General features: G+C 47.0%; 4 protein-coding genes and 1 pseudogene across 7 annotated transcripts in view; 3 read left to right on the top strand and 2 right to left on the bottom strand.

Moving 5' to 3' along the window:
- LOC116596489 (beta-defensin 119) overlaps nt 1-9,575 on the bottom strand; it is a 13,023-nt gene extending 3,448 nt beyond the window's left edge. The window contains exon 1 of the mRNA XM_032353750.1: nt 9,372-9,575. Coding sequence (XP_032209641.1) covers nt 9,372-9,429 — 58 coding nt within the window. The 5' untranslated portion in view covers nt 9,430-9,575. The remainder of the gene's footprint in view (nt 1-9,371) is intronic.
- Nucleotides 9,576-34,656: 25,081 nt separating this feature from the next.
- Nucleotides 34,657-34,934, top strand: LOC116595107 (annotated as a pseudogene).
- A 3,108-nt stretch (nt 34,935-38,042) lies between these two features.
- On the top strand, nt 38,043-45,429 carry DEFB123 (defensin beta 123). Its single transcript, XM_032351090.1, has 2 exons — nt 38,043-38,307; nt 45,166-45,429. Exons 1-2 carry the CDS (start codon nt 38,250-38,252, stop codon nt 45,309-45,311), a joined length of 204 nt encoding a protein of 67 aa, XP_032206981.1. The 5' UTR covers nt 38,043-38,249; the 3' UTR covers nt 45,312-45,429.
- Nucleotides 45,430-53,952: 8,523 nt separating this feature from the next.
- On the bottom strand, nt 53,953-59,034 carry DEFB124 (defensin beta 124). Its single transcript, XM_032351091.1, has 2 exons — nt 58,275-59,034; nt 53,953-54,294 (listed from the first exon to the last, which is right to left on the bottom strand). Exons 1-2 carry the CDS (start codon nt 58,330-58,332, stop codon nt 54,149-54,151), a joined length of 204 nt encoding a protein of 67 aa, XP_032206982.1. The 5' UTR covers nt 58,333-59,034; the 3' UTR covers nt 53,953-54,148.
- Nucleotides 59,035-59,753: 719 nt separating this feature from the next.
- REM1 (RRAD and GEM like GTPase 1) lies at nt 59,754-68,719 on the top strand. Of its 4 annotated transcripts, none has more exons than XM_032351088.1 (6): nt 59,754-59,872; nt 60,415-60,550; nt 60,925-61,303; nt 62,398-62,480; nt 66,637-66,838; nt 68,080-68,719. In XM_032351088.1, the coding sequence occupies exons 3-6, from the start codon at nt 60,964-60,966 to the stop codon at nt 68,316-68,318; spliced, it is 864 nt and encodes a 287-aa protein (XP_032206979.1). In that variant the 5' UTR covers nt 59,754-59,872; nt 60,415-60,550; nt 60,925-60,963; the 3' UTR covers nt 68,319-68,719. The 4 variants fall into 4 exon arrangements, with proteins under 4 accessions (XP_032206979.1, XP_032206978.1, XP_032206976.1 ...); XM_032351087.1 differs by having other exon boundaries at nt 59,755-59,872; nt 60,415-60,546; nt 68,118-68,719; XM_032351085.1 differs by having other exon boundaries at nt 59,755-59,872; nt 68,118-68,719.
- Nucleotides 68,720-70,249: the final 1,530 nt, after the last annotated feature.

Genomic DNA, 70,249 nt, shown 5'->3' with positions numbered 1-70,249 from the left:
CTTATTGAATCTTACAATCTATAAACATGGTATGTCTCTTCATTTATTTAAATTTTTTTATTTCTTTTATCAACATTCTGTAGTTCTCAACATACAATTGCTACCTATGTTTCATTAGATATATACCTAAGCATTTTATATTTTTTGGAGTGATTGTGAATGGTACTGTATTTTTAATTTCAACATTCACATGTTCAGTGATCGCATTTAGAAATGTAATTAATTTTTTATGTTTACTTGTATCCTTCTATGCCTTAATGAATTTAATTATTTAATTATTATTCTAGATTTTTTTTTGTAAATTCCTTGGAATTTTCTACAGAAAGCATTATGACATCTATAAATAGCCAGTTTTATTTCTCCCTTTCTAACCTGTATGTCTTAATTTCTTTCTTGCTCTAATGCATTGGCTAGAACTACTCAGATTTGAAAGGAATGATCTTTTCTGAAGATTAAAAAAAAAATTGATCCACACAACTTGGATGACTCTCAAGAGCACAGTGCTGACTAAAAAACAAAACCCAATCTGAAAAGATTATATATGATTCCATTTATACAACACTTTCAAAATGATAGAAATTAGAGAGATAAGAAACAGATCAGTGGTTGCCAAAGGGTCAGGATAGCAGCAGAGGGTGGAGGCAGGAAGAGAGTGTGTGCGGCTGAGACTCTCCTGCTGTACAGAAAAGGGGACACCTGGGGGGCTCAGCTGGTTATCCAGGTAGCTCTTGGTTTCAGCCCACATCATGATCTCATGGGTTGTGGGATCGAGCCCCGCACTGGGCTCCATGCTCAGCAGGGTGAGCGGTAGCTGCTTGAAGATTCTCTCCCTCTGCCCCTTGCCACACTGGCTCTCACTAATTCTCTGAAAGAAAGAAATAAATCTTAAAAAAAAAAAAAAAGGAGTAACAGAGGGAAGGTCTTCAGATTGAAAGACCAGCTCTGTAACTTGATCACAGTGGTGGTGACATGACTCCACACTTATGATAAAATGTCATAGAAGTATACAAACCCATTGCAGCAATTTCCGTTTCCTGTTTTGTGTATGGTACTATTAATTCTGTAGAATATAATCTTTGGGGGGTAAATTACATGAAAGGTACATGGACCTTTCTCTGTACTATCTTTGCAATTTCCTATGAATAATTATTTCAAAATAAAAAGTTAAAATAAAAAAATTGATGAGGGTGTGGAGAAAAGGGAACCCTTGTGCACTGTTGGTGGGAATATAACGGGTGCAGCCCCAATGGAAAACAATATTTTCCTCAAAACACTGCAAATAGAACTATCCTATGAGCCAGCAATCCCTCTTCTGGGCATATTTCCAAAGGAAATGAACAAAGGAAATATCTCAAAAGATATCTGCAATCCCATGTCTACTGCAGCATTACTCACAACTACTCACATAAGAAAACAACAGATGAATGGCTAAAGAAGATGTGGCATAAATATATAATGGAATATTACTCAGCCATGAGAAGGAAGGAAATTCTGCCATTTGCAGCAACATGGATGGAACTTGAGGGCATTATGTTAAGTGAAATAAGCCAGACAGAGACAAATACTGCATGGTATCACTCATTTATGTAATCTAAAAAAAGAAAAAAAGGGAAAAAAAGTCTAACCCATAGAAACAGGAAGTGGAAAAATGGTTGCCGGGAAGTGAGGTGGAGAAAATAGGGAGAGGTTAGTTAAAGGGTACAAACGTTCAGTTATGAGATGAATAAGGTCTGAGAATCTAACGTATGACACGGTGAAGAGAGTTGATAACACTCTATTGTATAATTGACATTTTCTAAGCGAGTACAACTTAAATATTCTCACCAAAAAATAGATAAATTTGTGAGGTGATGGATATGAGGAATTAACTAGACAGAGGTGGGGGTGGGGGTGGATCCTTTCACAATCAAATCACCAAGATATACAATTTAAATGCCTTATATGTTTATATGTCAATTACATCTCAGTAAAGCTGAAATAAATAAATTAGAACACAAATAAAATAACCTAAAGAGCTATGCAGGGGTTAAAAGAGTAGGAAATGAAGTCAAGAAACCTCAGGTTCAAATCCCAGCTCCCGCTTTACTTGCTGAGTAACCTTTAACAAATTTCTTTACTTCCCTTTTCTACCCTTTCCTCATCTGTAGAGTGTACACTGTAATAGTCCCTAACTCTTAGAGTTGTGTTAATAACTTAATAAGTGGTGGGGTGCCTGGATGGCACAGTTGGTTAAGTGTCTAACTCTTGGTTTTGGCTTAGGTCCTGATCTCAGTGTGGCGGGATTGAGTCCCACCTCCGACTCCATGCTCACAGGGAGAGTCTGCTTGAGATTCTCCTCTCGCTCTGCCCCTCCCCGCTGCTCACTCACATGCTCTGTCCTCTCGCTCCCAGCTCAAATAAATAAATAAATATTTTTAAAATAGCATAATAGGGGCGCCTGGGTGGCTCAGTGGGTTAACATCTCTGCCTTCGGCTCAGGTCATGATCCCAGGATCCTGGCATCGAGCCCCACATCGGGCTCTCTGCTCAGCAGGGAGCCTGCTTCCACTTCTCTCTCTCTCTGCCTACTTGTGATCTCTGCCTGTCAAATAAATAATAAATAAAATCTTTTAAAAATAAATAAATAAATAATAAAAAAATAAAAATAGCATAATAGGGACGCCTGGGTGGCTCAGTGGGTTGAAGCCTCTGCCTTTGGCTCGGGTCATGGTCCTAGGGTCCTGGGATCGATCCCCGCGTTGGGCTCTCTGCTTGACAGGGAGCCTGCTTCTCTGTCTCTCTCAGCCTGCCTCTCTGCTTACTTGTGATCTCTGTCAAATAAATTAAGAAAAAAATATCTTATAAAAATAGCATAACAAATGGAAAACAAATAGGAACTGGCATATAGCACTAAATAAATGTTGTTATTATCACATAAAGATCCTTTCTGAAGGATCCATTTCTGCCTTTGCTACAACTTTGAACTATTAGTCTGGGAATAGTCCCATGAAATTAGACAGACATTAGTCCCTCAGTGGTAGCGAGAGGTGTTTTGTTTTGGTTTGGTTTGTTTTTTTGGAGGCTGTGCACACATGGAAACCAGAGACACAGTTCCTAGTCTATAGTAAACACTCAGTAAACCTTAGCCATTAATATTATTATTATTATTATTCCCTCTTGGGACTAAAATCTCTGAAACAGGAAATGATCCTTTGACTGGAAAGAAAAAGAAAAATAATGACCATCACCATTTGCAAATCACCCACTGTGAGCCATTTGGTTTATGTTAAATTGTTAAATGTTTACTATAATCTTCTGAAGTAGACATATCTATTTTTCCTTCTTGCATTATGGAACGGAGGCTCAGAGAGACAGCGTTCTGGAAAAGGCCTGGTAACTGCTAGAGGCAGAGCAAGGCCTCAGACTCCACTCACTATGGCTTCAAGCCCATAGGCTCTCTGAGGTACAGCGCTGCCTTCTTCACACGCTGAGATGGGGCTGGGAAAGGTTGGTTCCTCCCTGGATAATGACAGCTGGACCCATGGCCCTCTATTGTCTCCAACGTCAAGCCCAAACTTCTGAACCTGGCATTCATGGGCCTCTCCTTCATTCCACCAACAATTATCAACACCTAGTCTTTGTCAGGCCTTGCACTTGGTGGTAGGCACATAGGGTCCCTTGTGTCCAAATGGGCTTAATACAAAGTCTAATGTACACACACGCGTGCACACACACACACACACACACACACACACACATATCCTAAGCCCTTGCATTGAATAAAAAGGATCTACTCCATTTAAGTTTGACGGGAGAAGCTTTGCAAGAGCAAAACCACACCCTTTCTGTCACATCCCCTCAAGATAATCCTTTTCCCTCTTTAGGGAGAAGGACCTTTGTGAGATTAGCATCTGAAAGAAGGTATACAGTAGTGTAAACCAGCCTGCTTTAACCCTGACCCCTGGAGAAAGGCCATGGCACCCAAGAAAGGGCTTCAGAGTTTTTTCAGGGTCTTTACAACTCCTACCTCCTGGCCTCCCCTCAGCCCCCTGTCACTGTATGCCACCACTCACTGTATCACCCACACCTTCGTCATATCTCTTCCATGTCCCCTCAGCCAGAAATCAAAGACTGTTTACTAATCCCAGCATTGTCTCGAACCTACTTATGAATGTAGGTCATGGTTCCTCCTCAGACCTCAGTTTCCACACCTATGAAATGGGAAGACAAGAGAAAGTTGCCTAGCTCAGAAATTCTCACAGTTTGAGGGCTATTAGGAATGAAGGAAGTCTGGCAGGGGAATGGGGGCGGGAGTGGAGCTTTATCTCCCAAATGAATAATCTGAGGGAATTTTCAAAATTTCACATGCCCAAGTCCAGAGACTCAGACTCCGGGTTAAGTGCCTTCTAAAAGTTTCACATGGCTCGATGGTGAGTTCAAGCCTTTTTCTCGCCTCACCATCCTATCACTCCCCAGGGCTGTCTCCGTGTGCATGTGTTAAGCACGGAGGAGTTTCTTAATGCTGTGGACCAAGGGCCTCGTGATGAGTGAACTTGGTGAGGGTGTGATGACTGTATGGAGACATTAATGCCAGGCCCCAGTACTGGGGGACCCTTTGACTCGCCCCAGACCACCTCCCACACTATGAAATCTGTGTCTTGGGGTGCCTGGATGGCTCAGTGGGTTAAGTCTCTGCCTTTGGCTCAGGTCATGATCCCAGGGTCCTGGGATCAAGCCTGGCATCGGGCTCTCTGCTCAGCAGGGAGCCTGCTTCTTCCTCTCTCTCTGCCTGCCTCTCTGCCTACTTGTGATCTCTGTCTGTCAAATAAATAAATAAAATCCTTAAAAAAAAAAAAAAAAAGGAAATCTGTGTCTCCTGGGAGCAAACTAACCTGTGAATAAAGAGGACCAACTCGAGCAAACCTCCAGAGCTGCTCTGCATCCTTTTGGACACTGCCCACCTGAGCCCTGTATATCCGATCCCCAAGTCCTCCCATCCCTCTAGCCCAGGATCCTGGCATCACCCGGAATACAGGTGTAAATAAGGTGCTGTCTCAGCTGCCGAGCATTGCCATCCAGTATGGGGGGTGGGGGCGGTGGCGGAATTGGTGAAAAGTGAGCAGTGAATAAATAATTACCTAATATTGTAGTATGTTTCATCCTTGCTTAAGACCAACACTTTGTAAAGCCAATCAGAACTTAGTTGGAATCCCTGCTCTATCTTAAGACGTGCTCAAGGTCACGTGACCTTGGCTAATGATACCACCTGTCTAAGTCCCAGTTTCTCCATCCATAAGGTAGGGATAATCAGAGGGTTGTTGTGGGGCACCTGGGTGAAGTGTCTGCCTTTGGTTCAGGTCATGATCCCAGGGTCCTGGGATCAAGTTCCACATCGGGCTCTTTGGTCAGCAAGGAGCCTTTTTTTTTCCCTCTGCCTGCCTCTCTCTCTCTCTCTCCCTCTGGCAAATAAATAAATAAATAAATCTTTAAAACAAACAAACAAACAAACAAATAAACCAACCCAGGGGCTTGCTGTAAGAATGTGTAAGAATGGAATGACTTTAGGTCCATGAATACCGAGCACAGCACCTGACACATAAGGAGTGACAATGTGAACTATTATGATAGCTATTATAATTATTAAGGAATAATGAGACAGAGCTTATGGAAGGCTTTCCTGGCTAGGGACATCAACTGCACCTTGAGGGTGAGAAGGAGTTCATCGCAAAGATGAACCTGATGGTAGGGACGAGGTGGAGGGGATCCATGACCAAAGGCAATGTTGGAGAGGGTTGGTCCATGAGTAGCAGTTATGGGAGATGAAGCTGGGCCACCAACACCTTCAGACCCAACCCTGGGCAGGAAGGAGCAAAAGAAGCCATCTAAGCAGGAGAGTAACATGGTCAGATGAATCTCCTAGAAAGAGTCCCTCTGATAACAGACCTCAATGCAAAGAAAATCTGGAGGTAGAGAAGCCAGTGAGGAATTATTTTGGATGGTCTCACCCAGGACCTCAGGGCCCAGGTAGCTCAGAGGGGGCAGCCTAAGAGTCTCCCCAGATCGCACAGATGTTGAGAATGCAGAAAGCACAGGTGAAGCAGCCCTCTGTCTCTGAAGGGAGCTTGGAGATCGTTTTGAAACAGAGCACCATCGTAATTCCAGGTGCAACTCGACATTTGTGGGTCCTGGGCGCGAATGCATATGGAGGCTCATCTGTCTATGTCTGCATATTTAACAGTTCCGAATCAAGCTAACAAGTGGGACAACTGAAATCTATCCCACGGACCTTTGTGAAATAGCCCTTCATAATGACCTGAAAGAGCAGAGTTGGATCTATGATGCTTGGAATCTTCAGAGTTCTGAGCAGGAACAAGGCAGCGGGAGGGGAGTTGGCTCAGCCCACAGCCCAGCTCTCTTCTCCCTCATCCCCAACTCTGCTCCACACTGTGAGGACTCTCTCGTGAGACATGGACACTCCAGCCTGAACATCCAAGCTGGTCCCCTGCCCCTGAAACAGGAGTGTCCCTTGGTACTCCTCCTGCCAAAGGTGCACACATGGTGGGCCCCATCTTCTGGAGAAAGCCCAAGTGTCCCTGGAAGCAGGCAGAAGTGTTCTCTGGGCAGGAAATTCCAGGTCCCAGCTGCTCAAAGCACGGTCTTGGAACGAGACAGGGGCACTGTCTCCAAATGGATATATCCCGGGGCGCCTGGGTGGTTAAAGCCCCTGCCTTCGGCTCAGGTCATGATCCCAGGGTCCTGGGATCGAGCCCCACATCGGGCTCTCTGCTCAGCAGGGAACCTGCTTCCCCTTCTCTCTCTGCCTGTCTCTCTGCCTACTTGTAATTTCTGTCTGTCAAATAAATAAATAAAATCTTTAAAAATAAAATAAAATAAATGGATATATCCCACTTGTCCCCGTTGACTCCTGACCCCATGGCGAGGGACTTAATCAGAGGAGGCCCAGAGTAGGACCAGGATCAGAGAAAGAGGTGTCTCTCTTCCCAAAGTCTAAGAGCAACTCTAAGAGTCTAACTCCCTAACTCCCAGAGTCTAAGAGCAATCCTGAATTGAGAACAAATAATCTCATGGATCAGAGTGAACCCCTTTTATCTGTCTCTATGTCACACACCATGCTTTACAGAACACTCCTGGTATCTGACCTCTCTGTAGAGAGCACAGTTCAGGGATGAACGACTGTGTTGGATAAATGGGACCCAGAGAATAGGATTTGCGGTAACAAAGCAAGGAAGACAGCCAGGTGCTCTAGATTCCCGATCAGAATTCTCGAATATTCTCCATGGGTTAGTCTCCTCCCAGGCTAAATTCTTAGGTCAAATGAGACAGGCTTCCATGTCCCTCAGAGTCTCACACAGTTGGAAGGCACACAGCATATATTCCTTAAATGCTTGAAGAAATGAATAAGCGGGCACCTGGGTGGCTCAGTGGGTTAAGTCTGCCTTTGGCTCAGGTCATAATCCCGGGGTCCTAGGATCAAGCCCTGCATCGGGCTCTCTGCTCAGCAGGGAGCCCGCTTCCTCCTCTCTCTCTGCCTGCCTCTCTGCCTACTTGTGATCTCTGTCTGTCAAGTGAATAAATAAAATCTTTAAAAAAAAAAAAGAAAGAAATGAATGAGCAACAACAGCAACAACTACATTTATTAGGGCTCACAATGCACTAGGCGCTGCGCGCTCCATTATACCATCTCCCACTTCCCACAATCCTAAGACAGATTCTAGGGTTCCAGCCTCACAGCTGGGGAAGCTGAAGTGTGGATGGTGATAGGAGCAGAGTCTGACAGCAGTGAGTGGAGGAGCTGGGGTGACTGAATGATCGAATCCATGAAAGAAAGGAAGAACTGAAAAATGAACAAACTCATTTATAAATGGGTTAGTTCACATGCTTTATTTTTTTAGCACTGGAAACCTTCCGATCCTTGGGGCTGTGGGGTCTCCAGCATCAAAAGGCATCTCAGCCAACTTCCCTAGAAACCCAAGGATTTGGACTCTACTCGGTCCTTGTCCACCCCCAACCTTTTCACCCCCAAGATGGAGCAACTCTCCCTCCCAGCGGTTCTCCCCCTCTCTCAGTACCGGGCTGTGCCTTCAAGTCTCTTGACTTCCCCAGATACGCTCCTCAACCCACTCCGATAGCCTTTCCTGCAGCTGGTAGAGGAGGAACTATCTTCAAGACTGTAACTATCACCCCATTGCTGTGGCCAAGCCCCAGCAATGTCTCTCTGCTACCTCTTAACCCTCATCCTGCCATCCCCCCAACCCCACCCTCAATCCATTTGGAGCATCATTCCTTATGATTGATGGACACAAGAAACAGATTTGTGAGTTTTAATGGAATGTGGGAGCTAAGGAACCTGAAACAAAGCCCTTTCTATCCATGAGGTCTATTTATAGGCCCTCTACTGCCAGGTCTGGCCCTTTGTTTTATTGGTTGCGTGTGTGAGGAACGGTCCAGGGCTCCTCTCTTTCAACAGTCATTGGCTTGACTGTTAGGTAACGACTAGGGACACAGCACCGTTTACGATTTGCGCAGCGTACGACACTGTCTTCATCATTTTTGCACACCAACCGGCATTTTCCATCCATCCAACACTCCGCTGTTGGGCACAGGAACAACCATTAAGCAGATGTTAATATCCCTCCTAATCAATAGCCTGGTCCCAACCTAAGCTCACCTGGGTCCAGCCACAACTCCATCCCCAAACCTCCTTAACCATATTCACCAAATTCAAACTCAGAACCCAGTCCAGTCTTCAGTAGAACTCCCAGCCCTACCCAACTCAATGTCCCTTGAGCCTGAACTCCAAGTCAAACCTAAATTTAATCAAGTAACCAACCTCAATCCTGAGCAGCAGTCATCAGACACCCCCCCCATTCAGTACCAACTCCCAGTTTCAGCCCAAGCTCCAAGCTACCCAACCCTAGCACCATCTTCACTCAACCCCAAGTCCCATCCCCTCCCCATCCCATCCCAAGCCATCAGGGGAGCCCTACACCTTACCTCCAGCTCATCCTAATCTTCCCCCTACCATCCAACCCCAGTCTTTCTCCCCATCACAGCTCACCCTCAGGCTCTAATCTTAATGCCCTCAAGCCCCCAGCAAGTCCCCAATCTGCACCCAACCCCATCACCCCTAAATCTTCTCCCAAGATCCCACCAGAATACCATCCTGCCCTTAAGTGGCAGGTGCCCCCAAAGAGCTACCATCCCACCACCTTGGGAAAGAAGAATCAGAGAGAGATGTGGATGTGAGCTGATATGGGAAAACCTCCCAAACCCCATCAAATGAGGAGTTTTGTGCTGCCTGAAGTGGAGAGGAAAGGAAGGCAAGAGGTTCATAACCAAGATCCTAGACACTTGAGAGAGACCCAAGTTACCTGAGACCATGGGTTCCGTGGCCAGAAGGATGACAAGAAAGAGGAAAAGAAACTTCATGGCTGGCAGGTCACAGGAGAAAGAAGTGGCCGTGCTGAAAGGGATGGAAATAGAGTTCTCTGTAGCAGGGATGAGCCTTGCTTTTATTAGCAGGGCTGTGGGCAGTGAATTATAGCAAGAGAGGCTTTATAGGAGATCAGCCAGGCCAAAGGACAATGTGTAGCAGATATCCTTACCAAGTACAAGATGATAGTGTGGGAAACTGGCCAGCACCCGTACCAACAGTGACTTTCCTCCCTGCTGAGGAGATAGTTAGATTAAAGCCCATTGGCCTCTCAAGACCCATAGACGAACTCATTAATTAATACATAAATATCTATTGGGGAGCACCTGGGTGGCTCAGTTGGTTAAGCATCTGCTTTTGGCTCAGGTCTTGATCTTGGGGTCCTGGGATCCAGCCCTGTGTCCAGCCCCAAGGTCGGTGGGATTCTCTGCTCAGCCGGAAATCTGCTTCTCTCTTTCGTTAAAAAATTTAAGAAAAATATTTTTAAAATACATAAATACTTATTAAAAATACTTATTTTCAGCTTTCTAACAGACGGATATTTGGGTATATCTTTCTGAACCTTGAACTTGCCAATCTAGTTCCCAATTCAGGGCTATAGCATTTGCTATTTGTTCTTCCTGTAAAGTTCTTCCTGCAGACCTTCCAGGGCTGGCTTCTGTTCATCATTCAGTCTCATCTCAAATGTCACCTCCAGGATAGGCTTTTCCTAGTCACACCAGATAAGGGCACTTTCACCCACAGTCATTCTGGGTCATTATAACTTGATTCATGACCTGCACAGGTTTATTTGTTCTTTTCCATTTTATTTACATGGTTAATCTTTCTGCATTCCATTAGAATGTCAGAAATCTGCCCTGTAACCCCACTGCCCATAACATCATCTGGATTAGGATATTAATTCAACTGTTTCAACAGATAGTCTCCCCAAACAAGGATTCCAAAAGATACACATTGATTTCTTATAGAAAAATCCAGTCAAGCAGTTAAGGGTAGAAGCTTCCTGATTCTGCAGGAAGCAAGAATCCCCCCGGCTGGACACTCTGCCATCCTTCCCCAGGCAGCTTCATCTGATGACTCAAGTTCCTGCCCCAGCTCCTGCCAGAGAGGAGAAAGGAGGAAATGAAGTGCACACCTTTCCCTTGAAGGGACACCCCTCAGAGTCTGCACATCCCTCTTCCACTCCAGCCCAGAACTCATTCACATGACCGACTACACCTAGCTGCAGGGTAGGCTGGAAAGGTTTCCTTTATTCTGGGCAACCATGGCTAGCTCAAATTCAGGAGTAGTCTTACTAAGAAGAAGGAAAGGACAGATATTAGGGAAGAGCTAGCAACCTCTGACACCCCTAGCACACCGCAGGGACTTAATAAATACCCGTGGTCTGAATAAATAACACACACTGAGAAAGTGACCGGTGAGAAGTAATCTGATGGGGGAGTAACCCAAGTCCTCCCAGAGCGTAGAGAAAGCACACCGACTGTATCCCTTCGGTCCAGCATCTCAAGAAGCTAAATAAGGACTGGGCTTCAGGCCATACTCCAGAACCTGTGAAAGAAGAGAGAAGAGAATTCTAGAATCCTAGAAAACCAGGATTAGAGCATGGGTTTTGATTTCACACAGATTTGAATTTGAGTGTTTGTCCTGACCCCGAGCCAGGTAAATTTCCAGGTAAATTATCCTACGATAAAATACAAATCAGAACTTTTCCTGATTTAATTAAACGGGATGACTAACTTATGTAAATTGCTTAGCAAAGTACCTGACGTGGAGTAGGTGCTGAGTAATTATTCGCTATTATTATTGTTGTTTTTCATTATCATTATTATCGCCGTCCTTATATTTATCTTCTTTATTACCCTCAGAAGGGACAAGCATAAACCTCCAACTCATGTCTGACAAAACGGAGGCTTGGGCAGGTGACATGAACAGCTTCTTCCTGGATGGGGAGAAGAACGGATGGCAGAAAACCGATTTCCACAGAGGAAGGTCAGGAGAGTGGTCAGCCAACAGTTGGGGTTGTGAATGTCTGAGCCAGAAGGGGAGACCCCGGAGGAACATGAGGCAGCCATCAACATCAAGTGTGGGGGGCGGGAAGCTTCCATGCCATGCTCAGGGCTGGGGAAGCCATCCTGGGAGCCATGGGGAGTAATAGTAAGATCTTCTAGAGAGGACTGTGGGGACATGGTCAGGTTTGTTGTTTTGTTTTTGCTTTTTTTTTTTTCTTTTTAGCCTAGAAAAATCACTTTGGCTGCCCAGATGGAAGATAACTGCCAGGGCAGAAATAAGCAAGGAAAAGCTAGCAAGGAGTTTGTTTCCTCTCTGGAGAGACATCACCAGGCTGCCTTGTCGCCAGAAGAGCACAAACAGAAAGGGGGTAAAAGGGGAAAAAAATCCAACAAGCGTAGTGGAGATCCTAGGTTTTCGAGCTGGTCCAGGGCTGGGAACAGAGCAGCTTGTGTGTCCTTGAGGATGTCATTCAGCGTCTGCAGGACTCGACATGGACTCAGCACGGAGCCTGGGTTCTGAAGTTTTTGTCTCCTGCCTATAGTGCCTTGGAAAACGTTAACAACTCTGAGCCTGGTTCTTTGGCTCTACAGTGGGGGGTAATGATAGTTCTGACTTCACAGAGTTGTTAAGGACCAAATGGGCAAATCCCCAAGAAGCATTTAGTGAAGACACATGACACACCTGACTCTTCCTGAGTCAGGTAGAAGGATCTGCTTTATTATTGTAACAAACCAGAAGTTGCACCCCGGGGATTTCAGGCCCCTCCTGGTGGCAGTTCTTTGCAACATTTCATGAGCCCCTTTATGAACCCTTGTACGCAGAGATTGCCAGGAAGCTCTGGGATGATTCAGAGAAACAGCCTTGACTGAGATAAGGAGAAACAAAAAAAGATGGGTTCATTTCTGTAGCATCTCAAGTTGGGTATCTGAGTTTATACCCTTACATTGTGTTTATATGTACTTGTATGTGTGTGTAAATCCGTGCATGGCTGTGTACGCTCACATTTGTGTATTTTATGTATATTTCATGTGCCTGGGTTATTTGTGTGTATTTTGTGTATACGAGTACTACAATGTTTATGTGTAAGTTTATACTTGCTTGTCATTTGTGTGTACACATGTAGTTAGGTGGGTGTGTGTTTGTGTATTCTTGAGTACATGTGTGTGTCTGTATTTGTTCTCAGACCATCAAACGCCACGGCCTAGAGTTCTGTCCAGTTCAGCCCTTGGCCCTCCTCGAGCCCCTACGTGCTCTGACTCTGAGCATGATAGTTGCACAGTGATTTTCTGTAAGGCCAGGAGACCCAGGCCAAGGCTAAGGGCAGTGGGCAGCAGGGGACAGTGGCTGCCAATGTGGCCGGTGTGGGAGAAGCCACCGTAGGAGACCAGGAGATAGGGAAAGAGGTAGACCTTGGTCAGAGAGCCAACTGGGCCCCTGGGAACTGTGTGGTATCTCCTGGGTCCTGCCAAGACCAGAACAGAAAGTAGCTTCAGGCTGTGTAATGCCTCCCACACGGTACAGCCTGGCCTGGCCAGTTCCTTAAGACCTGCACCTCCCACCCCGTGAAATCTGCAGTTGCATTTTTTCAGCTCCTGAAAGGCTGCCCACGCCTTGTAGCCTGAATCCCAGGGTGCAGAGTGGGAGGCCAGTGCTAGTGATCTGGTTCCCAGCAGGTCCCACACAGGCCACATACTTTTACTCTATCTCAGGGGACCCTCCCTCTAACCTGTGAGGTTAATGATACGGCAAGAATGGATGGCTCAGTGGGTTAAGGGTCGGACTTCAGTTCAGGTCATGATCTTGGGGTCCTGGGATCAAGCCCCAAGTCAGGCTCCCGGCTCAGCAGGCAACTCTGCTTGTTCTTCTCCCTCTGCCCCTCCCCCTACTTGTGCTCTCTCTCAAATAAACATAAAATCTTTAAAAAATATATATGACAGGGGGGCCTGGGTGGCTCAGTGGGTTGGGCCTCTGCCTTTGGCTCAGGTCATGATCTCAGGGTCCTGGGATCAAGCCCCAAATTGGTCTCTCTGCTCAGCAGGGGGCCTGCTTCTGCCTGCCTGTGATCTCTCTCTCTCTCTCTCTGTGTCAAATAAATAAATAAAATCTTTAAAAAAAGAATACATATGACAAGAAGGTGGAAGAAATGAACACCATGAAATCACAGCCTTCTCCAGACTTCTTTGACTTGCCTGCACTCACGTCTTCTCCTCGCCTTCCTGGTGAGGAAAAGCACCCAGATGAGGGCCTTTGGCTTGAGAGAGGCGATAGGAGGCCAAGTTTTCAGGCAAGTGGGAGGAGACTATGATTGAGGGGTTGGCAGCTGGAGACACCCCCACACCAGTGTATCCCCGACTGTGGACTGTGTCCCCCTTCAAGCAGTGTGTCCAGACCCGGTGAGAGCATTGCTTCTAAAAGCCATTAACACATTAATGACCACACACCAGTCATGAAAGCGCCACGACACTCAAGCCTCCGCCAATGCTTTCTTCATTTATATGCAGTTTAAATTCTGCTCCGAGATGCCACTTAAGAAGTTGGGGAGATGCCCGATGTCAGTGACTGTGGGGGTCTCCGATCTTCCTCCTCTTGTTCCTACTAGGACCCCATGATTCCGGGAAACGAGGAGGAACCTGCTCCTTACTTCCCTGCGACGACTTTCATTTCTCTTGCTCCTCATGCGCAGGCTACCGCGGACGAATCCCACGAGCCGCTCATCAGTCGGCTCTGGGCATCGGAGAATTGCTCCTCGCCAGCCTTCCCCGCTGACCCCAGGCCCCGCCGTGGAAGCCTGTGCTGCGTGTCCGGGGACCACAGCCTCCCACCGTGGCTATCCCCGCAGTGGTGGTCTCCACGCCCGCAGTCCCATCCAAGGACTTAGCGCCTCGGGGCACTTAATCGAACAGCCCAGAAACCAAACTCCCATGTCTTCTCCCGGTTGTGTGGAGATTCAACACCTCCGAGTGCCAGGCCCCTCCTCTCCTGAACTTGAAGCTAAAATCTCCATCCCACGCCTCCTGAGACAATTCAATCTGCCTTCCTTGTGTCTGGGTCTCTCTAACAAAGAGGAGGGTCGGGGGGAAATGGAGAGTTATCTTCGGGGCAGCCTGAAACACTCTCTCTCTCTCTCTCTCTCTCACACACACACACACACACACACACACACTTTTTTTTCAGTCCCCCAGTGGCAAAGGAAGTCCCAGCTCCCCTTCCAATAACTGGGCAGGAAAAAAAAAAAAAAAAGATCTTTTCACTGTCTAGGCGGATGCCTGTTCAAGCAACCCAAGGAAAAAATTATAAGGTAACTGCTACATTAAATTCTTTTTTTTTTAACTTTTGATATCGAAATTTTATTCGTATAATAGTAGATACACATACGGTTGTGTAAGATGTGGGTATAGATAAACTCCTTTCGTAGAACGTGAACGGCCTGGTGACTCACAGACACGGACATTTCCAGTCCTATTAACAGCTGTACGCCCCTGAGAAGAGAGAAGGAGATACTCCAGCTCCCCAGGTAAACGCTGGTTTCATCCTCACACCGCTCTTATGGATTAAGAGAGATTAGCTCACCTGCTCAAGGTCACTTGGTAAGTGATGGCATGATTTTGGTCAGCGTGGCTTCACAGGTACATCTTAACCCACAAAGGAAATAATTTTTAAGGGGTGTTTCAGCCCCAGATGCCTCAGATCACCTGGGAACCACTCCAGCCTCACCACGTGAAACTCTTTGACAGTGACTCCATTTTTTTTTTCATTATAAAACGTCTTCTTTCTGATTACATCATACAAAGTAATTTTTGCCTGTCTTTAGACACAAGTGAAGCAGAGGAAAAGCTAATTCCTGAGTTGCGTTCAGCTGCATCTTGAAAAGGCAAGCGTGTAAAAAGGCAGTTTTAGAAGGAACAGAGATAACTGCTTAGAGGGGAAGGAAGGCCTGAACAGCATCAAGTAACTAGGCGGCTCGTTTCCGTTCTTTTTTTTTTTTTAACATTTAAAATTTTTATTTATTTTTTTTTTAAGATTTTATTTATTTATTTGACAGACAGAGATCACAAGTAGGCAGAGAAGCAGGCAGAGGGAGAGGAGGAAGCAGGCTCCCTGCTGAGCAGAGAGCCCGATGCGGGGCTCCATCCCAGGACCCTGGGATCATGACCTGAGCCGAAGGCAGAGGCTTTAACCCACTGAGCCACCCAGGCACCCCTTATTTATTTTTTTTAAAGATTTTATTATTTATTTATTTGACAGATGGAGATCACAAGTAGGCAGAGTATCGGGCAGAGAGAGGAGGAAGCAGGCTTCCCGCTGAGCAGAGAGCCCCATGCCGGGCTCGATCCCAGGACCCTGAGACCATGACCTGAGCAGAAGGCAGAGGCTTTAACCCACTGAGCCACCCAGGTGCCCCACACTTTTTAAATTTAATCTCAGGAAACAAACTGAGGGTTGCTGGGGTGGTGGGGGGAGGGGTGGGAGGGATGGGGTGGCTGAAGGGATGGACATTGGGGAGGGTATGTGCTATGGTGAGTGCTGTGAAGTGTGTAACACTGATGAATCACAGATCTGGACCCCCGAAACAAATAATACATTATATGTTAATAAAAAAAATAAGAAGATGTGGTATATATAAACAATGGAATATTATGCAGCCACCAAAAAAAACAACCCCAAAATCTTGCCAATTGCAATGATGTGAATAGAACTAGAGAGTGTTACGCTAAGCAAAATAAGACTGTTGGGGAAACACAATTATCATATGATCTTACTGATGCATGGAATTAAAGGAACAAAATAGAAGATCATAGGGGAAGGGAGGAAAAAATAGAACAAGATGAAGCCAGAGAGGGAAACTCTTAATCACAAGAAACAAGCTGAGGGTTGCTGGAGGGGAGGAGGGGTAGGGGACTGGGGTAACTGGGTGACAGACATTAAGGAGGGCACAGGATATAATGAGCACTGGGTATTATATAAGACTGATGAATCACAGGCCTGTACCTCTGAAACCAATAATATATCATATGTTAATTAATTGAATTTAAATTTTTTAAAATTACATTAAATTCTTAATATATCACCCTACCACATTTGTTTTAAAAATCTAAAATATGTTTGTATAGTTGACCTCATAAATATATAACAGGTTTTTTTTATTTTAAGGCAAAGCAGAGTGTCCACAAGAATTCCAGACATTCAGAGAATGATACCACCTGATTTTTATGATTTTATTTATTTGACAGAGAGAGCAAGAGAGCACAAGCAGGGGGAGCAGCAGAGGGAGAGGGAGAAGCAGGCTCCCCGCTGAGCAGGAAGCCCTATGCGGGACTCAATCCCAGGACCTTGGGATCATGACCTGAGCCAAAGGTAGACATTTAACTGACTGAGCCACCCAAGCATCCCAGCAAGAGCACCTTACAATCTGCTGGGCTATAATGGAAGCATTAACCAATGGTCATCCCAGTGCTGGATGGCGAAACCGTACCCGCCCTGCTAACAGTCTTGTCTTACAATCACAATATGAATCTCTAGTATCATTCTGTGGTTCTTGAATATCAAACACTGATCCTCTTCCAAGGTGAAGTGCTGCTTGAAGGAGAGAGTTCTCTTGTGATACCATTTCTGCTATCTATTTTAAGTCAAACATATATCTCATGAAGTCAAAATTGTTCAATTAATATTAACTGAACACTGGATTTGTGCTTGATTCTGTGTCCTGAGATACAGAAAATGAATCAGCCATGGTCTCTATCCTCATGGGGATGACAGTCTATCCTGAATACAAACACAGGCATGGTGGGTGGTGCAAAGGAGAAGTGCAGGATGGCATTGGTGAGGCCGGGACTGGGAGGAGGCTAGGGAGGTACCAGGAGGCACTCATGTGACCCCGAGGGTGAATGTCCCCTTCTATGTTGCGTCCTAGACACCTCCCCTTGCTCACCCTAATCTCCGCTCTGGCAGCCAGAAGGTCAAAGTGAAAGGGAAACGCTTCAAGTGAAGGCAAATCCTTGGGGTAAGATTCCCTGGTCGCTTGCTGCATCTTCGGACACTGAGCAGCTGAATCCCATTCCATTCTTTGGGTTTCAATGGAAAGGAGGGCTGATGTCCCACTACAGAAAACACCAAAGGCAAATATTCTTTTGCACCACTTTGAGAGTTAGTGAGCAGGCATATGACACAGGCTCAGCAGAGGACTCTGAATCTTAAAGGACTAAATTCGAACCACAGAGAAGGTGGAGACAATATATGGTGGCCAGCAGGCAGAAGCCACTGTGGGAGAAGTCCAGACAAGACTCCAGGTGTCCAGAGCCAGGACGGCAATGCTGCTGGTGGGATCCCAGTGGATCACTTCTGCTGCTCACTCTCCCTTGGTCCTTCCGATGCCAATGATCTAGACTTCCTATCAGTTCTATGAGCTACCTGGTATCTTTCCAAGAAATGCTCTTTCTGCTTAAGCTGGTCTGAACTCAAATCATTACATCCAGTGACGAATTTAAGGTGTATCATCATCAAATATGTTGAAGAATATTGCAATCCACCACACAGAACCCTTGTGAGATTTGGTGCCAGGATGTGGGACAATCTGACTGGGCGGGGAAATGAAAGACCAGCAGCAAAACGTAAAGTAGAAGGCCTGGAGCATGAGAAGGAGGAGGGAGGACGCTAAGCAGGGACTGAGCTGAGAGAACAGCCCCGAAAACAGTGAGGAATAGTAGGGCTTGTACAAGGGCATTACCAAGGAAGACTCAAGGGGCCATGATGGCGGACCTATTGCGAGAAGGGAAGAGGAGGGTGACTGAAGTCTTAACGGGAATCGAATGTGTGCTAGCCTCTGCGCTGGGCATTTCCTACCTCTTCCTTCATTTGATCTTACAACACCCCTGTGCCTCAGATGGGATGAATCCTCACCTTAGAAATGAGAAGATAAAACGGAGAAGGTTAAATGGCTTGCCTAGCGACATGCAGAAGATATGTGGTCACGGATTTGAACCCAGACCTTCTGATTCCGAATCCAGTGTTCTTCCTTTGATGTTTTCAGGAATACGTAGACCCTGAGACTGGAAGTTTCAGCAGAGGGCTCTGCTGCGGATGACGGAGGTGAGCCCTAACACTAAGACCAGTTTCAGGGCTCTCATAGGAAGGGACTGGAGAGTGAGTAGATGATGCCCAACAGAACACCCCAATTCAGAATAATCAAGTCCTTTTTGATTAGTCAGATAAGCAGCAAGGGCAGGGAATATTCGAGGCCACAACTCAAATCGTGGGGCTGGTGATGGAAAGATCCCCATTGTTTCAGTTCAGGATCAGTTCTAGAAAAGGACTAGCCCACAATTAAATATCCCGTGACCCCAACTGGGAGGAAAGGAAACATATGGAGCTGGAACCCCATGTGGCCTGACGCCAGCTCTCTGCAGGTTGAAGGAAATGATGAGACGCCATCCTGGAGTCCCTAATAGGGTAGAACCTCAGGTCTTCTCACGGGAGGGTTGCAGCCTTTTGGGTGAAGGTAGAAAAAAAGAAGCAACCTGTGTCCCAGGAGCCTAAAGCTACCACTAAAGTGTCTGGTATGATAACCACTACCCACGCGTAGCTATCGAAATGGAAGTAGAAATTAGATGTGATTAGATTCCATTCCCCAATTACCCTAGCCACATCTCTTTTCCTTTTTCTTTGTCTTTCATGTGCTCATGGAGCTTAATGCCTTGTCAGGGGAGAAGATATTAATAAAAATCATATAATATGTATTTATGGTGTGGTTTAAAAAGCAAAGTGTCTGCGTCTGTATTATTGTCCCCTGCTGACTTTATAGGTGTATACGCACCTTTAGAAAACATATAGTATGGGCTAATGTTTTGTTTTCCATGTCAGGAGATGTCTTTCTTTTTTCATCCCACAATATGTCTTACAGAGTTAGGTGGGTTCACATCATCTTTTTTGAGTGAGACATCATCGTCATTAGCACGAATACATCATTTCCCTCTGATGGACTTTTAGAATGCTTTGGGGCTTTGCTTTTGCATTGCAAACAAGGATGCAACAGGTCTCTCTGTGTCCTTACTCACTAGCCACATTTCAAATGCTTAATAGTCACACTTGGCTCGTGGTTACCATATTGGACAACACAGAGATGAGACATTCCATCCTTGCAGAGAGTTCTATTGGCAGTGCTGGTCTAGAAAATAAGAATCAAATGGATAGAATGGACATTCCTCATTTATATCATCTGGGACGAGTTGTGGGCCAACAGGCTAGGAGCGATGTGCCAAACAGATTGTTAACCACCTACGGATCCACCCCATTCTCCCCAACCTACACACACACCTTCCTCTGTTATTGATTTGTAAGTGTAATGAGGCCAAAATGCCAGGCACAAATGGTACAGCCAAGAATGATTTAATAGAAGTGTGGGCTCTCATGATGTTGGACTCAGTGTTGGGCAAGAGGGGTCAGACTACAGAGGTCACCCCAGGCTTCCAGGTGTGCTTAAGGATCAAGTTTGGACAGGTACATGCTTGTACCTGTACAACACTTAGCTTCATAATATATGGGCATAATATATGGGATACTTCGTTCTGTTCACACTTTGTTCTGCACCTTCCCAACTTACCCCAGCAATACCTGGCTGAAATTAAAAAAGAAGGAGAGGACAAAACAAAACAAAACAAAACAAAACAAATGGAGAGGGTAGGGTCAGTCTTGAAATAAAGCAGCAGGCTGGGGAAGGGGGAGGTCAAAGCCCAGCAGAGATGACAATAGTGAGAGAAATAGGACATATATATGGGGAATAAGCCCTTACAAGGCATATTCCAGATTTAGGAGAGATGATGGGCCATTATCCTTTCTTCTCCCATTTGTGCCCTGAGTCACAATTCCAAAGGCCCCCAAATATGGTGGCCTGGGACCTATGAGGCAACTTCTCCTTCCTGACCAGCTCCTTTGGGGGAAACAGGCAGTCTCCCTCTCTCCGAGTTTTCATCTCCCCCATAGTATAGTGTAACCGGGTGCCCCGTATCAGCTCCCTTTCCCCTTTGCTGTCAGTACCCTCTCTGACCATATCAATGAAATGGGACAGGAATCTGAAATATGCTCATGTGCACATATATCTGCACATCTTCTAGGGCACCTGTAAAGTTCTCAAGAATGTCATACTCCCTTCTCCACAACATCCTGGGCCATTCTGCTGGTCTTAACCAGCAAAGACAATGAGGAACAGCTGCTCTGTGGAACCTACAAGCTAAAGTAGCTCAGATAAATTGAAATTGTCTGAGAATGGAATTGGAATCCTCAATCAGAGGGACACTTGGGTGGCTCCATTGGTTAAGTGTCTGCCTTGGGCTCAGGTCGTGATCCCAGAGTCCTGGGATTGAGTTCTGCATCAGGCTCCTTGCTCAGAGGGGAGCCTGCTTCTCTCTCCCCCTGCTGCTCTCCCTGCTTGTGCTTTCCCTCTCTCTCTCTCTCTGACAAATAAATAAAATCTTTAAAAAAAGAATCCTCAATCAGAAATTTAGGAACCATTTTCATGGAGGCAACAGTAGATCAAAATTCAAATCGCTCCCAAGTGTTTTTGGAAAAGTACCCATTACTATATTCCACACCCAAATCCCTTGCACATATCCTCTGCCCCCATCATCATGTTCCACTTTTCCAGAGCAAGCCAGAGATCAGAGAGATCAAGTAATGGCGCTGGCAAGATCAGTTGGTACCAGACAACTCAAATTTTCCCTTGGCTACAGAGATCATCCAAAGCCCTCCGTGGAGCCCGCTATTCTCCTAGCCCAGGCTGCAAGAGCCCCAAGAATTCCCTGAACATGACCCTCGGGAGAGATCTTGTTTACCTTGGGCGACCCAGACCAGGAGCAGGGTAACAGTCAAAACCAGGAAAATGAGTTTCATGAACGCTGGGAGCTCAGGGGGAGATTAGCAGGCTTGGAGGCTCTTGGGCTGGCAAGACAGGCAGAGATCTCCATGCTGGGCAGTCCAGACTGGTATTTATTGCCCTCAAGGAGCATGGCGGACCCATGATCAGTGAACCAGAAAGGGAACAGTCATTTCAGATTGGACAGATGGGCAAATAGTCATCCACATTGGCAGACTGCGTCCTGAATACACCACCTTGTCTGCTCTTTCAGAGGAAGCCAGGACATTAACAAAAAGAGGACACAGCCTTGCCTCCAGGGAGGTTTATAATGCAACTGGGGAGCCAAGCAGGGGGAAAATGTTTTTACTATTATTTCATGTCTGGTAAAAGAAAAGAGAGAGAGCAATGAGACAGATAAGGAATGATACTTCTGTGCTCCTTGGGTTCCCTCCAGCAATGAGGATGCCCTATGATGTCCCATATGTTGACAGTTCGTTTAAAGGATCGTAAGGGAACGGCAGAAGCAGAGGGAAACATGTACTGGCCCCATGGCCATCACCACTGGAAACTCAGTCATCTGCCTTTGGGAGCACGATGAGCAGGAAGGCCACAGACCTTACTTTTAACAGTGTGTGTTGGAGAAGAACTGATAGCATCTTCCCAGGTGCCAAAGGAAGGGCCAATTTGCTCCCGTGGTCCAAAGACAATAAGAGATGCACAGAGCAGAGCTACGCCGGCCAGAGCAATTCCGCCGAAGTCCAGTTATCTGCTGGCATGTGAGGAATAACAAAGCCTTTCCGGGGTAAGGCCCTGAGTTTGGGAGTGGAAGGAGCTCAGATACCTAAGGCCTGGTAGATGGATCAGAGAAGAGCCAAACGCTTTTTAGCACAACAATAGAAAGATCTATCATTTCCAAATGAGCAGAAACAGGGACACGCCAACAGGGGGACTATCGCCTTCCTGCTCTGGAACAAGCAGAAACAAAAACCTTTTTGTTTAACCCTGAAACTATCCCTGCTCCCCTTCCCCCAGGGGACTTACTTAAAAACAAGTCCTGGAAACCAGCCCCAGGTAACAAAGCCCAGATATAAGGGTGGGTCAGGCCAGGTGGAGACATCCATTCAGTAGGGGGATGCATACTGTCTCCCTAGCTACCAAGGAGTATGGGCCATGCCCTTTGGGAGCCTTTTGGGTGCCAATTCTAACAAGGTGATAGGCTAGGTCAAATGTCTACTATAGGGTAAATTGTAATTCAATTGGTCACTTATATGGGACCTAACATGACTGTGGAGTTTCCTCTGTGTATTACAATCTCATTGGCCACCTGTGCGTGGCCAGGCCCAGCCACATGGCCTTTGCCCTTAAAAGCTAGTCTGTGAAACAGAGAAAGGTCGCCCTCTCTTGTAAGAGGTGTGGCCCCAAACGTTCGGTCTGATTCTTGATGCTTGGAGCGGAATAAAGCTTTGCTTGACCTTCGCTTTATATCAGTCTCGCTCCTTTAATCAGGGACCCATTATTGGGGGGCATATCAAAACCACTTATGTAACATAAAAATGCATACACTCTAAAAAGGTACATATTAAAACATGAGAGGAGTTGCCTATGCAGGACATGGCTGGGAGTTGATTGTGGGGATAAAAATCAATAAATCAGTAAAAATCAAACAAGAGAAGGGCTTTGCCTAAGACCAACAATGACAAATTTGCTGTAAATAACTCAATCATTGCAACAGAAAACTCAAAGAAAAAAGTGCTCTTTGACAAGGAGCTTTCTTCTAAGGATTACTAGTGAGGACATCAGCCCGATAGACTGGAACACATTTCCTTTCCTTCCAGAAAGGGTGGCTGAAAAGAAACCCAAGGTGCCACTTGAGTTCACAAGGCTCAGGGCAAAACCAAAGGCACAATTTCCTCCATTCTTGGGGAAGGAGACTGTTTCTAGAGTCGGGAAAGACTAGAGAGAGAGGTGAGTGACTCATGGGAGCCCCACTCCTAAAGAATCTTTAGTCCTGAAGGGACTTCCTTTGTATATCCAAAGAACACTTAAAGGCACAGAGCTTCTCCTACACTAAACCGTTTCGAGATCTCCTTCTCCTCCCATAAAGAACTTCATCATAACCCTGCGTGCTTGTTCCTGGGGATGCTGAGTAGCAGACTAGTGGCCCTAACGCAGGAATGACCTGAATCCGTTATGTGCATTATTTAACACCATCAACACTGGTTTTCAGCTGTAGAGGAGACTCGCATAAAAAGACCGCTTCCATCTACATTTTGCTTCATTGTAGTTTTGGGGGGGTTGAGGGAAAAGGAAGATGGTAGGGAAAGAGTTTGAGACTCCTGGCCCCCGTGAGGCTTGGAGATTTTCTGGCTTTCTATCGTTATGTCTATTACTTTCCAGCCCGCTGGCTCCTGGTGCTACGTGTGGTTAGGGATGGCCGTGGTCATGCTGGCACTTTTTCTTCAAGTATCTTGAAATGATGTGTGACCATCTATCACCAGGGCCAGTGTGTGGGAATTAAAAAAAAAAAAAAAATGCTTTGAAACCAAACAAGTCTGGATTTAAATTCTCACTTTACCACTTACCAGCCATGTGACTTTTTAAAAAGTTTTTATTTAAATACCGTTAGTGAACATACAGTGTAATATTAGTTTCAGATGTATAATACAGTGATTCAGCACTTCCTTACAACACCCCTCGCTCATCCTGGTGAGTGTGCTCTAACCCCCATCACCCATTTCACACCCCCCCGTCCCGCCCTGTAACCATCTGTTTGTTCTCTAGACTTAAGTCTGTTTCTCCATTTGCCTCTCTCTTTTTTTCCGCTTTGCTGCATTATTTTTTCTTAAATCCCGCATAGAAGTGAAATCATATGGTTTGTGTCTTTCTCTGACTTATTTGGTCTAGCATTACACTCCCGTTTTTTTTTTTTTAAGATTTTATTTATTTATTTGACAGAGAGAGAGAGATCACAAGTAGGCAAAGAGGGGGAAACAGGCTCCCTGCAGAGCAATATGGGGCTCGATCCCAGGATCCTGAAATCATGACCTGAGCCAAAGGCAGAGGCTTAATCCACTGAGCCACTCAGGCGCCCAGCATTACACTCTCTAGCCACATCTGCAAATGGCAAGATTTCATTCTTTAGGGCTGAGTAATATTCATATATATATATCATACATATATATATATCACATATATATGTATATATATCACTATCCACGTGACTTTGAACAAACCAGTTAATGTCTTTGAACCTCAGTTTGTCATTCCTAATACAGAGACAACGCTGCTGAGCCCAGAGGTTTGCTGTGAAGATGATTAAGGTAATATTTGTTAAGCCCTTAGAACAAAGTAGAAGAGTCTTGCACACAGAAGAGCGCTGCTGACTGGTCACTGTCAGTATCTACCAGGAATTCTCATCTGCCTTGACTTCTTGGAGCATTTGACGGTTGACCTCTTTCCTCCCTGCAGCTCTCCTGGCTCCTCCCTTGTCAACAAAGTCAGTGTTCCAGAAAGGGGGCAAAGATTGTCAGCGATCCTGAGACCTCTCTGCCCCCTGTGCTTTTTCAAATCAAGGTTGAAAATTTCAAAACTACCTAAACTAATTTCAAGTCTAAGATCCAGAGTGTTTACTCAGAATGCAGGCTCAAGGACAGATCTGTCTTCTGGGTCTGAAGCATATACAATGTATATCTTTCCTTTGGCAGGCTCCCGTGGGGGGGGGGGGGGAAAAGAGTCATCAGAGCATGCTTCCAAAGGTATCCCTGTTTCTAGCTCTCTTGGGCCTCCCAAGATGACTTCACTGGCTACTTTACTGTGGCCCAGACATTTCTAGAAGCTGCTCTTTCTCTCAATGCATCATTTCATTTGCCTTCTTTCCCAGGAATCGACCACTGCTGTCTCCAGGTCGGGTCATGTTTCCATCCCTTCTAGAACATCTTTCTCTAACTGCCCCCACCCCACAACTTATCCCCCCTGTGCAGGCCATTTTCAGTTTCCTGTGAACTGGTGTTCGGGACATAATGGCGGAGGAATTATCTAAGGGGGTTCCTGTCCCTAAAATGCTTACAGCTTCTACAGGAAAATCGAAAGCAATCATTTTTAGATGAACTTCCAAAAACACTTCAGAAATGTTTGCTAAATGAATCAGAGCTTGACTGAGCATCTACTATGAACAGGGTACTCTGTTGAGCATCAGAAATACAAAACTGTGTAAGATATTGTCCCCTAATAGCGAACTGAATTAGAGTAAAGGAGGTTACGACACAGTGATGGGGTGAAGGAAGGCCTGGGGGGAGACTCTTGGTGGCTTAGAAGAACAAAGGTTTATTTTCCACTCGTGCTGCGTGTTCACTGCAAGCTGGCTGGAGACCCTGCTCCGCATCTTCTTACTCAGGAACCCAGACTGATGGATAGCTCCTCAATGGTTACTGATCACCATGGCAGAGAAAAAAGAGCTCTGGTGGGTCCTAAACTGCTCCTTACATGCCTGGACCTTGGAAGTAAGAGGCAGCGTGTGTAACTCCCTGGGTTACAACCGTGACATGGCCCCATCCAACCACTAGAGGGCCAAGAAGTATGATCCCACCACAGGCCTGGAGTCCGGAAAGCAGGAAATACATCATCACAGTGGTCAGGAGGAATGGCCACAAGAATAAAAACAATACAGTTCTCTGTGCTGCATCAAAGTAAAAAACAAAGAACAAACAAAAGAAAATTCCAATAGAATAGATAATGGACGACCAACAAAGTCCAGGGTGGTCAGCAAAGAAAGCTTGGTGGAGGAACTTCCTGGAGCCTTGAAGGAAGACAGGTTTCAGAGAAATGGCAGAGGGGAGGGTGTGAGAGCATACTGAGGGTAGGGGTGTGGTGGGAACAGAGCAGTGGCAGCTGGCATGCTTGTGAGCCGTTTGGAAACTGAAAAAACACTGCATGCCTATAGCTGGGTGTTCATTCACCATATAATGTTGCAGAATCGCATAGCCATAAGAATTTTAAAGTCTTGAATGCAAATATAAGAAACTTAGACTTGGTTCTGGGGTCCAGATCAGAAAATTGAGGGAGGCTGAGGCGGTAGGCTCTGGTCCCTCCTTCCTTCCCCCTCCCAGCTTTAACCTGAGCGTCTTTCCTTTGATCTGTTTGATGCATGGAATTCCATGCAAGCTTTTGTTTGGTTTTTTTTTGTTTGTTTTTTAAGATTTTATTTATTTATTTGACAGAGAGAGATCACAAGTAGGCAGAGGGGCAGGCAGAGAGAGAGTGGAGGAAGCAGGCTCTCCGCTGAGCAGAGAGCCCAATGCGGGACTCAATCCCAGGACCCTGAGATCATGACCTGAGCCGAAGGCAGCGGCTTAACCCACTGAGCCACCCAGGCGCCCCAAGTTTTTGTTTTTAAAAAAGTATTCTGCTGTCTGGTCCACCCCAGTGGCTCAGTGGGTTAAAGCCTCTGCCTTTGGCTCAGGTCATGATCCCAGGGTCCTGGGATCAAGCCCTGCATCGGGCTCTCTGCTCAGTGGGGAGCCTGCTTCCTCCTTCTCTCTGCCTGCCTCTCTGCCTACTTGTGATCTCTGTCAAATAAACAAATAACATCTTTTTAAAAAAAAAACAACCTTTCTGCTGTCTTGCTGTCAACAATAGGGAGCTTTTTTTTTTTTTTCATGTTTGAGCGTAGATTCTTCGAATTCAGAACTAAGAGGCTGTCTCATCTGTGCTGTATCAAAAGCAAAAATTCACTCTAAACAGCCTTCACCTTCTCTCTCAAAACACTTCCAGTGATGGGAAAATTAGTACATGGCAACATAGCACATTCCATCCCTGGACTCCTGTCATGTTGAGGTCGTTTCCACTGAACCAGAATATACCTTCCACAACGTTTCCCCATCATCCCGATCTCTGCCCTTGAACAGCTACAGAGAAGGAAAGCAGAAACAGCTCCGTGTCAAATACTGGAAGACAGCTACCATGGGTCTCTTGGGTCTTTTCTTCCCCCACTCACCATCCCAAATTTCTTCTCTCCACACTGAAAGCAGGGCAGCATGCTCTCTTCTTCTGGTGAGATCTCTCAACATACTTCTCATCCTTGGAGAGGATTAAATCGTTGGAGTATTTAATAAAGGAGATGTTTAAAGAAGGAGACGGCCCAGTAGCTTGCTTATACAAGTCCTCCCTCCAAATGAGAATATATTCTGGGTCTGAGAGAAAACTTATGTGGTCCTTTGATGTGAACCCCCACTAGTAACCAGGAACCTAAGAAAACCAAGGCACAGGTCAGATCAGGTAGGATCCTGTCGTGGTTAAGAGCCAAGGCACTGAGAGTAGACCTAGCCGGGCAATCTCCTAGGTCTGCCCCCCTATTAAGTGTGTGATACATACATCACTTAGCTTCCTTGAAATTTTTCTATCAATCAAATAGGTTGTTTTAGGTCCAGTTTCCCTGGAGGCTGAATCTGAAAGAGGGATTTGGGTGCACATGATTTCTTAAGGAAAAAGGAGAGTGAGGGAACAAGACAGGACAGGAGAAGGAGCTAAGGAAGGATGTGATCCCAGCTGAGAACATCTTCAGTCTAACCTCACAGGGAACCTGCAGTGTGAATTGTACCAGAGCTGGTCCTGCCTTGAGGCAAGGAGACCCTCCTCATGTATTTCCGTATCAGTCAGTCTTGGTGACACACTGCCCCTGAGGGGAAGGTGCTAGAAGCCTCAGGGCAAAGCAGCACCCAATGCCATCTGTCCAGGGGCAGTTCCGCTGAAAAGGGGGCAGCTGGGACCCTCACAGCAACACCCAATGCAGCATGGGGAATGGGTGCCCTAGGCTACAAAGGAGTCTGGTCAAAGCATCAGCAACATCCATCACTGCTGATAATAATATCAGTAATAAAACAATAGCATATATTGCAAAAAATCATTGTGTCAGTTACACAAAGTGGCAAACACTCTCTCCTAGACCAAAACTCTGCTCAGCCTCCCCTGAACTCTTTCTCAATTGGGTCTCAACTTTTAGGCTTCCTGGTTTGAGAAGCTATTAAGACCATGACAGTAGAATAAGATACTGTTTTTAAAAAGAAGAAAAAAATGAATGAGAAAAAAAACTTGAGTGAATAAAAGTACAAAAATAAAACTCCCAGATATTAGATTAAATGAGAGAGATCAAAACAGTAGGGAAAAATGGAAGAAAATGAGAGACTTAGTCAGGGAATCCCACATTGGAAAAAAGAGAATTCCAGAAATTGGGATCAGGAAACACAAAGGGCAGGAAATCATCAAAGACATAAGTCAAGAAAAAAATGTCCTAGAATTGAAGGGCCTGTGTTCCCAGACTGATGGGGAGAGCTCAGCAGAACTGATTAAATAATCCTACAAAAATATTAGGGCCATCATCATGAAATTTCAATACCCTATAGTGAAGAGAACATCATAAAAACTTTCAGAGAGAAAGTAAAGTTTATATACAAAAGACGAGCTTCAGAAGGACCTCCAATTACTCCGTGATGATCCTAGTTGTAGGAAGGCCATGGAGTGCTGCCTTCAAACTTTTGAGAGGAAATCATTTCCAATATGGAATGCGCTACCATGCTATAAGCTAAGTGTGAGATTGGTCCCCCAAGGTCAGACAGTTTCCAGAAGCCATTAGGAGGTGCTCTGCCAAAAGTAAAGGACTAGATTAGGAAAGGCCTTGGATCCAGAAAGCAGGTGTTCTTCTCAGGAGGAAATAAAAAAAAATCTTCCAGGGTGATGTAAATGGAGACCCAGGAGGACCCCAGGTCAGCAGGCATGGAGGCACCCACCTCAATGCAGAGTAGATGCAGGGGTCTGGGGGCCAAGTCTCCAAGCAGATAAAATTGATAAGATACTAATGAGTCTGGACATACTCAGAGGAGATGACAGATAGCTAAATTCTCCTTTTTCAGAGCAGGAATTCAATGGGTAATACCTAAAACTGAAAAAAAAAAAATAACCATAGCAAGTAAGCACCTTATTTATAGATATGAAAGTGACATCCAAAGAAACAACCAGAAGATATGAACGTGGTTGTCTTTGGAGAGCAAGAAATGGAGAAAGAGAGATGTGTGGCACATATACTTTCTTATTCAAAAGCTGACTCTGAAATAAGTCTCTTATGCAAAGCTGACTCTGAAAAGCATCTGGGTGTGTGGGTTTGATGAAAATTTCAACTAAGTACAAAAATTAGGGGTGCCTGGGCTCAGTGGGTTAAAGCCTCTGCTTTCAGCTCCGGTCGTGATCTCAGGGTCCTGGGATAGAGTCCAGCATTGGGCTCTCTACTCAGTGGAGAGCCTGCTTCCCCCTCTCTCTCTGCCTGCCTCTCTGCCTACCTGTGATCTCTCTGTCAAATAAACAAATAAAAATCTTTTAAAAAATTAAAATAAGGGGCGCCTGGATAGTTCAGTTGGTTAAGCGTTCGTCATCATCTGCCAGGCTCTGTGCTCAGCAGGGATTCTGCTTACCCCTATCCCTCTCACCCCTCTCCTGACTAACTCTCTCTCTTTCCCTCTCTCTCGCTCTCAAATAAATAAATAAAATCCTTTTTTTTTTTATTTAAAATAATATATATGGAGAGAAACAATGGACTAAGAATTGGACCTGGAAATAAACACAATTTTCTGCTTAACTCTTCAGCTTCTATAACAATCCCAGAACATAGGACCCCCTTGTCACATTGTCTATGCCAGCTTTTTATTGGAGAGATAAATACATACATAATAATACATAAATACAATATGTGTTTCTAGTCATATGAGTGACAGTCCAGGAGGTAAGGAGCTATTTGCAAGCCTGTGTGCAGCCCAACAGGTAATCTTAGCATCTCCTCATGTTAGTTGTGTGAATGGCGTTGGGTGAATCACTTCACCTGTCTGAGTCTCAGTTTCCCTATGCATGGAATACAAGTGAGAGCCATAACTACCTCTCAGGTTGGTCTAAAGGAATAGATAAGGGAACAGGTACACCCAGCACATAGTAAGTCCATTTCCTCTCCTGTACGTACTTCCTTACCCAAGCTTCTTCTACCTGAGTTTGATTAGCTGTACTAAGAGACAAATACAGAAAACAGCCAAAGGCATTTTAATAAAGCTCAAGAATCTGCGGAGGTCAGACTCAGGGCAGGGTTTTCTTCATTTTCGTGCCCTCGGGCTTCGAGAATCTTTTTGCTTCTGGGACACATCTGGCTGGAACCTGGGCTTCAGATTGCCCAGTTTCCCACTCACACAGAGGTTCCCACTGTCAAGAATAGGACAACGGCCATTTCAATAGAGATCGTCACAATAGATTGGACTCACAGCTTAGAGCCAGGAGTCCAAGATGATATTTAGGAAAAGCTAACTTCTCTAACTGAGACTGACAGAAAATGAATTCAGTATCTTGCGAGCTGACAAGCAAAGACAGAGTCAAGCATTTAGCCTGCCTCTCCTCTCTGAACCTCTAAATCCAAACGTACCCAAATAGGAGATGCAGGGGAAGTTTCTCTTTTGTTAAGAGTTCAGCTCATAGGGGCGCCTGGGTGGCTCAGTGGGTTAAGCCTCTGCCTTCGGCTCAGGTCATGATCCCAGGGTCCTGGGATCAAACCCCGCATCAGGCTCTCTGCTCAACAGGGAGCCTGCTTCCCCTCCTCTCTCTCTCTCTCTCTCTGTCTGCCTCTGTGCCTACTTGTGATCTCTCTCTCTCTGTCAAATAAATAAATAAAATCTTAAAAAAAAAGAGAGTTCAGCTCATATATGTTTATAAAAAAATAAAAAATAATTAAAGAAAAAAAGAGTTCAGCTCATAAATGAATACTCTTTCCTACACATTTGGATGGCCTACCCCCTGCCTTCCTTCAAGTCTCTGTTCAGATGTTCTCTTTTCAGGGAGACATTCCAGTAATATCCCTTTTTGAAATGCAAATCTGCCTCCCTTGGCATTTGCTACCTCTTTCCTACTTAACTCTGTTCATCGCCTTCCCCACAGAACCAAGAGAACAGAGATTAGGCCTGGTTGGTTGGTTGGTTGGTGGTTGGTTCATTGGTTAGTAGGTGGATAAGTTGGTTGGCAGTTAGTTGGTTGGTTGGTGGATTGCCTGGTTAGTTGGATGGTTCACTGCTCTGTCTGCGGCACCTATCCCAGTATTTATTGAACAAATAAATTATTTAACCAAAGAAAGGATTATTCACTACCCCCAAAATTCAGCTGCAGTCATGGGAAGGAGAAGGGGAACAGGTAAAAGGAGAGATTCTGGAAGACTAAACATTTACCCCAAGCAGAATAAATTCATCTAAGGGCTGCTTTAAACTGGAAAAGATGGATATAATTATCTTCTGAGTTTATGTACCCCCCCCCATCCACCCAGTGCCATGTCAGCCTCCAACTGTCCCATCAGTGGGAGGGAAGTTCCTGGAAAATTCAGATGAGTTCTAGAAAATAGAGAAGCTACATTTGTTGCACAGCAGAATTTCAGTCTTGACCCCTCAACCTAATATAGGATTTCAAATTAGGAAATGAGTAAATTGGGGACACCTGGGTGGCTCAATCAGTTAAGCATCAGACACCTGATTTCAGCTCAGGTCATGATCTCAGGGTTGTGAGACTGAGGCTTGTGTCTGGCTCCATGCTGGGCGTGGAGTCTGTTTAAGAGTCTCTCTCTCTCTCTCTCTCTCTCTCTCACACACACACACACACACACACACACACATCCTCTGCCCCTCCCCCACCCTGACTTTCCCCTTCTCTAAAAGAGAAAAGGAAAAAAGAAATGAGTAAATTAGAACAGAATTAATAAATGGTGGAGCAAGGTCTAACTCGGGATTTGGAGGTGCTTCCCTCTTCCCCACGTGAGTGGTGTTTTCATGCATGTGTCTATCATGAGCAAACACAAGCCGTCCATTCAGACCCTGACCCTGTGGAAAGATTGGAGTGATGCCGAGGGTGGCAAGAGTAGAAGCTTCTGTCAGACGGGAAAGAGGACTTGGTGCTAGCACCCTGGGCTGGGCGAGTTTGACAAGGACTCTTCGCTACTTAAAACCTTTCCAAGGCTATGGTACAGGGTCTGGCACAGACAGGCAATGGTGGTTGTGAGATCCTGCCTTCCCTAAGGCAGCTATGAATGGTATGAAAGCCAAGTGAATTCAGGGATTAGTGTGAGAAAAGGTCGCTATTGCCTCCCTTCTTTCCTGCTTTCTCTGTCCTCCCCCACTCTCCTCACACACCAGACCTCCTCCCCGGACCCCTGGAGCTGACCAAAGAGAGGAGGTCTTGGGGGAGTGGAGGCTGACAGAAAAATCTGGAATTTACCCTTGGCGCCTAAGGCTGGGTGCCAGCTCTCCTCTTATCAGGGCTTAGAAAATAAAGAGGCTACATTTGTTGCATCAAATTTCAGACTGTTCCATGTTGAGCCCTCAACCTGATTTATTATTCTAAACCAAAGAATGAGACATTGAAATTCAGAGGAACCAAATCGTTTGCTGAGGATGTCCCAGAGCTAACAAATGGTAGGGCAGGGTCTCTCCCGGGATTTGGGGGCTCTTCCCTCTTTCCCAGATGAGTGGTGTTTCACGTTGCCACCCCTCCAGCCCTTCCTCCCAGGCGTCGGAGTGCCCTGGCTGAGATCCACTCTCTACCCTATCCCTCCCCTGAAGAGCTCTGGGTTACTTGAAATGACCTGGGACAAGAGCACCAGGACAGCCAAAGTTGGCAAAAAGGGCTTCGTCACTTCAGGCTCAGAGACCAGTCTCTGGTCGGACGAAGTGACAAGCCAAGGAGGAGAGGTCTGGACTCTCAGCTCCTTCTAATCAACTGGAACACACGCCATTTACACCCGCCTCAGTTTCCCAGGTTGTGCTCCGTCCTGGAACAGCCTGCGTCCCTCAGAGCTCTCAGTCATCACCCCAACCCCACACCCACAGTGGGACCAACACCCCGGAGCTGACACGTCCCCCTCTATCCTCTTTCACCTTTTAGAGACCAGCAAGGAGAAATCCCACAACAGCCAGAAGGATTGTTTTAATATATGTCAGCCCTCTTTATAACTCAACTTAAAACCCTCCAAAACTCCACTCATACACAGTCTTTATTTACTACGGCCCCGGTGTCCTGCATTATCCAGTCTAGAATTCCACCATTACCACGGCTGGAATGTACGTGAAGTAAGCTCCTTTTTTCAGATGTAGTTTTCCAATTTGGGAGCAAAAGAGCAGAGAAGGAAAGACATTCATTCAGACCTTGGGAGGAATATGTCTATCAAATTTTTTTCCTCTCTAAGTGGCCCCACCATCCCCTGCTCTACGTCAGGGAGGATTTGGGTATTGAGGGGGAGAGAGAAGTGAAAATATTCAGTTCCCGGTGCTGGCTCACCGGCAGTGGGACCCAGGGAGGGACACTGGTTCCCTCTCTGGGCTTCGGTCTCACCGATGAGCAGATTGGAAGAGCTGGGTTGTAGGGATCAAGCCAGTCCTCATACTCCGTTGTTCTCTGGATGCTGACAATCAGGGCGAATTGGAATGCTGCTGAACGTCATGTTTTTGCCAACAGAGGTCCTGTCTTTTCACTTTTGCTGGGAATGCAATGTCTGGAACAAACAGTACGGGTCATCAACAGTACCCTGAACGGGAAGAGTGGTCGTATTTTGAGGAGTCCAGAGAGGCTGGCGCTCCTGTGTTTGTGTAAAGACCAGGTTGCCTGCCCCTGACACTTGTGGTTTCTTCATCACCTTAAGGTGCCCCATGGGCTACCAGCTCCTCCCACAGTGCACCTGTGGTCGCCGGCAGATGCTGCCTCTGACAACACCGGCATCCCCAACAAGGTGGTGTTGGAGACCCAGGCAAATGTTTTAAGGGAGGCACCCCAGCCTGAGTATCTTTCTGGAAAAGCTATAAACAGCCCCTCATTACCACTACCAACAGCTGCCCACGATCTCTTCTCGCAGTCGGCTTCGTGGAATCTTGGAGCTGTCCAGACCACAGTGGCATTCAGTCCTAGAGGCTTCTGTGCAGCCCAAAGCGTGCCCGGGTCCCACTTGGAGCATTTCCCAACAGTAACCCTTAGCACCTCTCATTTCCATATTTATTCAAGACTTGAAAGATGAAACAGAAATGTCCTCTTTTTCAACAACTTCCTTGGCTGGAGTTGGAGATGGGGGCAGATGGGCTAGAAAATGCGATCCTTCTTTTTTTTTTTCTTTCTTTTTCATGTGTTCAGAGGTCAGTTCAACGTCCCAAAGAAAGCAAGTGAATACACTAAAAGCTTGCATGCCTCCAACACGCATGCACTCTCCCCCCACTCCCCAACCCCCCAACCCCCGCTTCTGGTGCTGCTTGGGTGCTCACTCAGGGAGGACTTGGGACACCTCTTTGGTCAAGTGACACCTGAGACTCTGGCACTCACCATGACCATCGAAAAGCCCAGAGAAGGAGTCAAGACTGAGAAACAACGGTCCTACTAACTTGACGGTGGTGAGGCAGGATGGTTCACGGTGCAGTTTAAGATTAAGAGGCTAACTCAGTAAACTCGTGAAAGCCCATTGTCAACGACAGGGTTTGTCTATGCGGCAGATCAGGTTCCGATTTGATGGGCAGCCAATCAATGAAGCAGACCCATGCACAGCTGGAAACAGAGGATGAAGATACAACTGATGTATTCCAGCAGCAGACAGGTGTCTACTAAGAAGGGAACCTGCTATTTTACTCTAAGACTCAACTCTGTTCTTCCAGACCAGGAAGACATTCTCCATGAGAAAACTACAATTTGTTTCCACCACATCCTGACTACTACAGTATCATTTTCTCGATTCTTTTATTGTCCCCTTCCCCATTCCTTTATTGTACATGAGGTGACTATGTACATGCACAAGCATATTGCATTTTTTTTTAACTAAATGGCCAAGGGTGTGTTTTAATCAACATCAAATGGAGAAGGGATTGGGAAAGTACCCCATATGATGGGGTATTTTCTGTCTGTATTTTGCATCTGTGAAAATATCCCCTCTCTCTATTCGTGGCATGTTCATTCAGCTCTTATCTTTTTATTCTGGTAAGTTATTTTTCTCTCATTGTCTAACAACAACAACAAAAAAAGAGCAACATAAAAATCCTTGCATACCTTGTTCAATTGGAGAATTTTAATGGTTTTCATTTATCATTATAAAACCAAGGACAATGTTATAACTTTTTTGTACATAGCTGTTATATGTAAGGCAATGTCTTTAAGCATGGACGAATTACTCTAAAAGCAATGAATCCTAGATCATTTTCCCTTCAAGTAAAGCATCCTGTTGTTTAAACAAACTTCTTGCTAAAAAAAAAAAAAAGAGAGAGAGAGAGAGAGAGAGAAAGTTTGCATGCCTAAATGACCTGTAGCACATTTTTTTTCTTTAGAAAAGAAGGAACAAGGGCACAGATGTTTCCATTTGGGCAGAAACAACAATGTTCCTTGTTCATTGTCATAAACACCTAAAGATACATTAATGTCTCAGTAATAATAAACTTGACATGATGATGTATCTGTCTCCCAGAACTGCCACTGCAAAGGACCACAACCTGGGTTACTTAAAAGAATAAAATTTGTTTTCTAAGATGTTTAATTTATATATTTGAAAGAGAGAGAGCATGAGCAGGGAAAGGGCAGAAAGAGAAGGAAAAGCAGACTCTCCACTGAGCTGGGAGCCCCATTTTGGGGCTCAATCCCAGGACCCCGGGATCATGACCTGAGCCAAAGGCAGACACTTAACTGACTGAGCCACCCTCTTTTTTTTCTGCAAGGTGCCCCTCCCTTTTTTCTCCCCGCTTTTAAAGAGTATTTATCTATTTATTTCAGAGAAAGAGAGAGCAGAATTTTCTTCTCTCACACTTCTGGAGACTAGAAGTTCAAAACCAGTGTTGGCAGAATAACTTCCTCCTTGGGGGCTCCAAGGGAAAAATCTGTTCTGTGCTTCTCTCCTAGCTTCTGACGGTTGCCTAGTGTCCCCTGGCATACACCTGTGTCACCCCAGTCTCTGCTTCCATTGTCACATGGCTTCTCCCTGAGGGTCTCTGTCCAAATTTTCCTCCTTTCCCCGCCCAGTCCGATCCAGTACAACTTCACTTTAACGCAATTACATCTGCAAAGACCCTATTTCCTGATAAGTCACAATTCACAGGTGCTTAGGGTTGGGATTTGAACATCTCTCTTTTGGGGGCTGGGGCGGGGGCAGGGGGGGTGTGCAATTCAATCCACAACAGACAGCTTTTTATTAAACATCTTTTCACATGTTCACAAGTCTTTTAATTCTTTTTTGGGAATTGTCTATTCGTATTTTTGTCCATTGTCTTTCAGACTTCTACACCAGCTCCCTTGGGGACCCCACTACCATCCTGAACAGATCTTCACTTTCCCAGCTCCTTCTGCAATTGAATAGAGTTTAATTCTGGGACGCCTGAGTGTCTCAGTGGGTTAAGTCTCTGCCTTTGGCTCAGGTCATGATCTCAGGGTCCTGGGATCGAGCCCCACATCGGGGTCTCTGCTAGGCAGGGAGCCTGCTTCCCTCTCTCTCTCTCTCTCTGCCTGCCTCTCTGCCTACTTATAATCTCTGTCCACCAAGTAAATAAATAAACTCTGAATAAAGTTTAATTCTTATAATAAATTCCTTGGCCCCTAATACTGATAACGGTTCTGCTCCTTACCAGATCGAACCTCAAGGAACACACTGTTTAAAGAGATGAGCCTCCTTAACGGAAGTGAACACGATAGTGGCAGGTTTCTAGCCTGTAGGCACGTGTCCCTTTCTCCCCACTGACTCCTCTTCAGCATCAAGGTTTCAGAAGGAGTTGTTTGGAGGGTTCTGGGTGGCACAGTTGGTTGGGCCACCGACTCTTGGTTTCTGCTCAGGTGGCGACCTCTGGTCATGATCTGGGGGTTCTGGGATCATGTCCCATGTCATCCAGTCCCACACTGGACTCTGCACTCAGCCAGGAGTCTGCTTGGGACTGTCTCTCTCTCCCTCAGCCCCTCCCCAGCACACTCGCTAGCTCACTCTCTAAAATAAATAATCTTAAAAAAAAAAAAAGTTGTTTATACTTCCTGACCTCATTATTTCTATTTTTCAGTCTTCAACCTCCTCATTCTGTTGCCCCTACGGAAATAGTTTTGGAGTCATTTTGTCTTGTAAACCCTATATATGCTTTTGTACCCTTGACGCCAGTGAGGGTAGCATCTAGTCAGGAAATGGAAGGCAACAGGATGTTTAACTCCAGGAATTGGTCACACGTTGTTGGAACACTGAAAGAACAAGACAACCCTGAAAACAGGAGAGTGACTACAGAAAGAAAGGGAGACAAAGGCACTTTCCGGACCTGGGAGTTCAGAGGAGGGACCCCAACAGCTGATTCCTGGATCTCTGGGGAAGGGCTCCGCCCCGGGTCCAGAAGACCTGCCCCCAAGGGTAAAAGGCACACGGCGCGGTTGGCCCTCGGATGGCGGAGGGCACCGCCAGGCTGGTGCTGGGAGCTTCATCTCTCACCGTTCTCCCGGTTTCCCTCCGGTCACATCATGTTTCTTACTCTCAACCCCAACGTAAGCCTCAGGGCCGACTTCTGCCTGGGACTCCAGGTGGGCTCACCTGCAGGTGCCCTCACCCTCTGGGCGAGGTCTCCCCAGTCCCTCTGCGTTCCGCGTGCGTGGCGCCCCCTGGCGGTCCTTCCGTGCAGGAGGTATAAAGCCGGTGGAAGGACCTTGGACGCGGTTGCCAGCCCCCCTGCCCGCCCCCTCCTAGTCCACTCCACCCCCACTGACCAAATGACCGCAGGAGGCGTGCCAGCTCAAAGTGTGTGGCTGCAGACCCTGGGCTCCGGGAGCGCGGGGGCTGAAGCCGTGGGCAGCTGAGGGCACGTGCGGGTGACATAGGTCCCGCTGAACAAAGGGACCTCCAGCCAGAGACCGGAGCCCTGCCCCATTCGTTTTGCCATCTCCTCGGACTTGCAGCCTCACCTTGGGCCACTTCCAGCCATGAAGCTCCTGTTGCTGACTCTGGCCGTTCTGCTGCTCTTGTCCCAGCTCACGCCAGGTAACCTCGACCCCCTTGGGGAGGGGCAGGGTGTGCAGACTGAGACCTGGTCGAGGAATCCTCAGGCCCGGGAGGTTGGGCTGCCCAGTTTCGGGAGCTCGCCTTTTGGAAGCACGGAGAGGAGGCGCCCACAGCAGGTGCAGAGCTTAGGTGCCAACCACGACACCTAGAGCTTCTGGCCCAGCCGTGCCATCCATCTGTGCTCTCTCAGGAAACAGGTGCAGGGTCTTGCACCTGAGAAAGAATGGAAGGGGTGCGCGGGAGAAGCAGGAAGAAGAGGGCAACCGCGGACCTTTTAGCAATAGTCCCCAGAATGTTCTCGGCTTTGTAAAGATCACAACCACCTCAACCAGAGAGAAAAACTCACATACACTGTTGCTGCCTCTGTGCCAGACCCTGTGTGGGAGCCTAGGGCCACAGAGATAAATGACAATGGCCCTGGGGGAGACAACGAAGGGCATTTACGACCCAGGGTGGCATGAGCTCTGACAGAGGGGGTCTAGGGATCTGAGGTGCACATGGGAGGGACCAGCCCGGTCTGAGGGCCAGGAGAGTCCTCCTGACGGGATTCCCTGAGTCCTGAAAAGTATGCTGAGATTAGAAGGGGACGGAGAAGAGCAGGAAGCAGGAAAGGTGGCCCAGACAGAAATCAGCTTATGCAAAGAAAGATCCAGCTGTGGAAGAGAGCATGGGGCCTTCAGAAAACTGGCACACCATTGGGGCAAGGGGCATAGTGAGGGGGAAACTGAGGAAACATTCAAGGTCCAGGTCTTGAGGGGCCTTGTCTACCAGATGAGGGGGCCATGGGAAGACTAACCAGGTTCAGGCCATGTTCAGACTTGCCCATCCCCCACCCCACCCCTGGCCTCACTATCCGCCCCTCCCATTCAGCTGGCTGAAGCTTCCCCCAAATGTGACAAAATAGTTTTTAATATCTTTGATGAATTTTTATTCATTGCAATCTTTATTGCTGCAGAAAGCCAAATTGTCCCATCTTTGACTTGTGGTAGCCTTATTACATATATCCCTGCTGGTTTGTGATAGTTTCCTTGTGAGAAAACCCAGCTTAGAGACACCACAAGAAACACATTTGCAGTTCGATGGAGTTGGACATATTAACTTGGCACAGCAAAGGAAAATACACAATAAAGGAACTGTGGGACAAAAGACGGAACAAATAAGGTTTTTATAGGATTAAAGAGAGGGACGGAGTTTGGGTAAAATGTAAATGAAGTTATGTGTTTGTTTTGTTTCAAGTTTTTATTTAAACTGTAGTTAACTTACAGTGTAATATTGGCTACAGGAGTAGAATTTAGTGATTAATCACTTACATACAACACCCAGTGCTCACCTCTTAAGCCACTTAAGCCACTCCTTAAGCCACCACTTAAGCCCTCCTTAATGCTCATCACCCAGTTAGCCCATTCCCCCCTGAAAAGCCCGTCCAGCAACTCTGTTTGTCTTCCATAGCCAGAAGTCTCTTATGATTTGCTCCCCTCTCTCTTCTTTTTCTCTTTCCCCTATGTTCATCTGTTTTGTTTCCTAAATTCCACATATGAGTGAAATCATACGACATTTGTCTTTCTCTGTGAAGTAGTGTTTAATAGACTTCATGTGAAAAGGGTTTAACATCAGGCCAAGACTGAGAAACGGATTCAGGGTTTCATTTCCATGGAAAGTACAAAATGAAGAGAGATGTGGAATTTTGTATCCCAAAATCCCTTCTCTGACAATCTGCTCTTGGCTCTGAAATCAAGGATACTTTTCTGTTTTGAGAGAATGGCTCCTCAGGAAAGAATGTAATGTTCCAGTCCTGCCCCTATGATTTCAAACACAAAATTTCTGAAAGATGTGACTTGAGACTTTGTCCTTTTGTTAAGTGACAAAAGCAGTTTCACTGGTTTGTAGCTGGTTATCTGGGGTGACAAGACATTCTAGGCTCATCTTGTACAATTCCTGCCCGAGGTCTTGAAATCCTCATTTCTTCAAGAAGCTCTGGGGTTTTTGTTGTTGTTGTTGTTGTTTTTCTAAGTAGGGAAGTGATACTTCAGAACCGTGATCTAGGTGCTAAAGATATTCAATCCTACTAAATTAGTCTTTCATTCCATGTCTTTTCAGTAGACAGAATTGGGTGGGAAAATCAACACATTGAATACATATAAAATATCTCATGAATTCATATTAATACTTCCTATTCAAAGTGACCTTGATTAGATATGATAGGGCACACTTAATGAGTAATATTCCTTTTTTTAAAAAGATTTTATTTATTTATTTATTTGACAGAGAGAGAGAGAGATCACAAGTAGGCAGAGAGCAGGCAGAGAGAGAGGAGGAAGCAGGCTCTCCGTGGAGCCCAATGCAGGGCTCAATCCCAGGACCGTGGGATCATGACCTGAACTGAAGGCAGAGGCTTAATCCATTGAGCCATCCAGGCGCCCCAATGAGTGCTATTCTTATCAGGAGAAAAAGCATCACTAACAAAAGTGTGCACCCGGGACCAGAGTCCTGTTGGGAATATCCAGGAAAAGCCACAGGAAATAAACTCATGAGTCTTAGAAGTCAGACTATATGGTTTACTCAACAAATGCTTTGGTTGCTTACATGGATGCCTTCACTCGCACACGCACACATCAGAACGCTTTCTGGGGGGGCATCTGGGTGACTCAGTGGGTTAAAGCCTCGGCCTTCAGCTCAGGTCATGATCCCAGGGTCCTAAGATTGAGCTCTGCATGAGGCTCTCTGCTCTGCGGGGGGCCTGCTTCCCTTCCTCTCTCTCTGCCTGCCTCTCTGCCTACTTGTGATCTCTGTCTGTCAAATAAATAAATAAATATTTAAACAAAAAAAAAAAAAAAGAAAGAAAGAAAGCTTTCTGGGAAATATGAGTATAGCAGACATTACCAACAATTCCACATGTGTCTCCTTCACATGGCAAGATGATGTCTAATCCAAGCTGATGATGGACAATGGCTTTCTGGAACTCCTAGAATTGTCAAAAGACTATGGTAGTATTTTTAGTGACACTGTCAGTGCTCTAATGACTTCACGAAGGAGCACGTGGAAAACTCGGGTGCTGCCCTGAACTTCTCCAGTGCTGTTTCCCTAGAAATTGCCATCGTATAAAACCTATCTCCAGGGCTAGTAAGCCCATCTAGCTTGATTTCAAGTTCTTCAGCTTCTTTGCGCAATTCTTTTCATCACCACGTGAGAACGGGTGTTTTGCAGAAGAATATACGCATCCCCATCCACTGAGTTCAAGAGCGAGAGTTTGATTCCTGACATCAAAAGGCAATAAATTGTTCCAACTTAATCCAACTGTACTGCAAGGAAAGGAAAAGGAGCTGGGCAAGACATCGTGACCTTCTACAATTTGCCGGGGGGAGAAAAACAGTAAACTTTGGACCCATGAACAAATTATGAGTCACTTAGGCTCTTCGGGGCCTTGTGTCAGTTTAGCAAGTTTTAATTTCAACATACGGCAAGTTCTTTCTATTTTTTCTGAGGGTTGAGAATGGTAAGGACGGCATGATTTTTGGCAAAACTGCCCTTCCTTAGTGAATATCTCAGGAAAAAGAGCACCTCAGTCACTAGAAAGGTGGGTAGTTCCCAAATAGGAAGACAAACTACAATTGTTTTTAGTCACAGGAAACACTGTTGCTTTCTGGCAAGGAAAAGCCTCTGGTCCTCCACAGAAAAGGCAGACAGAAGTGAGTACATATTCGAATCCTTGAGATTTAGGCAGCCATGCAGAGTCCGTGAGACAGTGGTTCCTTTTCCTGTCCCACTTTTGCTGTTTTTCCGGGGGTTATTAAGCTGGAGAGAGGGACATATACTGGCGCTGCCCTCACTCATCAGTTCAAACTTCTCCACCAGTGTCGTCTTAGAACAAGTTTCCGTCTTAGGCAAGTTTCCGGGGCAGCAGCTGGCTCCGTCAGTGGAGCACGTGATTCCTGATGGGGTTGGGTTCAAGCCCCATGTTAGGTGTAGAGATTACTTAAAAACAAAATCTTTTAAAAAAAGAAGAACAAGAGTCTATGGGTTTTCTTTATTGTGATGGGTCAAATGTTCCACCAAGCTCCATTTCATACAATCCGGAAAGAAGCACCCGTTAGCCATCTTAGTGTCTGCATCACACGTCAGATTTCTCTCAGTGTATTTTTTCAGAACCTAGTTCTTGTGATGGTAGTCTGCTCAGGGTTCAAAAGAAGTTTTAAAAGATAATTTTTAAAAAAAAAAACAAAAAAAACAAAACTGGGGTTGCCTGGGTGACTCTGTCAGTTAAGCTTCTGCCTTCGGCTCAGGTCATAATCCCGGGGTCCTGGGATCAAGCCCCACGTTGGGCTCCCTGCTTCTCCCTCTCCTCCCCACTCATGTTCTTTGTCATTGTTTCTGTCTCTCTTTCTCTCTCAAATAATAAAATAAATAAAACCTTGAAAAAAACAATTCCTGGCTCATATATATGTATATATACTTATATGTACATATGAGCTCGTGTTAAAGATTTTATATAACTCATAATGAGAGAACAAGAAGATTTTATAACTGGATCAAAGCATAAATAGGAACTGGTTTTCCCAGGCGCCTGGGTGGCTCAGTGGGTTAAGCCTCTGCCTTTGGCTCAGATCATGATCCCAGGGTCCTGGGACTGAGACCTGCATTGGGCTCTCTGCTCAGCGGGGAACCTGCTTCCTCCTCTCTCTCTGCCTGCCTCTCTGCCTACTTGTGATTTCTGTCTGTCAAATAAATAAATAAAATCTTTAAAAAAAAAAAAAAAAGAAAAAGAAAGAAAGAAACTGGTCCCCCAACCCGCCATGGTGCAGGGGAAGAGAGGGAATCCACTGAACCTCTATGCAAAAGAATATACTTGAAAATAGAGAGAAATAATTTTTTTAAAGATTTTATTTATTTATTTGACAGAGAGAGATCAGTAGGCAGAGAGGCAGGCAGGCAGAGAGAGACTGAGAAGCAGGCTCCTTGCTTGCGGAGCAGAGAGCCCCATGCGGGCCTTGATCCCAGGACCCTGAGATCATGACCTGAGCCGAAGGTAGAGGCTTAACCCACTGAGCCACCCAGGCACTCCTAGAGAAATAATTATTTTTGCCCTACTATTGTTTATCAACAGCTCATAGAGTCGTAAAAATAATTCCCACATAATCAAAATCAGATAACCCTAAAGACTGTGATCTACCTAGACCAAGCATGATTGACACTATTGATCATTATTGACCTTTTGGCACTTTGGGCTAGATAGTCCTTTGTTGTGGCTGTCCATTAGAGGATATCTAGCGGAATCCTTGGCCTCTACTGACTAATTGCCAATAGCACCTCTCGCCAGTTGCAGCAACTAAAAATGTCTCTACACAGTTCATTCCAAACATCCCCTCGGGAGCAAAATCACCCCGGCTGAGAACCCCTGCCCCAGACGATGCATTTTTTCAATGAAGCACAGATTTCCCCCAAGACTCTCTCCCCTGTATTGTTCAAAAGGTCGTCTCAAAGAAAGCTTACTCCCGATTACAAAATACACCTGGTCAAAACCTACAGCAGGAAGAAGGAAATAATAAAATTTACAAATTAATGAAACTTAAAATTAACCTACAAAGGAAGGAAATAGAGAAGAGTCAGGGCTTTAACTGTCCGAAGAAAGTGGCTTAACAGACACAACTGGAGGTCCCAGGCTTCATTCAGCTGCCAGAGCCCCTGAAAACCGAGTCAGAGCAGGCGTGGGGCTTTTCAGAACAGAGAAGGGTGTACAGGTCCTCATTTGGTTCAAGCAAAGGATTTCACCTTTAACTGCTGCAAAACCTGTGGCTGGAATAGAAAAACTGTCCCAGATTCGTGTGCCTCTAGGTTGAGGTCATGGGTGCCATCCCACCCCAAAACTGTCAGAACACTTCTTCCGGGAGCTGTTTTGGCAAGTCTTGCAATCTGTTGATTGAGCAAGATCCTGGGACAGGAAAGGCCCCCCCAAAATATGGAAGGGGAAAATGGGGGTTACTGTTGAATGAGTAAAAGAATTTCAGTCTTATGAGATAAAGAGTTATGCAGGTGGCTGGCGATGATGGCTACCCACAATGTATTTAACACCGTCGAACTGTGTGCTTTAAAATGGCTATGATGGCAAATTTTATATTATGTGTACATAACTGTAATTAATGAGAAAAAACCTAAGTGCAGCCACCTCTTAATGCTAGACTTTGGCAAAAAATATAAATAAATAAATAAATAAATAAATAAATGAAATTATGAAGAAAGTGTTGGAATGTTAGCCAAAAACAAAGCCAAAAAACAACCAGTATGGATGACCCATGAACACACACTGAGTGAAAGAAGCTAGACACAAAAGGCCACGTGGTATATAATTCTGTTGGCATAAAATGTCCATAGTAGACCCATCAACAGAGTAGAGGGCAAACTGGTGATTGCCCAGTGCTGGGGAGAGGCGTGCAGGGTTTCTCTTTGGGATGATTAGAAAGTTCTGGAATTGGATGGTGGTGATGGTTGCATAACACTGTTAATATACTTAATGCCCCTGAACCATGCACTTTAAAATGCTTGATGGGTACCTGGCTGGCTCAGTTGGAGGAGCATGCTATCTTGATCTCGGGGTCATGGGTTTGAGCCTCACATTGAGTGTGGAGATTACATAAATAAATAAACAAATAAACAAACTTTAAAAAAAAAAAAACAATGCTTACACTAGTAAGTTTTACATTCTTTGTATTTTACCACAATGTTTAAAAAGGGAGAGAAAGAAAAAGGAGGCCAATGGTCAAAGACAAGGGAAACTAAAGACCTGCTTTAAAACTTCTTCTCAGGGCTGACCCTGTCTCCATTCTTCTTTCTTTTTTGTGTCAGGCGGCACCCAAAAATGCTGGAATCTTCATGGCAGATGCCGCCAGAAATGCTCCAAGAGGGAAAGGGCCTACGTTTACTGTACCAATAATAAACTGTGCTGTGTGAAGCCCAAGTTCCAGCCAAGAGAAAAGCTATGGCCATTTTAAGTTCTTTGAAGCCTCAAGCCATTGAAAACGCAGATGGAGCTGCCCTGAGTCTGACCGCAGTGGATTCCTAAATTCTGTCAATAAACACGTGTGGCTGATCTCTGTGTTCATCTCTTTGTCTACCCCAGCAGTACTCAGGAAATCCCCTTTGAGGTGAAGTCAAAATATTTTCATAACAATAATAATAAGAGAGTATTTGCCTTTTTCAGTCTCGCTGTCTCACAAGTGTGCAGTGGAATCTTCTGGAATCTATATGACATATGATGATATCATTGTTCCATGAGTTGATGAAAAGTGTGTTTATGTATCCTGATGTTCCTAGAATTTTTTAAGGTAACAGGGTGTTCATTTTCAGAGATTAACTCAGATTGTTCTTGATAATTCTATTGTGCTCTTACTAGCCATCTTTAGTCATTATTAATCTCTGTAACCTCATGATCATCTAATAATAAATCATTACTTTGAAGGGCCTCCTGGGTGGCTCAGTCCACTAACCCTCTGCCCTTGGCTCAGGTTGTGATCCTGGGGTCCTGGGATCGAACCATATGGTCAGCTCCCTGCTCAGCGGGGAGCTCTCCCTCTCCCTCTGCTACTCCCTCTGCTTATGCTCTCTATCTCTCTCAAATAAATAAATGAAAATCTTTTAAAAAATCATTACTTTGACATTCCAAAATGTTCCTTTGTACCTGTATGCAAACCTGAGGAGAACCGAGAACACTTCACTCTCTTGGTTTGCAGAAGCTACAGTCTCCCTGAGTGAAAACAACACTTACTCTACACTCCACAGTTCCTTTAAATACAATTTCTAGCACACGATTGGAAGATATTAAAAGACCTTGACAAAGGAAGGAAAATAAGATGCATAACATAACCAATTGACTAAAAATAGCCAATAGCAGCAAATCCAAACATGGAACAGGTGTTGGACTTCACAGACAACTTTAAAATAACTATTACAAACATGTTAAACTAATTAGAGGGAAAGGTTAAAAGGATGAATAATTTAATACACAGAGAAATACTTTATCATTTTTTATTGCTACATGACAAATCACTCTAAAACCTAGTAGGTTAAAATAACAACTATTCGTTAATTCCCAGGTTTCTGTGTGTGAATTGAGTGATTCTTCTTGTATTCTCAGCTGGGGTCACCCATATGTATGACTGCATCTCTGTCCATGTGACCTTTCTGTTTCAAGGAAGTTAACCTTGGCTTCTCACATGGATAATTAAGTCTAAGAGGGTAAGCCCCAATATGCAGCATTTTCAAACTTCCATTATCATGCTTTCTTAAATCCCATTGGCCAAAGCAATATTTGCTTTTTAACTTATATTTTAGTTAGTTAACATACAGTGCAATATTGGTTTCAGGAGTAGAATTTAGTGTTTCATCACTTATATATAATACCCAGTGCTCACCACAAGTGCCCCCTTTAAAGCCCAATGCATTTAGCTCATTACCCCTCACTGCCCACCCCCCCACTATCACCTCCCCACTAGCAACCCAACTTTGTTCCCTATTATTAAGTGTATTACACTAAGTGAAATATGTCAGTCAGAGAAAGACAAACACTATATGATCCCACTCATATGTGGAATTCAAAAAGAAAACAGAGAACACATGGGAAGGGGGAAGGAAAAAAAGGAGAGAGGGAAAAAACCTAAGAGACTCTTACTGATAGGAAAGGGAAAGGGGAAAGGGGAAGGGGCAGAGAGAGAGGGAGAGAGAGAATCATCAAGCAGAGGCCTCGCTGAGCAGGGAGCCCCAGGCAGGGCTCAATCCTGGCACTCGGAGATCATAACCTGAGTGAAAGGCAGATGCTTAAAGGATGGAGCCATCCAAGCGCCCCCAACATGACTTTTACTAAGGCATCTTTTTAGCTTCCGCTCATATTACAAACTGCTTATTCTCTGCATTTCCCAAGTCTGTTCCCAATTTTTTTTAAGATTTTATTTATTTATTTGACAGACAGAGATCACAAGTAGGCAGAAAGGCAGACAGAGAGAGAGGAGGAAGCAAGCTTTCCGTCAAGCAGAGAGCCCGACGCCAGGCTCGAACCCAGGACCCTGGGATCATGACCCGAGCGGAAGGCGGAGGCTTTAACCCTCTGAGCCACCCAGGTGCCCCACGTTCCCAAATTCTTGGAATAGAATCTTCCTGATATAGTTCATCATTTTGTACCAAGCCACCTGGTAGGTCGCTGGCTTGGGGAGATCCCCACCTCTTATCCAATCAACTGTGTCTGGGGCATGGGGATGGCAGGGGGAGTGGTCTCCTGGTCTGCATATGACTGTCACTTCATATGACTATCACTGCATATGACTGTCAAGGCTCTGAGCAGGGGTGCAAGAACATATATGGATGGTTCATGCTGTGTTCCATGTATTCACATTTCCGTGTATCCTTGCTATAAACTCCTATAGGGAGGAATATGTCTTCATGAAACACTGAGCCCCTAGCTTAAGGAGAAATAGGCATCAGTGAAACACAGGTCTTCCTGGTGGAATGCTGAGGAAGGTTACCTATGGCCCCTCTCTCTATCCCCTCATGAGTTCCCACCAATCTATTAGTGAGAGCTCGATGTTCCCAGGGTCCTATTAGACCCAATGCTCCTTTTTATAATAAGTATTTTGCAGGGACACCTGGGTGGCTCCATCCCTGAAGCATCTGCCTTTGGCTCAGGTCATGATCCTGGGGTCCTGGCAAGGAGCTCCTCATCAAGGAACCTGCTTCTCCCTCTCTCCCACTGCTGCTGTACCCCCACTCCCTGCTTATGCTCTCTCACTCTTGCTCTCTTTCAAGTTAATTAATTAATTAATTAATTTTGAATGGGTAAATAAATAAACATTTTGCAGTGCCCCCTTTCTGTCCCAAAATAAAATTCATAAATATTGTAACCTATCTACTCATATAATTGCAAGGAAAAAATCAAAATAAGCTCTAACCATAATATAAAGGAGAAAAGAGACTGTTTCATAATAATATGTATTTTGATATGTAAATACATTTAAAGACATAATGAAATATGTCAGACCTTGCGCCTATACATAGCATGAGTGCAAGAGCTACAAATGCAGACTCAAATGCATGGGTCCATATGCACAATTCCAGTACTACTCCAAGTGTTTGCTCTTCGTATCCTGACTTTCCAAAACGGTAAACAGCTTGGGTAAAGTTCTAACCAAAACAAAGTATAATCATTCCTTGATTTTTGCAGTAATTTCATTCCAGAAAAATTTGATATGCAAAAACAAAACAAAACAAAAACTTGCAAAACAGCCTTAGATTGTGGGCTCAGAGAATTATAAATGGGTTTCTCACCTACATCAATGTCTAGCAGGAGATCTGAATTTTGTTTGGGAAATGGGTCAATACTTCATTTCCCAGGTCAGTCACACACATAGCATGCCATCTTGTATCCCAGGTCCCCCACCCACTAAATTCCAGAAAGGACTCCATTAATTTTGACTACCAAAAGAAAACAAAAACACAAACACAAACAAAAACAAAAACAAAAATCCACCAGCAAATTTCAAAAATCACCCCTAGAGGGCAATGTCTTCCCATTGAGAATCTTCCATCTGCCATGAACAGAGTCCTTTCTCTCTGGTGGGTCTGTTTGTAAAATAAATGCAGCTGCATCATAAGCTAGAATAACTTACCCCAATGTAATTAAATGTGCTCCAAAGAAAAGATAAAGGGAGAAATGAGATATTGGATGGGTTTTTTTTTTCCAAAATATTTCTTACCTTTATTTTATTTAATATTTTTTGCGGGGGGGAGGTTTTATTTATTTGAGAGAGAGACCACATGGGCATATAGGGGAAGGGGCAGAGGGAAATAATCAAGAGGACTCCCTGTTGAGCTCCGAGCTTGACAGGGGCTCATTTCAAGACCCTGAGATCATGACCTGAGCCAAAGCCAAGAGTCGGACACAAGCAACTCAGCCCCCAGGCACCACACCCCTCCCCTTACTTTTTAAATCAACCTAGTTTTGCCTTTCTGAACGCGGTATATAGAGTCATTCAGTATGTACATCTTTGTATATGGCTTCTTTTGCTTAACATAATGTTTTTGAGATTATCTCACGTCGTGTGTATCAGAGTATATTGTTACTGTTGTTTATTGTTTATTATTGTTAGTGCTGTACTGTATAGATATAATTCAATTTATCCAGTCACTTCCTGGACATTTGGGTTGTTTCCAGTTACGGGATATTAGAAATAAAGCTGCTATAGGGGTGCCTGGGTGTCTTAGTTGTTAAGCGTCCGCCTTCAGCTCAGGTCTGATCCCAGAGTCCTGGGATTGAGCTCCACATTGGGCTCCCTGCTCAGCAGGAAGCCTGCTTCTCCCTCTCCCACTCCCCCTGCTTGTGTTCCCTCTCTTTATCTCTCTCTGTCAGAAATAAATAAAATCTTTAAAAAAGAGAGAAGAGGGGCGCCTGGGTGGCTCAGTGGGTTAAGCCTCTGCCTTCCGCTCGAGTCATGATCCCAGGGTCCTGGGATCAAGCCCCACATCGGGCTCTCTGCTCAGCAGGGAGCCTGCTTCCCCCTCTCTCTGCCTGCCTCTCTGCCTACTTGTGATCTGTGTCTGTCAAATAAATAAAACGTTTTTTAAAAATCTTGTTTTGGAAGACTATCTAAGCACATATGGAAATGCTCGTGAGACATTGGTAAGTAAAAAACAAAACAAAACAAAGACCAAAAAACCAGGACACCAAAAAGTATGTGCAGTTTTATTCCTTTTTATTTGCAAATCCCATTTTACATATATTTTATTTGTGGGTATTTATGTGTAGTGAAAATACTGATGATGTTTGCTTTCTTATTTGTGCTTCCGTTTCCCAAGCTCTCTCCAATGAACATATATTTCTTGTAAATTTTAAAAAACACAAGTTAAGGGTGAATCTGGAAGATAAAATCAAGTGCCAGAGGGCCAGTGTGGAGTCCCAGCAACACCATTTACTGGGTGTATGACCTGGACAACACTTCACTAAAAGCTTCAGCTGCCTTCCAGAAAAGGAGGGGATAATAGTACCATGACTACGATAATTAAATGAGATGAGGTGTGTAAAGCCGTGGGTCCTTACTAATAATGGCCCAGTGATAGTACTGTTATCACTAGCTCAGCCCTTCGAGGACTCCCTGGGGAATGTTTGTGCTCTGACCTAGTGCTGCTGAATGCCAATACACAGCACAAATTCCTTCTGTAGCACCATCCACCCCCCTGGCTCACCTTGCATACCTCCAGGGCCAAGGAGCGCTCTTGCTCCCAAACCTTCCCCTTCACAATGGCCTGTCCTACCCCTGTGTGGCTACTGTTTATCTGGGAAGAAACCTTGACCTGAAGTTCAAAGATTTAAGTCCACATCCCAGCTCTGCGCCTCAGGAGCTGTGTGGCTTTAGACAAGTCACTCCCCGTCTCTGAGCTTGGGAGCCTCATCTGTGAAGTATCTTGAGGAACCTTCCACCCTAGAATTGCCTCATCTGCTTGGCCTGTTAGATGCATCCGTATGACCTAGGTGGTGGGATGTAGGCTTAGACGATGGTCTGTTAGGGTGCTGGGTGGGAAACTGTCCTGCACGTGTGAGGTGTGAGCTTCCAAAAAAAACTATCTAGACTGTTGGGTCTCAGTTCAGTCCCTAGAAGGGTGATGGCTGCCTTCAACATGATGCTCTGAGAGAAACACAGCATTGCTTCTGGAATATTCCTGCCAAAAATGCATAAGCTGAATTCAGTCATGAGGACACATCAAACTCAAACTGAGGGATGTTCCACAAAATAACTGGCCTGACCTCCTCCAAGACATCAGTGTCACGAAACACTGAAGAACGGCTCCAGGCTAAAGGAGGTCAAAGAAATTGACAGCTGCTTGCACTATGTGATCCAGAGGTTTTGTTAGGCTATACAGGACTTTTTTGGAAAAGCTGGTAAAAGCTGAACAAGATCTGAAGATTAGACCATAGAATTTTGTCAATGTGAATGTCCTGAGTTTTGTCATTGTACTGTGGTTATATTAAAAAAATGCCTTTGTTTTTAGGAAAAACACACTGAAGTATTTAGGCCTAAAGAGGCTCATGTCTGACATACAGATAAATACACATATATTTATATTTTTTACATACACGTATAGAGAGAGAAGAAATGATAAGGTAAAAGTGATAAAATGTTAATTTTGGGAAAACTGGGTGAAGGATCTACGGGAATTCCTCGCATTGTTCTTGCAGATTTTCTGAAGTCTGAAATGTGTGGAGAAGAAGGCCAGCGGCGTGCCTCTGGCTCTGGAGAAGAGACAGTTTTACGGAGCCGTGACAGAGTACGGGAGAATCTCATCTGACCCCACAGCCACCCCATTCAAAGCTAGGACGCCGTTTTGCCGGGGAGGATTCTGACATCAGATGCAGGAAGGGACTTGCCCTGCGCTCACAGCACAAGGCCTCGACGTGGCAGAGCTGGCGTATGAACTTGAATCTGACTCCTCACACCTCAAACTCATCACCATCTTCACTGCAACAAGGTCACAGACTCCCTGCACCATGTCTGGGACTGAGCAAAGTAAACATAGCTTCTCCACTCTTTGTAGAATAACACAGAGGGGAGGGGTCAGAGGGCAGAACTAAACTTAGTTCACCCCAGGATAAAACTTGGTCTGATTCAACAACCTATATATTCTCTTGAGGTTTCTTGAATTCGGAGAGACTCGGTCTCTTTGGTATAATTGCTCAGGCTTCCTGATTCTTCCTTTCGTCCCCTGCTTCTTCCAAATAGGACAACTGTGCTGGGGATGAGGAGTTTCAGTGACCGGCATCTGCTGGAATCTGGATGCTGCTGAAAACATCCACTGGCTTTCCAGCGGCAACTGGTTGCTGGTGAACTGTGCTCAGGCCCCCTGCTGACTCATCAAGGCCTGCTGGTGATACTGGCTAAGGCCACCTCACATTGGCTCACTGTAGTTCTGTGGCCGGCTCTGGGGTTTTTATCTGGTTCTCCTTCTAGGCTCCCAACACAAAGCCCACTCCACCCCACCACACTGGGTCCTAAAACAGGCCCAGAGGCCATTGGTTCAATGTCTAGGTCATCCAGAAACTGAGGGGGATACAGACAGAGGCAAGGCTGATTCTCAGGAAGCATGCTTCGTTATTAAAATAATTCAGTACTGGGGCGCCTGGGTGGCTCAGTGGATTAAGCCGCTGCTTTCGGCTCGGGTCATGATCTCAGGGTTCTGGGATCGAGTCCCACATCGGGCTCTCTGCTCAGCAGGGAGCCTGCTTCCTTCTCTCTCTCTCTCTGCCTGTCTCTGTCTACTGTGATCTCTCCCTGTCAAATAAATAAATAAAATCTTTAAAAAAAAAATAAAAATAAAATAAAATAAAATAATTCAGTACTTTCCCCCTGGTTGGTAAAAAGCGGTTACCCAAGATCCTTCCGTATCCCCTCCCTGCTCCTGCAGTCCAGCTGCCTCTGGCACCTTCCCAGGTCCCTTTCATACCAGCAGCTAAAGGGTTAACACAGCAGCTGTCCTCCAAGACTCAGCTCTAGGCCTGAGACTCACTCTCTCCTGATGGTATTTTGAATAGCACCACTCTTCTTAGCCAGACCAAGCAGGGGCCTTTCTCCTACTCCAAGACAACCCTGAACTCCTCTGGAAAGTCTCAAAGAACAGTGGGTGACAGCCCTTCTGTCCTTGGCATTCCCTTCACCTTATTGAACATGCCTGCCCCTTTCTGGGCTCCACCCCAGGAAATGGTGGGTAAACGGGAGGTCTTCCCCAGCTCCCTTCCCCCACCCCCAGGTCCTGTCTACTATCCAGGCAAATACATTCTTCCCAGCCTCCCTGACACCGGAAGCTGCCGGCCCATAGCCATGTGACACAGCTCTAGCCCCTGAGAAGGAGGCAGAAGTCTGCTGGGGATAGTTCCAGGGACAGCGTTTGCTTTCCTGGTAAAAGTGAGAAACTTGCTCAGTTCAACCCTCCCCCTGCTTCCTGCTTTAAACAATGAGCGCTGAAGTTTTGGAGGCCATAGGGGACCCAACAGGATGCTCGCCAGATGTGGTTTCTGCCTAACTCCAGATAAAGCCCCTGCAAGTTGAGATACCTATTTTTCAGCCAGATGTCTTCCTGATGCAGGGTAACTGGCATGTGACTCTGTCAGCCTACCTCCTAGACTGCTCACGTTTTCTCCCGGCCTTCTGGCCTTCCCGTGCCCACGGTTCCCTGGGTCTGGCTGAGGCCCGCTTCTCCCCTCTCTGCTTACCCTGCATAAATGAAAACTGTTGTCCTAAAAGCCTGTGGTCTTTTCCACCTGTCCAGGCCCTTGCAATACTAAAATAGGAGATAAAGGAACCTAGAGAAATCCTTTCGTTCTTGAGGGTGTGCCTTTTAAAATGCCAAAGGATATTAACTCTACCATTATTCATTCTTTCTGGAATTAACTCATTATTATTACTAGCTCACATTGTTACTATTAACTCTAACCTCCTTTTTGCATTCCTTCTATAAGGTCCAATTCTCCTGGTATTATCATTTATCCCCACTGTACGGATGAGAAGACTCAGGATGCTTGTGGAGATTGGGTAATTTTTCCAGAGTTGAAGAGAGCAGAAGGGATTGTATAGGCGGACGTGAAACCATTTACCGAGGTCATTAATACCCACTGGCCCCGGGCGCCTCGCCTCCCTTCACCAACCAACCCTACATCCCGGCCATACCAGGACCTCGTGCACCCCCGTACCCCCAGCACGGGGTGGCCTGGTGGTGAGCAAGCAGCAAAGGAGACAGCCAGCAGCAGGTGTTTATTGGAGAGCAAGGGTGCCAGCCCCAGAACCAGCTCCACATATTAAGGCTTAGAGGCCAGAGGCCTGAATCCATAGGGCAGGCAGCACAGGGAGGCATCTGGGCACATGTGCATGTAGGTTTCTTGCCTTGTACAGTAAGTCCGGCAGGCCCCCTGGCCCTTCCAGCACCGCTTAAATTCACTTCTCCCTAGGCAGAGGAAGACCACAGGTCACAGGGCAGTCCAGGCATTGCAGGTTAGACTGCTGTGCACAGCATTGACCATACATCAGGGGTTAAGCCACAGGTCACAGATAAAACCCCTGACCACAAGCTAAAGCACGGGACCCACATTAGATCACAAGTCTGGTCTTTGTTAGCTCTCCGGTCATTGTGTTGGGTGACTGATTACACAACAGCCCACAGGTCATAACTTAGGCCACAGGACACAAACTCTGACCACAGGTCAAGGGGTTAGATTAGATGGAACAGATTAGACTCCTAGTCACAGGTGAGACAACTAGTTACAAATGAGCCCTCAGATTTCAGTCCAGGTTAGTCCATAGGTCCCAAGTTAGACCACTAGTTATAAGTTAAAAACTGATTTCCTTTTTTTTTTTTTAGATTTTTTTTTTTTTTACTTAGAGAGCAAGTGAGGGGAGGGGCAGAGAGAGATGGAGAGAGACTCTCAAGCAGACTCTGCATTGAGTTTGCAGCCTGACATGGGGCTCGACCTCACACACCCACCCCCTGCTCAGGTACACTCTAAGCACTTTTCATCACAACACTATGCAATTACAGTTGGTCTTATTATGATCCCTGTAATACAAGGTAAGGAAACTGAGGCACAGGAAAGTTAACAAACTTGTCCAAGATTACAGAGACATGAGGAGCAGAACCACGATTCAAACCCAGATAATCAGGCTCTAAAGTCCACACTCATAATCATGACATAAACTCCCTCACACACATAGGGTCCTGTTAAATGTTAGTGGAGGAATTTCTAGCCACGGGCCATGGAAAAGGTAAAGTTTTGGAGGAACGGGTCCTCCTGTACCCCCTCTAAGGGCCTTTGGTCACAGCCTGAGGCATCGCCTTTGTTTATTCATTCAACAAACCTGGGACATTGGGAATACCACAATGAACAAGATGGGCCAAGGTCCATGCCCTCAAGGAGCTTCTAGAAGGAAAGGCAATTAATACCCTAGCGAATAAATACAATCACTAGAACTGTGGAAAGCATCCTGAAGGAAACCACCAGGATGTGGTGATGGCCAGTTAGGACAGGTGTGCAAATGTGAGGAGAGAGGCAGGCTCAGGCAGACCTTTCTGTCCAGCAGTATTTCTAGGCATGTGACCCAGGTGGGCAGAGAGCAGCTCTGAAGAACTGGGCTGAGCAGGAGCTGGAGGGGAAAGGCTTCCCTCTCTCTTCCTCGATTAAAAGAGATCCCATGGCGGCGCCTGGGGAGCTCAGTCAGTTGGGCGTCTGACTCTTGATTTTAGCTCCGGTCATGATCCCTGCATTGGGCTTTGGACTCAGTGGGGAGTCCGCTTGGGGTTCTCTCTCTGCCTCTCTCTCTCTACCTTTCCCCACCATGTTATCTCTCTCTGTCTCTCTCTCTTTCTCTCTCAAATAAATAATTTCTTACAGAGAGAGAGAGAGAGATCCCACAGAACCCTCCCAATGGACCAACCCATGGGTGTTATTCTGCCCCATTGTCCAGCCATCCTTCCATTCTGCCAAGGTAGAGAATCTTAGAATGAGATGGACCTGGCCTCAAAATCTCTACAAGGTAGAGGATCCACCCTCTGAAGAACCTAACCACTACAGTATAGCGGTTAGTGGACGGCGTGAATCCAGTTCAGATCCAAATCCCAGCTCTGCCAGTTCCCCACTGAGTGACCTTGGCCTCAGATCCCTCCTCTGTGGAACTTCCCCCCTTTCAGGGGCAGCTCTACGGACTTTCATCATTCTAGCACAGTGCCTGGCCCATAGTAAACACCCCACACATGGCAAGCGAGATTATCGGAATGACAGTGTAGAGGGCAGAGCAACTGCAGCCCATTCGCCACCAAGCCTCTCCTTGCTAGGTCAGGACAGGAAGCGAGTTACCCAGCATTTCCCAGCCAGTCAGTGGGGGGTTCCAGAACCCAAGACTCTGACTCCCAGGTGAGGGCAGTTCCTATAACTACTCTTAACACATCATCACATTTCGACCTTCTGATGACCTGGAGACCCAGAGTTGCTATTTTCTCCTACATGATCTGTACCTCCTGCCCTGCTCATCTCTTTGACTTCGTCTTCTCTCCTGGTGTACTCCCACTCCAGCCATATGGGTCTCCTCAAGGCTCCTCAGGCACATTGGGCACCTTCCTGCCTCCTGGTGCCTGAGAAGATCTTAATATTCTCACCGCAGTCAAATCTCTGCTCAAAAACGACCTTACAGTGCGCCTGGGTGGCTCAGTGGGTTAAGCCGCTGCCTTCGGCTCAGGTCATGATCTCAGGGTCCTGGGATCGAGCCCCGCATCGGGCTCTCTGCTCAGCAGGGAGCCTGCTTCCTCCTCTCTCTCTCTGCCTGCTTGTCATCTCTCTCTGTCAAATAAATAAATAAAATCTTTAAAAAAAAAAAAAAAACGACCTTACAGGGGCACCTGGGTGGCTCAGTGGGTTAAAGCCTCTGCCTTCAGCTCAGGTCATGATCCCAGGGTTCTGGGATCGAGCCCCACGTAGTGCTCTCTGCTCAGTGGGTAGCCTGCTTCCCTCTCCCTCTCTGCCTGCCTCTCTGCGTACTTGTGATCTCTGTCTGTCAAGTAAATAAATAAAATCTTAAAAAAAAAAAAAAAAGAAATGGTGAAGATACCTGAGACTGACTTCGTGATAGTTCACTAAAACCAAGCTGGTTCACGGTGACAATTGTTGAGATTGGGTGAAGGTACACCGGGGTTTGTTATACTATTTTTAAATTTATGTTTGGTATTTTCTAAAATGAAAAGGTTTCTTTTAAAAATACCATTACAGGGGTGCCGGGGTGGCTCAGTGGGTTAAAGCCTCTGCTTTCGCCTCAGGCCATGATCCCAGGGTCCTGGGATCGAGCCCCGCATCGGGCTCTCTGCTCGGCAGGGAGCCTGCTTCCTCCCCTTTCTCTCTGCCTGCCTCTCTGCCTACTTGTGATTTCTGTCAGGTAAATAAATAAAATCTTTAAAAAAAAAAATACCATTACAGGGGCACCTGGGTGGCTCAGTGGATTAAGCCACTGCCTTCAGCTCAGGTCATGATCTCAGAGTCCTGGAATCAAGCCCCGCATCGGGCTCTCTGCTTGTCGGGGATCCTGCTTTCCCCTCTCTCTCTGTCTGACTCTCTGCCTACCTGTGATCTCTCTCTCTGTCGAACAAATAAGTAAAATCTTTCAAAAAAATAATAAAATAAAAATACCATTACAGGGGCGCCTGGGTGGCTCAGTGGGTTAAAGCCTCTCCTTTGGCTCCAGTCATGATCCCGGGGTCCTGGGATCGAGCCCCACATCAGACTCTCTGCTCAGCGGGGAGCCTGCTTCCTCCTCTCTCTCTGTCTGCCTACTTGTGATCTCTATCTGACAAATAAATAAAATCTTTTAAAAATAAATAAATAAATAACACCATTACATTATTCTCTACATTTGCATTTTAAAAAGACTCACCTTGTTCTTTATATTAATCTCTCTACATTCATGTAAATTTCAAGTTGCTCAGAATAAAAAATACACAGGGCCTCCCTTGACCATCCCCATCGGCTCTCCCATCCATACCTCCCCCCACCCCAAGCACACACCACACTGACCCCTGGCTCTGCTTCTATTCTGAACACTTACCACCACCTGATATATCATGTGTTTATTTGGTTCTTTTCTGTCTAAAATACCAGCACCATGAAAGCAAAGACCTTGTTTTCTTTCCCTGACAGATCCCCAACAGCTGTCATGGTGTCAACCCAAAGTAAATATTCTTCAAAAAATATTTGTTGCATGAACCCCACTTTAAGGATTAAGAAACTGAGGTGCAGACTGATTTAGGAAGTTGCCCTAAGGGGCCCAGCAGGTAAGAGGTGGGACCAGAACACAAACACTGGTCTAGGCCTCCTCTATCCCCCAGAACCTTGGAGGCTATTACACACACACACACACACACACACACACACACACACACACACTTACCTGGAGGCAGATGACTCAGGGCCAGGAGAGCCACAATGAGCAGCAGCAGCTGTGTCATGACCACAGAGAACACCAGAGGAACCAGGCATACTGAGCACTGCTGCCTGCGGCCCAGCCTTTATCAGGCTGCACATCAAGGCTGGAGTGTGGGCAACCGGAGGCCTGAGTGGGAGGCTGAGGCTCTGTGAGCCCAAGGATGTAGCTGGATCTCAGCCAGCTCTGCGGCAAACTGCTCAGCCACATGGTGAATGAGCGGCTGAGCGGCCGAGCTGGAACTAGAAGCTAAGTTGCCCGACAAGACACCAGTCACAGTCCATCTTGTAGGAAAGGGATGCTCAGAAGGCCAAACCACAGAAGGAGGCCAGGCGTGAGGGGGTACAGTGTCTGCCCCGAGCCCTGCGGGGGCTGAGCTAATCTACAGGCCTGCTCTGGGAGTTGCTCTGAGCTGGACACCTGGATCCCCTCAGCCATGACAATGAACCCCACGCACAGGTACAGCCTGGTCTGCAAGGGCCCACATACAAGCCCGCCCCAGTCCTTCGAGACCTCAAAGGAAGCACCCTGCTCAAAGAGCCTGGATCCTGGTCCCTCAGATAGCCAGAATCACCAGTTCCCTACAGCCAACTGCCCTACTCTATCACAATGTGTCTCTCCTCCTCCAAGTGCCTAAGAAGAATTATTTTTAAAGCCATGGGTGGTGATGAAAAGGGACAGTCGGCTGAGAGGCAGAATCCTGAACGGCCCCCCAGGTAAGCTTCAGTGTAATCATCCTTCTAGTGTTGTGCAGGAATTAAATGAGGTAATAATCGAGGCAAAGTGCTCAAATCATACCAGTCACAGCCCAAAGGTCCAGTTAATATTCATCAGGGAGGGGACAGGCTTTCTTCCAGGCACAGGACCGCCTCTTGCATAAAGAGTGCTTAACCTAGAACTTGGTGAATGAACGAATGGAATGCCAAAATCAGATATCCAGAAGTCTTCAGTGCAGACTTCCTAGGCTCCCTCCTCCCATCTCCCCAGATTAATTCTCCATCGAAAGTTGAGTTTCTCAAAATGGGGTCCATGAACTCTGCAAGATCACTGGGTATTTGTTTAATAAGCAGATTCCTGAATATGCAATTGTTTAATATGCAGATTCCCCCAGAACGGGCTGAATCCGCCTCTCCTGAAGGGTGAGACCTCAGAATCACATTCAGCAAACTCCCCAGGTAGATTCTGCGAGGACTAAAGTTGGCGCGCCCCGTCGCTGGCGTGGATACAGAGGGGGTCTACACCCAGGAATTTAGAAATCCCTTCTTTCCTCTCTCTCGCCCCCCAGCCCAACCCTGCCACCACCACCCCCAGGAGAAAGCTTTGCAGCAGTGGGTCAACTGAGCTCTGCGGAAAGTCGAGAAGTCGATGGGCGGCAGAGGCCTCGGGGCGGGGACCCCAGGGCTGCCCTGACGGGGCGGGGCTGGACGGGGCGGGGTCGCGGCTCCTCCTCCGGCCCCGGCGGCTGGGCGGGACCGGCCCGAGGGGCTGCGCGCCGAGGCGGTGGTGCAGCCGGCAGCACCCGGCAGCTGCGGCAGCCGGGGACCCTGGACCCCTCCCCACGCGAGGTAAAGGCCCGCGCAGCCCGCCGCCAACTTAGTCAAGTTGGAGCGGAGTTCGCCAGGCGTCTGACTGGGGGGCGGTGGGCGGGGGGAGGCTCTGCGGCGCAGGCAGGGGCGAGGGAGGCCTCGAACCCGCGTCCTGGGGTAAGGGTCCTCCGGCCTGGGGCCTGGTGGGTTGGAGAGCCTCGGACAAGGAGCCCTCCCGGGATCAGGAGACTCACACCCAGGACCCGGAGCAGGGGAAGCTCGGACTCAGACTCCAGGAATGGCACATGCGCCCCTGGGCCCTGTAGGGTCCCTTCCCCGCCTCTCTCCAGGACCCTGTCCTATCACCGAAACTGGGTCCCCGCAGCCTCGAAACCCCCACCCCCCAACAGCCGCTGGAGGCCGTCGCGCCAGCCTCTCCTGAATTTTTCACGTAGGGGGCGGGCCGAACACGCCGTTCCCATGGCACCAGGGCGCTCGGGTTACAGCCGAGGGAACCCCCAGACTCCCCTCGCCCTTCGCCCTTCGGAATACCACCCCACTCCATCCTGCCTCTTCCTCAGCTCAGCCCTCAGGAGATGGGGCAGCGGAAGGGAACCCCCCAGGGGCCCTCAACCCTCCAACCCCGATCTGAACCTTGGAGAAGAGAACTGTGGGGAAGGGGAGGACCGGGCAATTAAAGCGACTTTCGGAACGTAGGTCCCATGTTCCAAATGAGAGGGGCATGTCTGTGTACACAGGTGTGTGCGTGCTTGTGTGGGCATACCACCTCGCTGCTGCCCCTCTGTCTGTCTCCGTCTGTGTGTCCTGGGGCTTGGAGTCATCCTCAAGGCGTAGAAAGTGACCTGTGGGTGTGCAAGCGTGTGCTCGTAGCTTGCACACTCACATGTCCCAGCCTGACCCAGGTTTACTCTGGCCCCAAAGCCAGGAAGCCCCCACCCCAAGGAGCTCCACCCCAAGGAGCTCCTCCTCCTGTCATTTGAACAAGAGAAGGTTTGGAGGAAGTCCTCTTTGGGAGCTCATCTGGACCCTGCAGTGCCTGGTTCACTACCATTCTTGCTTCTTGCTTACAGAAGGAAGGAAGGAAGGAACAAAGCCCCTCCCACCCAAGGATGACACTAAACACCCAGCAAGACACAAAGACCCCCCTGCGTCGGCGAGCCAGCACGCCACTGACCCTGTCCCCCCGGGGCCACCAGCCTGGCCTCCTGTGTGCAGCACCTTCCACAAAATCCCAGCATCCCCGGCTGGGCCAGTCAGCCTCCCTCAATCCTCCCACCCGACAACCTTCGCCTGCCCCCAATGGTTGGTCCTCTGAATCCAGTGACTCCGAAGGCTCCTGGGAGGCCCTCTACCGCGTGGTGCTGCTTGGAGACCCTGGTGTAGGGAAGACCAGCCTGGCCAGCCTCTTTGCCGGGAAGCAAGAGCGGGACCTCCATGAACAGCTGGGAGGTAGGGACCCTGTGGGCCGGGTTGGGATGTGGCCAAAGGAGTGAAAGGCCTGTCGTCAGGGGCACAGGGCTGCCGAGAAGAGTTGTGCAACTCACGCACAGCTCAACTTGAAAGGGCATCATTCACATAGACTATGAAGTGAATGGTCCCTACACACACCCCCACAAGACAGTGCAGTGCACAGTCCGCACAATGGTCCATAGGAGGGAAATGCCTTGAATAGTCAGAAGGTTGCCCATTTCTCATGGATGAGGTATATGATTAATTTCCATGTCATAAGGGAAGCAATTCTGAGTTCCATGAATCTCAGATGGAAAGAAATAGCAGGCTTGCACCCCACTCAGAAACTCCCAGCCCTAACTTCCACTGATTCGCAGATCTTCCTAGCCCCACAGACAACCATCCAAGGCTACCACAACCTACAGCAAAACTAAGATCCTGCCCCAAATGAAGACTCCCCAGGTTCCCTTATTCCCAAGAGATGCAGTGAGCAGAGAGGGTCAGGGACCCCAGGATGACGGGAGACAGAGACAGGACAGAAGAAATGAAAAAGGGTTCCTACAGGACCGGCTGAGAGGACACAGGCTGAGAGCAGAGGGAGGTTGGTTAAAAGCAAAAAGAAAGTGGGGACACTCTGGCCAGGCCCCTTCTCTAGCCTTGACCCCTCTGAGTGTGAGAGCCCTAGATGAGAGGTGTACATATTTACTTGCAGGTGTGACAAATGGGGAGACTGAGGCCCGAAGAGGGTAATGTGACCTGCCCAAAGCATACACTAAGTTAGGGACAGAGAGAGACTGGGAGAATTCCCAGCCCAGCTTTAACCCCACCATCCCATGCGCATCAATCAACCAAACTGGCAAAAGCTTTTTCAGCCCCTACTACACGCCATATATGATGCTGGGAGCTGGGGAGACATGGGCTCCTCGTGGAGCTTCTTGACCTATCAGGAGAGACAAGTGTGGAGCAAACAAGTGTGGAGCACAAGTGGGGCGGCGGGGGGGGGGGGGGCACTGTAACCAGAAAGGGAACTAGAGGGGCCACCTTCCCCACGCCTGCCCCTCCTCCCTGAGATCTGGCTCTTTCCTCGATTGCAGATGATGTGTACGAGAGGACCCTCACGGTGGATGGAGAGGATACCACACTCGTGGTCATGGACACCTGGGAGGCTGAGAAACGGGTAAGCAGGACTTGAGGGGAGGGATGCTGAGCTTGGTACCAGACTCCTGTCCCCTCCTAGGACACGAAACAGTAGGGACAGGGCGAGGCCATCCTCAGCAGCCCCCAAAACCCACAGCTTCCAAGCGGCCTTTGCAGCAAAGGCAGAAGAACCTCATGACCCCAAGTCCTTTTCTTACTCTACTGATCCCCTCTGCAGCCATCCCAGGAGGTGCAAACACCTCCACCTCGTCTTCAGCACCCTCATCCCACTGCCCCCCTACACGCACGGTGCAGAGGAACACTGCATTTAGCACCAAAATGCCTGAAGGTAACCCCCTACACCTACACCTTTCTCTTCCTTACCAGTCGTGTGACTTTGTGCAACTGACTCACCACCCTCAGTTTTCCCACCTGATAAATGGGTTAATCATTCCTGCCTGCCTTACCAGCTGGTTTTGTTTTTTTTTTTTAAGTTCTTAACCAATTTCACAGCGGTGACCACAGTTTGGAGCATGCAGCAATGCTGAACATAGGTGAAGAAATGTAAATTATGATCATTCTTATTCCTCATAACTTGGTAGCTAGTAAGGAAGGAAACCAAAGGATGTCCTCCCCTACTGGGTTCCAGAGTAGGAAGAAAACAACAGGCAGGGAGGGATATGCCCCTTGTTACTCTTTTCTTACCTTGTTTGAGTTTTCCTTTGTCTTGCTATACAGATAATACATGCTTATTGTAGAACTTTGAAGAAATACAACCAAGCAGAGAGAAAGATATAAAAATCACCTGGGAGCCTATCTCCATAAAGGGTAGGCCCCGCCCCTAACATGCTGGGAGGCCACGCCTATAGGGTGGGGCTTAGGAGGGCACTGTCCGGTGATTGACAAGAATGGCTGAGAGCTCCAGTGATAGGCGGGAAGGATAGGAAAGATGCTAAGAGTCTGATTCCTTTCCACGAGGATAAAAGGACACTCAGCTCCAAATGAGCATGATAACGATGATGATGGTCCTCCTAGCAGCCAGTGACATTTATGGAGTACCCTTCAAGTGTCAGCCCCTGTGCTAAGCGCTGGATATATGTATTAAGACGTTCAGTCAAAACAAATACAATAGGTGAGTATTCTGATCCCCTCCTGCTGACGAGGAAATCAAAGCTCAGAGAGCAAGTGAGATTCGAACCCAGATCTATATGCCTCCGATCCTGTACTCTTATGCACCAGGACTGTCCCTCTTCATCCTCTCTGGGTACATCACCTTCTGAGCCTTCAGCTAGGGTTTTAGTCCTTCACTCATTCATTCACCAAGAAACACTGGCTGAGTATGAATCATGGGCCAGGACACTGAAGACCCAGCAGTGAGTAGGACAGACATGTCGCTTGGCCTCGTGGAGGTCACAGGCTGCTGAGGGGCGAGGGGGTCACTTTTTGAATGCAGTTGAAAATCCAGTGGGCAGAGTCCAGTGAATTAAGGAAAGTGATCAGCCTGGGAGTCCGATTTGGGAGACCAGGGAGGAAGAGTACTGGAACTGGAATTCTGTGCCCAGCTGGCTTTATGGACTTGAGAATGTTTTCTCTTCTCCTTTGGCCCTTGGACTTCCTACAAGCAAAATGGGGAAACTGAACCAATTTCCCTGACTGGTGATGGTGGAGGCAATTTCCGTAGAGGGTCCGTGCAGTAGCGGTGCCACCAGAATAAGCATCCATCCTTTCGATAGATGGGCCCCTTTGGTGTCAGAGAGGCAGGATCTTCGGGTACCTGGTGGCTCAGTCGTTAAGCGTCTGCCTTCGGCTCAGATCATGATCCCAAGGTCCTGGGATCAAGCCCCACATCGGGCTCCCTTCTCCCTCTCCCACTCCCCCTGCTTATGTTCCCTCTCTCGCTCTCTCTCGCTCTCTGTCAAATAAATAAATAAAATCTTTATAAAAAAAAAAAGAGAGAGAGAGTCAGGATCTGCAGTAGTGCCCTAGCTGGCCTGACCATCAGGGTCACCTGGAGAATATAAAAAAATCAAATATCTGGGGCACCTGGGTGATTCAGTCGGTTAAGCGCCAGACTCTTGATTTTAGCTCAGGTCACGATCTCATGGGATGTGAGATGGAGCCCCATAGGGCTTCAGGCTCAGCGGGGAGTCTGCTTGAGATTCTTTCCCTCTCCCTGTGCTCCTCCTCCCCCCAACTCGCATGCTCCCTCACTTTCTCTCTCAAATAAATAAATAACCTTTTTAAAAAATTAAATTCTCAGGTCTCACCCCCAGACCTAATGAATAAGAACCTACAAAAATGGGGTCCTGTAACCTATATTTCTAATCACACCCCCCCCCGAGTTCTACCCACAGATCCATGTTCCAATGGGCTTCTGTGATCCTAACACAGCAAATCCTTCATAAACATCTGTGCAATGAATCAATGAATGCTTAAGCCACACACTTTCTTTCTACAGATGGGGAAACTGTACAGATAGGGAAACCCTACAGATAGGGAAACTACAGATAGGGAAAAAGACGCAGAGGGAGGAAGGAACCTGTAAGATAGTAAGATAAGAACTCACATCTTACTCACCTAGTAAGATAAAGAACTCAACATCCATCTGACTCAGCCCATGGTTATTTGGCCTGGGGAAGGGTCAGCCAGGCTGTGGAGAACTTAATCTCTTTGACAGTGTGTTGACCATTGATCTGATGCTTTCCTACTCAACCGTCTTACTGGGTTATCAGAAAATTCTTCTGGCTTCTTGCCCCCTCAAAAACAGTGCCTCTGCCACACTCGGTATTTCCTACCCCTGGTCTACTGTCCTCTCCTGTTCATTCCCTCAAACCCTACTCCCCAGGTCCACTCTTATGCCCTCCCCACACTGTACCAGGTTGAGTTCTTCTGACCTCCTCCCGTCATCCCCCATGGCTCCTCCAGCCACGTGCTCCTGCCTCTTAATGCTACTTATCACAGGGCATCAAAATTCTTGACTTCTAGGGCCTCCCTTCCAGCCCATGAGCTTTTGGAAGATAGGAACGGTGTCTTACTAAACACTTGTAAAGTTGTCACCCAGCTGGTCCAGTCTCAGCATGCTGTCCCTGACAAAAGACTGCCACCCAAAACAGCATATCAAAATTGCTCCAGTTCTCCCCTTCCTTGTCAAAGAACTTGCAAGGACTCTGCTTCTTAAATACTCCACCTTGGGGCACCTGGCTGGCTCAGTCATTAAGTGGCTGCCTTTGGCTCAGGTCATGATCCCAGCGTCCTGGGATTGAGTCCCTGCTCATTGGGAAACCTGCTTCTCTGTCTTCCCCTCCCCCTGCTTATGTTCCTGCTTTCGCTGCCTCTCTCTGTGTCAAATAAATAAATAAAATCTTAACAGGAAAAAAAAAAAAAAAAAACCGCCTCTCCCACCCCTTCCCTTACATTCCACAGTTGCTCCTCCACTTCTCTGTTCAACACTGGCCTGGAAAATGCCTCCCCTTGAAATCAGCCTCCCTTCTCACTTCTCTCCCTTCCTTTTGCCTCTCTTTTTAAAAGATTTTGTTTGGGTGAGGCTCTGTGGCTTAGTTGGTTAAAGCGCCTGTCTAGTAAAAGATTTTGTTTGGTTATTTATGTGTTTATTCATTTAGAGACGTAGTGAGTGGGGGAGGGGCAGAGGGAAAGGGAGGAAGAATCTCAAGCAGACTCCGCACTGAGCATGAAGCCTAATGTGTGCCTTGACCCCATAACCCCGAGACCATGACCTGAGCCAAAATCAAGAGTCAGATGCTTAACCCACCGAGCCACCCAGGCGCCCCCACTTTGTCTCTTAATTGGACTGCAGAAGGCCACAAGAACTGTCTAGCAAGGCTGAACCCTTCTCAGAAACCAGACAGAAGAGCTGAACCCTCCTTAGCGGGAAGGGGAAACCAAGAAATCTTTTGACTCCAGTGCCTGGCCTCCAGAAGCAATCAATGAATGAGAAAATGTAGTGAGGTATTATTAGCCCAGCTTTCCATACAGAGAAACCAAGGCTCAGAGAGGACTAGTGGTTTACCCAAGGTGACACAGAATAATGGCAGAATTTGTCCCCCAGACCTGTCTAGAGTAAAACCTCAGCCCCAGCGCCCCCATCAGACCATTCCAGCCCCACCTTTCTCAGCCAGGGCGCTCTGGCTGAGAGGTAGGTACCCTTGGAGAATGGGCCTGGGGTCACTCTGTTGCAGGATGAAAGCTGGAGCCAGGATTCGTGCTTGGAGATGGGCAGCGCCTATGTCATTGTGTACTCCATCGCGGACAGAGGCAGCTTCGAGAGTGCCTCTGAGCTCCGCATTCAGCTGCGGCGCACACATCAAGCAGACCACGTGCCTATCATCCTGGTGGGCAACAAGGCTGACCTGGCACGCTGCCGGGAAGTCTCCGTGGAAGGTGAGCCCTCCACTCCACCCTCCTTCCCCAGCTTCCTCTCAATCTGCTGTCACTGCTCCTCCTCCTGTGCCCTCCATCTCAGGGATTGTCACCCCACCCTCGCCCCCATCACGCATCTACATGCCTAAGCCTGAAAGCTAGGAACTATTCTTGCTTCCTCTCCCACTCCCCCAAACCAGCCTCCAAATCCTGTCAGGTCCACCGCCCTTAACCCCTCGTTCCCTTCCCCCTGTGCTCACAATCTCTGCCCCATCCTGGCATCTCCACCTTAGCCTGGGTCAGCCCCTGTACTTCTCTCTCCCCGTTCAATCCTTTCTCCTTACCAGCTGTCAAGAGTTTTCTAAAACCATATCTGACATTGTCACTCCTTTGCTTTAGTCACTAATTTGCTTAAAAATTCCCCTATGGAAAAAAAAAAAAAATTCCCCTATGGTTCTCCCATGCCCTTAGTCAGAGATACTATCCACCAGGCATGATAGGCCCGGTGCCTATAAGCTCTCCAAAGGCTTACATCTGGGGTCTGAAACAATTATTAGCTCCAAAACACCGTGAGAAAGTTACAAATTAAAATTTCACAAAACTTTAATCATCTCCAATATACAATATTGTGGCAGCTGACAACTACAAACCAAAACGTTTAGTTACAGATAATTTGTACTCAAAGTGGGGTAGGGAATATTTCAATATGTTTCATAATATCGTATGGGACCCCAGAAAGATCTCAAAATGGCCCTTCTTGCGGGGCCAAATCTAAAAATGAAGGAAACTGAGAGCCAGAGCATATAAGCCAGTTCCACGGGGTCACCAGCATCTAAGGACTAGAACCCAGGCCCCTGTCTCCCAGCCTAATGGCTTTCTGAAGATGGAAGACCATATGCTTTGTGAGCAGACAGCCCCATACTCCCCAGCATAATCCCCAGGAGATTTTGTAAAACTCTGGTTCACCGACCTCATCCCAAACCTACCGAATCAGATCTTGACGGTGGGTTCAGGAATCTGCATTTTAACAAGCTCCCCCAGATAACCCTGATGCACAACTCAGACCCCTTACCTGGCCTTCAAGCCCCTTCCCAGCCTGTCTTCCCAGCCTCATTCTGCTCCCAGTATCAGTCACTAGCCTGTGAACTAACTCCTCAGAGCCAGGTCTCATTTACCTCCAACTCCCCTGGTACCCAGCACAAAGTAGGACCAAAAGAAAAAGCGCTTAGCTTGAGACTAAACACAACTCTTCCTACCTTTATGTCCCCCTCTACCTGGCCCGCCTGACCCCGCCCCTCAGAGGGCCGCGCCTGCGCAGTGGTGTTCGACTGCAAATTCATCGAGACATCGGCCACGCTGCAGCACAACGTGGCCGAGCTCTTCGAGGGCGTGGTGCGCCAATTGCGCTTGCGCCGCCGGGACAGCGCGGCCCCCGAGACATCAGCCCCTAGAAGGCGGGCGAGCCTGGGCCAGCGGGCTCGTCGCTTCCTGGCCCGCCTGACGGCCCGCAGCGCCAGCCGTCGGGCACTCAAGGCCCGCTCCAAGTCTTGCCACAACCTGGCGGTGCTCTGAAGCCGCGTGCCCCTCGCCCCAAGGGCTAGCGGAACACTGGGCCGCAATCTGAGCTCCACCGATGCCATCGAGAGGCCACGACGTAGTTGCCTGGAGTCTGCACAGTGGGCGGTGCCTGCCCGCTGCCCCGAGGGCTGGAGCATCTCCCCTAGCCGCAGCTTCAGGCACCCCTCCGCCCGGGGAAGCAGTTGACAGACTATGGGACCGAAGCCTCAAAGTGGACACAGAGTAGGTTTTTGTTTTTGTTTTTATGCGCCGCAAGCCTTTTTGTAAAAATCTTTGTCCCTGGGCTCTGGCCAACTCCCCATAATAAACCAGACCAGAAGGGTATCCAGTCTGAATGCCCAGACCTCTTCTTTTGGGCTCTTCCAGGCATCTCCACGTCCCACTGTCCCATCTACACTGGCTGCAGACTGGGTTAGCCTGCTGACCTGGATTCAAGGTCAGTCAATCAAATCACTGGACGGGTTGCATGTTCAGGCCTTTCTCCCAACCACTGGGCATGGCCCCTGGCGCCAGTCTTTGTGGGAGACCCAGTGGTGCACAGACAACCACAATTCATTGTGATGGCCTCCTATTCTTTTCATCAACCCATTTCTTAGATTATAGGTTCATAAAATCTTATTTGGAAGGAATCTCAGCATTCATCCTCACAATAGAGTAGCTCTTGTTTGTTAGGAGCTGTGGTTTAAGCTGTCACAACTAGTAACTAGTCTTCACAAACCCTGTGTACTAATTAGAAAATTAGAGGCACAGGATGGTGACGGTTCATACTCAAGATCATAGAGCTACTATAAGGGAAGTTGTCAGGATTCCAGCCCCGGCTTGTCAGGCTGGAGTCTGTGCCCTATCCACAGTCCTCTCGGAGAATGTGACCAAAAGCTATAGCATTCCAGGGAAATGAACTTTCAAACACAGGTTTGCTTGTAATTTAAAACAGAGGGGAATGCTAGCCCCGTGAAACTCAATCCACTAATCTCCAAGACAGCCAGCCCATTTCATCCATCTCACTCATTTTTCTGATGTGGAAACTGAAGCCCATCGAAGGGAAGTGAGCATCCCACGGTCACCCAGCCAGAGAGGGTGAGGACTGGACCCCAGGGCCCAGCCTCCTCCTTTGTCTGTGCAGGAAGTACGAGGTAGTGAGGCATCTGGCCTGGCTGGGGCTGTGAGGCTAGGGCTGGGCCTTAGGGGTCAGGTCAGGAGTTTCCAGCTGAAGGGGAAAAGGGGTGTCACTGCTTTGAGAGAACAAGATGCAAATGGTTTGGACCATCATGTCCCTGAGGCCTGACACCCCTGCCCCCAACCAGCTGTCCGCCCACATGCCTCAGCCACCAGGACCACGGTGCCAAAGAAGACGGGAGCCTGGGCAGATGGGCCATACCCTCTGTCCTCAAGCCCCCAGTCTTGCCACCTGGGCACTGCTGGCATTATTTACCCATCCTAACTCCAGTTTGGGGAAGGGAGGAGGAGGGGAGGTCTTCCCCCACCCCAAGCTGTCCCTGGCCTGCAGTCGTGGGGGAGGGGCTATAGTTGTGGAAAGTTGGCAGAGGCAGCCAGCAGCAGCCAGGGAGTGGAAAAAATGATATCAAACCCGGAAAAATGCAGGCCGGATGAGGGCCTAAGTCGGCCCTGGGAGGTGAGAGGGAGGGAGGAAGGGAGGGAAGGGGCCCCACAGGCTGAGAAAGGAAGAGGGGCCAGGGAGAGAGCACAGGAGCTGGTTTGGAGAAAACTGCAAGTAATTGCTGCCATCCCTTCCTTTCCTCATCCACAAATATTTATTGAGGGCCTACTAAGTGCAGGGCACAGTGCCAGGCTCCAGGGAGACAGATGGGAATGGAAGCAGTAGGATGCTCTCCC

This window comes from Mustela erminea, chromosome 7, assembly GCF_009829155.1.
Source record: "Mustela erminea isolate mMusErm1 chromosome 7, mMusErm1.Pri, whole genome shotgun sequence".
Lineage (NCBI taxonomy): Eukaryota > Metazoa > Chordata > Mammalia > Carnivora > Mustelidae > Mustela > Mustela erminea.
The sequence above is the reverse complement of the archived record's forward strand: the minus strand, read 5'-3'. Positions and strand labels throughout refer to the sequence as shown.

Bases quoted from the DNA above. Each gene is read 5' to 3' on its own strand.
- REM1 (XM_032351087.1), top strand. From the start codon at position 60,964: ATGACACTAAACACCCAGCAAGACACAAAGACCCCCCTGCGTCGGCGA. The intron at 61,304-62,397 runs GTAGGGACCCTG...CCTCGATTGCAG, and splicing joins CCTCCATGAACAGCTGGGAG to ATGATGTGTACGAGAGGACC. The intron at 66,839-68,117 runs GTGAGCCCTCCA...CCCGCCCCTCAG, and splicing joins CCGGGAAGTCTCCGTGGAAG to AGGGCCGCGCCTGCGCAGTG.
- DEFB124 (XM_032351091.1), bottom strand. From the start codon at position 58,332: ATGACACAGCTGCTGCTGCTCATTGTGGCTCTCCTGGCCCTGAGTCAT. The intron at 54,295-58,274 runs GTAAGTGTGTGT...TCCTCTGCCTAG, and splicing joins CCTGAGTCATCTGCCTCCAG to GGAGAAGTGAATTTAAGCGG.
- DEFB123 (XM_032351090.1), top strand. From the start codon at position 38,250: ATGAAGCTCCTGTTGCTGACTCTGGCCGTTCTGCTGCTCTTGTCCCAG. The intron at 38,308-45,165 runs GTAACCTCGACC...TTTTTGTGTCAG, and splicing joins CTTGTCCCAGCTCACGCCAG to GCGGCACCCAAAAATGCTGG.